Consider the following 72,089-nt stretch of genomic DNA (forward strand, 5'->3'; position numbering starts at 1 on the left):
GGTATTGGTGATGATGGTGGCAGGCACTGGTAGTGGTGATGGGGGTGGCAGGCACTGGTAGTGGTGATGATGGCGGCAGGCACTGGTAGTGGTGATGGGGGTGGCAGGCACTGGTAGTGGTGATGATGGTGGCAGGTACTGGTAGTGGTGATGATGGTGGCAGGTACTGGTATTGGTGATGATGGTGGCAGGTACTGGTATTGGTGATGATGGTGGCAGGCACTGGTATTGGTGATGATGGTGGCAGGCACTGGTAGTGGTGATGATGGTGGCAGGCACTGGTAGTGGTGATGATGGTGGCAGGCACTGGTAGTGGTGATGATGGTGGCAGGCACTGGTAGTGGTGATGATGGTGGCAGGCACTGGTAGTGGTGATGATGGTGGCAGGCACTGGTAGTGGTGATGGTGGTGGCAGGCACTGGTAGTGGTGATGGTGGTGGCAGGCACTGGTTGTGATGATGGTGGTGGCAGGCACTGGTAGTGGTGATGATGGTGGCAGGCACTGGTAGTGGTGATGATGGTGGCAGGCACTGGCAGTGGTGATGATGGTGGCAGGCACTGGTAGTGGTGATGGGGGTGGCAGGCACTGGTTGTGATGATGGTGGTGGCAGGCACTGGTAGTGGTGATGGGGGTGGCAGGCACTGGTTGTGATGATGGTGGTGGCAGGCACTGGTAGTGGTGATGGGGGTGGCAGGCACTGATGGGGATAGTTACCGGCGGTGATTATGGCAGGTACTGGAGGTGATGGTGATGATGGTAGGCATTAGTTACAATAGTAGTATGTACTGATAGTGGTGTTAGAAATGATGGTGATGATGGAGACAGGCTCTAGAGTTGATGTTGGAAGGAAGTGTTGGCGATGATGGTAGGCACTAGTAGGAATTTGTGAGTAGTAGTATTGATGTTGTTAGGCACAGGTGATGGTGGAGGTTGACACAGTGGTAATGGTGTAAGGCATTGCTAGTGGGAGTAATAGTGATGGTGGCTGGCACTGTTGGAGGTGATGGCAAGAAGTTGCTGCGGGAGGCGCTTGTGGTGATGGTGGCAAGCACTGGTAGTGATGGTATAAGATGCTGGTGGCAGGCGTTGACGATGGTACTGGAAGGCTCTGGTAATGGTGTTGGCAGGTTTTAATGGTGATGGTGGCAGGCACTGATAGTGAAGGTAATGGCATCGATGAGAATGGTGGCAGTGGTAGTAACGTGCCCGCGTTGTTAACTGGTGCTAATGGTGTTACTAAGGGTGTTGGTTTCCATCCGGGACGTGAACAGTTGTGGTACAAATGATGGTGGTGGCACTGACACCACCTGATAACGGTCGTGGTAATGGATGGTGATGGTGGTGGTGGTGGTAGGGAAGGAGGTACAGATGGCAGCGGTGAAACCGTTAAGTCTAGTTACATAGCTGTCCTGGAGATCCCATATGTACTTTCCAGTTTGGTGTCTTCTTTCTTCTTCTTCTTCTTCTTCTTCTTCTTCTTCTTCTTCTTCTTCTTCCAGGAGACTGTCAAGCATTTTTTAAACATAATGAATTGGATAAAGAAAAATCATGTTAGCAGCACATGAACTGGTCCATGTAATGCTTCACAGTGTACAGCGTGTAATAATGTGTTGGCTGTAGAGTGGCGTAGCGCATACACCGCGGGATGTTGTGATGTCAGAAGTGGAGAGGATGAGCACCAGAGAGGCGCACCCAGATGTTGTGGTGTTGTCAGCAATACTTGATATCGTTTTGTACATACTGTAATGCGTTGATGGTTTGGTTTCATTGTTTTCGCTGCTTACAACCTGTGGTCCTTGTTAGCTCTCGGCAACATCTGTAGCATGAAGAGGTTTGCTGTTGCATGTTCAGAAAGGTGATTTATACGAGCTGACCAGATGAGGTTAATGCTATGTAGGGTTTTATAAGAAATTGTATATTAGTATCTCGTAAAGCAACTTTAATAAACTCGTGATTTATCAAGATGTTGGCCGGCCAGACATGGTGTCATTTCCTCATTTGATATTCACATTACTCGTAGGATGAGTATGATGTCGTAGGATGAGTTTGATATCGTAGGATGAGTATGATGTCGTAGGATGAGTGTGATGTCGTAGGATGAGTGTGATGTCGTAGGATGAGTGTGATGTAGGATGAGTGTGATGTCGTAGGATGAGTGTGATGTCGTAGGATGAGTGTGATGTCGTAGGATGAGTGTGATGTAGGATGAGTGTGATGTAGGATGAGTGTGATGTAGGATGAGTGTGATGTCGTAGGATGAGTGTGATGTCGTAGGATGAGTGTGATGTAGGATGAGTGTGATGTCGTAGGATGAGTGTGATGTAGGATGAGTGTGATGTCGTAGGATGAGTGTGATGTAGGATGAGTGTGATGTCATAGGATGAGTGTGATGTCGTAGGATGAGTGTGATGTCGTAGGATGAGTGTGATGTAGGATGAGTGTGATGTCGTAGGATGAGTGTGATGTCGTTGGGTATACTCGAAAAGTTTTTTCAAAGCTCACCTCCAGGGCGAAGTAATATGAAGAGTTCCTTGTAATCTTATCATCGTCTAACACCAACCTCATTATCTGTATGAATCACTCATGACGACACCCAGCTAATATGTGACCCATCTCGCAGTCACCACCACAGAACCTCACTCACGCCACATTCCAGGGAAAGCAACCGTTGGCCTCATTTTCCCTGGCGTCTCATATTGTTCTGTGCTTCTTACTGAGTCCCCAACGCATGTTTAACATTACAGGGAACCAGTGAAGTTTGTATAATATCCATGAACAATGTATAACCAAGTATGAACACTTATTCATACATGGTGCAGTCATACATACTGTAGGATTTTGAAGATAAAAGATCTACAAAGTAGTGTTATATGGATTGTATATCAAGAAAGTATCCTTTTACATATACGACAACTACGTGTTACGTTGAAAGAAATTTGTTAAAGTATTCCAGCTATAGCCTTTGAACGGTCAAACCACAGTGCAGAAAACTGGAGTGGTGTGCGGGAGAGCGAGTTCCAGGAAACCTGGACGAAGGTAACCATATGACGTCATCACTTATGTTATCTCGATACTATTGTCTTAAACGTTTTTATTTCGCTGCTTCACGTTACGATTACCAGAGGCGGGCGAGGCCCACGCATCAGTCTCCTGTACCGGCGGTTTACATTCCACCACCCTCACCCCTCCACCAATGTCGCTCATGGTGATTCCACCTGAGGCAGTTAAATCATTATCGAGTTATGGGTATCATAATTATTATCATTATTCCTTGGTTTAATAAAAGCCATTTTCAATTATGAATTTTTATCATTTTGTACTTGGGTCGAGGTGACAGAATCAATGTATCAAATGATGGTATGGTGTGGTCTGAGCTCAGACAATTCCTTTATATACCCAAGTTTGGCTTCAAGCTCTCAGGTTCACATGCCACGGAGAGGAAGGAGTGACATCGCATGTTGTTAGTCTGGCGAAACCGAAGTTAACGCCACATATAATGAGATGCTGCGGATATCAGTAACTACCTCGACACGAGAAACAAACTTCCAGGTGATGAGAGCCTGAAGTGGCTGGAAAAGAAAACTTCGAAGTTGTGAGACGATACATCCTTGGTTCACACCTAACAGAAGGAGAGGATGGAACACAGACCGTCCAGGTTGGAAGTGCAGGCAGCTGTACATCATGGTTGTACATGAAGCCTCCGGCACCTCAGGTGCTGATCAGGGAGTCTTGCTACCACAGCTGTCCGTGTACACATCTAGGGGAAGTGGGAAGGATGCGTTAGCTGGGGTAAGGCATGTGACGTACATTTATGTCTGTAAAGTTTTGATGCCTGGGTCGCAGGCCCGACAAAAGAATCATATGTCAGCGACTATGATGTGAGATTCCTTCTTGTGACTGTATATAATCTAACCTTTTTTTTTAAGCAGGACGGTATGACCCTTGAACACAACTGTGCGGTCGTTGAGCGAGTATAATGGTGCATCCTTTCAGTATGATGGCCTAGTTTTTAGAAACCCAGATTTTTCATACCTAATGGTCTTACCGTTGTGCTCAAGGATCGCGCTGTCATGTTCAGGGAACGTACCGTCGTGCTCAGGGATCGTACCGTCGTGCTCGGAAATCGTACCGTCGTGCTCAGGGATCGTACCGTCGTGCTCGGAAATCGTATCGTCGTGCTCAGGGATCGTACCGTCGTGCTCGGAAATCGTACCGTCGTGCTCAGGGGATTAAAATTTGGTCCAAGGGACCAGCAGATTTCTTCCCAAATGTTTTCCTAAGTAGCAAAATAGTGTATTGGTTACCGTAATTGACCGTGACGCACGCACTGGCCGGTCCGTGAGTTGGGCCTTCATGGGTTCGAATCCTGGGCCGGGCAGTCGGCATGCAGTTCACCTAGCTGTTAATCCTATCCTCGGCGTTGGTCGGTCAACCGGGCACCTAGCTTAGGCTAGGGCACCTTTCCGTGCCGTCTTGGCTAACGTAAAACAAGGAGTTGTTTCGAGAACTTTGTTCTAGTATTTCCTGATCGTGATCTCTGGGAAGGAGAGACACCGCTCCCCAGGGGCGGGATGTCTTATCTCTACGTAATTAATGGAAGAATTCCATGACGATTGGATACTCCCACATAACTCGCTCTGCCTCGCCATCTTGTCACACTCCATCGACCAGTGTGTTCACCCAAAATGATTCGTAGTTGTTGAAGCCTAACTACCTTGTCTGGGATGTCATTATACAAGAGAGCAATATGGATTATCTCACTCACAGCTTATCATAATCCATTTCCCGTCGCTTGAGAGGTTCAACAACTTCCTCTCTGTTAGTCAGCCACCACATGTAAAAGTGTTTTAGATAAGCATGTGCATGACGATAATTTGGATATGAATATATTCTACGTGGCCGCACACTAAGATGGTCCTGGATGACATTTTTGATAGTGACCTTTGAGGTTCTCTTGGTCACCAAAGTCGGGATGAAATCATACTGGGGTTGCCCGCGTTACATTCAACAAACACATGTAGTGTCCATTTCGAGTAAATTGGTGTGATCCTTATGGTGCCTTATGATTTACGGGGACATGATTCATTATAGAATCACCGACTACGAAGCAGTATCGAGTTATCGACTGCATCACCCAGGGGCTGGTAAAATTCATGACGTGTCCAAGTAACTGCAAAATATGCTGCCATTGTTCTTCTTTATGATAAACCAACACAGCGGCTTAAACGTGCATGCATCTTCATATATACAAAACACATGGTGGTACTTTGACAGATAAGAAGCAATTCTCCTTTCACACAGATGCTATCCTGTCAAGACTCAGGAGCGAGAAGGGCAGTGTAAAGATGCTGCTTGATGGCAACTATTAAGCACCGTGAAGCGCTTGGACTGACCACCTGAAGTGCAGATTAACCTGTAACATAATTAGAATCTAGAGAGAATTATGTGAGAGCAGTACTCCATACAAGGAGTAACTGTTTAGAAGAGAAGTTCGACATCTAAACAGGACACCCAGTTTCTTAATGGCAGACTTAACTATTCCTCTAATATAGGGGTTCCCAAGAAATAGTGGATGTTACGGTAATACCAAGTATGTTCATTGAGTCAAGAAGTGGAATTACAGAACCGTCAAGGAGAGACGAGAGTTGTGAGTTTTCAATAGAGAGATGGGTAGAAACTGGGTCTTTAAACTTAACAAGATTTTGTGTACCTCACTGAGATATCTTGTCCGAGTTTACTGAGGAAGTTGTATCAAGACAAGATGCAGATCGAGTGAGAGAGAAGGAGCCGAATCGAAGGATGTGGATGTGTTGAGTCGTCAGCGTATGAGTGCATTGACTTTTTTTTTGGAGGTGAGGAATCGTTGAAAAAAACGTGGAGAAAAAGTGTAGGGGACAGGACAGAAACTTAAGGGGCTGATCCCTCAACAACCACTGAGATAGATCGGTTGGAGAGGAAGCTAGATATGAAGAAGCAAAATGAGGGAAGGAAGCCAAAAGAAGGGAGCTTATAGATGGGACCCCAATGCCACGCCCAGTCAAAAGCCTCAGATATGTTATGGGCAACTGCACATGACTCCCCAACATCTTTTTTTCGTTTGCTGCTTGAGCGACAGCAAGAGAAACAGCACCTGCAAAAGTTTTGGATGACCTCCACACAACAGAAGACTACAGGAAGACAAGAAGTAGCCATTGAACGTTAACACTGCTGAAGAAAACTGTCTCATTCCGTGGCGTCCAATAAAAGAAAAAAGAACACTTATAAGATACAGCAGTTCTGTATAAACCGGCAGTGTCTCTAAAGTACATGAAAGCTATCAATGCTGAGAGGGAACTCCTGAAAACCTCTCTTATTATGTTTTACGAAGAAGCTTGTGGATGGTTCAAACGCATCCCTGACCACGAACTTTCTGCTGTACAACTGTGATCAAGAAAAGTTGATGGTCAGATGATACCTAAACATCTTCGCATGAGCACAACTAATGTAAGTGCACTGGTGGCTGCGATCTATTGCGACAGATTCGGGAAACGACCTGGACGCCTTACCTTTTCGAGATTAGATAAGTAAAGAAAGAACGATTTATTGAATTTATGCTGAAACAGTTTAGATGTAGCAGATATTGCAGAAATGGGAGGTCATGAGAGTAACTAGTTAACTTATCATGAAAGAGCATAAGAAAGATCAAGGTAGGGCGGATATTTCCACGCTTTGGACGCGCATGAGTGAGGCGCATCTACAGAGTGACTGATTTGCAAGAAGGTTTACAGAATAGATAGTATGATATCAGGTATGTTTGTCATGGGTGAAGGAACATACTGAATGTATGGTTTATATATTATGTATTTAGGGATAATTAGTTGAACATTAAATGATGATTAGTTACAGTTGCAGGTGGCAGTGTCACCAGTCACATACGTCATTTTGGGGAGCTAAGTCAGGCGTTGAATGTTTATATGCACGTATTATACACGAGAATACTGCACGGAACAGAAGCCTATACTAAGTATCATCGCTGGACTACACCCTGCAAAGCCAGTGGTAATGAGCCAGTTTGTAGGCCTCCGACTAGATTTTTCTGTAGAGAGTTTCCCTTAAAGAAAAGGATTATATTGCAACAGCGCTGCGAACTTTTGACACAGCTTGTGATATCTTGGACCTGATGGACTGCTGGTCATCGAAGAGGCAAATTATCAGTCGTCTTCTTAACCAGGCAGAGGTCAGCAAATGTTGGCTACTCACATACGTATAGTTGGGTGTATATCTTTTTATACCAGATATTTTCAGTCACCATTTTTTTGGTTTTACAGGAAAATGCTTTTGTTTATTCCGCTATGTTGTGTCACAAGGGCCGTGAGATCAGCCAGTTGGTGTTGTCTGATTTGCTGCAGTTTATTGAGTTTTATGATTTATGCTGGTTACGTGATTACTATTTTCGCTACCTGTATCTTACGGGACACACGTGTTGCCCTCGTCTCTTAACCTTATATCTATGTACCGTCTTCACTACCATGTATATAAACACACACACACACACACACACACACACACACACACACACACACACACACACCAGCCTAAGCCAGGTACCTGTTTATCGACCGACCCCTAAGGGAGGATAAACACCTGGGTTGAATGTAAGCCTACTGCCACGCCCGAGATTCGAACCCATGCAGCTCTAACCCCGGTCTGAGAATTGAGAATATGCTAGTCATACATAAGTACATGTATTTAAGTACATGTAGCTTGTATGTGCCGTATTATGTACTGGCTTGGGTTGTTCTTGAGGTTAGACTATTGTCAGACTTGCCTCTTGAAATCGAATTAGACACGACTGTTCTGAACGTACAGAGTTGCAGCATCCGTTAGCATCACAGACACAAGCAGGGATGGGTCGAAAGCCTCTTATGAAGCAGGTTCCCCATCAGGTGGAAGCTTCATCTAAGCCACCAGAAGTGCCTCCAGGCCGAAGCAGTCAATAGATGACCCTCCACTTGTAACTCTTTCTCGTCAGCTTAAAGTCGAAATTTTCGCCCGATGGTGAACACAAAAATGGAAATCCAAGGTTTCTTTTAAGGATGGACGCTTCTTCTTTATCTTTTTTCTTTTACTATTAAGAAACGTAAAGGGTTTCGTGTTCTCAGCGTCCATCTCTGACGAACCACAGAACACATATTAAGTTTTTCGGGAACGTCTCTTACTGAAGGGCGACCAAGCCACGGCAAAGATTGGGTTATTCTGGAAAAGTTTCTCTAACGAGTCTTTTTTCCTTGCCAGTGGAAAATTCTCTCAACCATGCTAAGCACTGGAGATAAATAGTTCTCAATCTGTTCCACACACCATCCAAGCCTCTACTATATTGACTGGGTAATTGTATGAGCAACACAGCTCTCTACAGACAAGCATCATCGTAGAGTCGCCAACATTTGCTACGTATTTGTTAATAGGCGTGTAAAAGAGAGACTTTTGGATGTAAATGTACTGAGAGGGGCAGCTGGTGAGGTGTCTGATCACTGTCTTGTGGAGGCGAGGGTGAAGATTTGTAGAGGTTTTCGAAAAAGGGGAGACAATGTCGGGGAGAAGAGAGTGATGAGAGTAAGTGAGCTTGGAAAGAAGACTTTTGTGAAGAAATACCAGGAGAGAATGAGTGTAGAATGACAAAAGGTTTGAGCAAGCGAAGTGAGGGGAGTGGATGAGGCATGGGGGTTATTTAGGGAAGCAATGATGGCATATGCAAGAGATGTATGTGGCATGCGAAAGGTAGGAAGTAGGTAGATTAGAACGGATAGTGAGTGGTGGAATGATGAAGTAAATTTGCTTGTGAAAAAGAAAAAAGAGGCTGTTGGGCCGTACTTACAAGGAGGGAGTGCAAATGATTGGGAAATGTATAAGAGAATGCGGCAGGAGGTTAAGAGGAAGGTGCAGGGTTGTAAAAAAGGGCAAATGAGAGGTGGGATGAGAGTATCATTATACTTTAAGGATAATAAAAAGATTGTTTTGGAAGGAGGTAAATAATGTGCGAAAGGCAGGAGAACAAATAGGAACATGGGTGAAGGGAGCAGAGTGGGAAGCGATAACAGGTAGTGCTAGAATGAGGAGATGGAGTGAGTGTTTTGAAGATCTGTTGAATGTGTTTGATGATAGATTGACAGATATAAGGTGTTTTGGTTGGGCTGGTGTGAAACTTGAGAGTCAGGAAAGGTGGTTTGGTGAAGACAGAAGGAGTGGTGAAAGCCTTGCGGAAAACGAGATCCAGCAAGGATTGGATGGTATTGCAGCTGAATTTATTTAAAACAGGGGTGACTGTGTTGGTGATTGGTTGGTTAGGATATTAATTGTATGTATGGCCCATGGTGAAGTGCCTGAGGTTTGGAGGAATGCGTGTATTGTATAAAGGCAAACGGGATAAAGGTGAGTGTTCAAACTACAGAGGCATAAGTTTGTTGAATATACTTGGAAGATTATATGGGAGGGTATTGATTGAGAGGGTGAAAGCACGTACAGAGTAGAGCATCAGACTGGGGAGGAGCAGTGTGGCTTCAGAAGTGGTAGAGGATGTGTGGATCAGATGTTTGCTTTAAGAATGTGTGTGAGAAGTACTTTGAAAAACAGATGGATCTATATGTTGCATTTATGGATATGGAGAAGACACGTAATGTGGAACATAGAGATGCTTTGTGAAAGGTCCTAAGAATATATGGTTTAGGAGGTAAGCTGCTAGAAGCAGTGAGTTTATATCAAGGGTGGAAGACATATGGTTTAGGAGGTAAGCTGCTAGAAGCAGTGAGTTTATATCAAGGGTGGAAGACTTATGTACGAGTAGGAAGAGAGGAGAATGATTGGTTCCCAGGGAAGGTCGGTCTGCGGCAAGGGTGTATGATGTTACCATAGTTGTTTAAATTGTTTATGGATGTGGTGGTGAGAGAGGTAAATGCAAGAGTTTTGGAGAGAGGGGTGAGTATGCAGTCTGTTGGGGATGAAAGGGCCTGGGAAGTGATTCAGGTGTTCGCCGATGACAGAGTATTGGTGGCTGATTCGAGTGAGAAACTGCAGAAGTTGGTGAATGAGTTTGAAAGAATGTGTGAAAGGAGAGAGTTAGGAGTAAATGTGAATATTTTTTTCTTTTTTTATACATATTCGCCATTTCCCGCGTTAGCGAGGTATTATTGAGAACAGAGGACTGAACCTAAGAGGGAAAATCCTCACTTGATCCCATTCTCTGGTCCTTCTTTTGGAAAAGTAAAAAACTGGAGGGGAGGATTTCCAGCCCCCCGCTCTCTTCCCATTCAGTCGCCTTTTACTACACGCAGGGAATACGTGGGAAGAATTCTTTCTACCCTATCCCCAGGGATAAAAATGTGAATATAAGCAAGGATATCTGCTTCGGCAGGGTTGAGGGGCACGTTTGTGGGAAAGTAAGTTTGAATGGAGAAAAATTGGAGGAAGTGAAGTGTTTTAGATATATAGGAATGGACTTAGCAGCGAATGGAACCATGGAAGCGGAAGTAAGTCGTAGGATGGGAGAAGGGGCGAAGGTTCTGGGTGCGATGAAGAATGTATGGAAAGAGAGAACGATATCTAATAGAGCAAAAATGGATATGATTAAAAGGATAGTAGTTCTAAAAACATTATTTGTTTGCGAGGCATGGGTTATAGATAGGGTTGTGAGAAGTAGGGTGGATGGTATGGAAATTAAATGTTTGAGGACAATATGTGGTGGGAGTTAGGTTCATAGAGTGAGTAATGAAAGGGGTAAATATATGTGTGGTAACAAAAAGAGTGTGGTAGAGAGAGCAGAAGAGGGTGTGTTTAAATGGTTTGGTCACATGGAGAGAATGAGTGAGGAAAGATTGACAAAGAGGGTATATGTGTCAGAGGTGGAGGGAACAAGAAGCAGCAGACGAAATTGGAGATGGAAGGATGGAGTGAAGATTTTGAGCGATCGAGCCTGAACATGTAGGAGGGTGAAAGGCGTGAACGGAATGAGTGCATTGGAACAATGTGGTATATTGGGGTTGACGTGCGTCAGTTGACTGAACTAGGGCATGTGAAGCGTCTTGGGTAATCCATAGAGAGGTGTGTGTGTGGCCTGAATGTGGATAGGGAGCTGTGATTTCGGTGCATTACACATGACAGCTAGAGAATGGATGTGAGCGGATGTGGCCTTTCTTCGTATGCTTCCTACCTCTACCTTGCAGACGCAGCCGGTGCCAGTATTGTTTCCTGTGGGGTGGTGCGGCACCGGGAATGGATCAAGGCGAGCAAGTCTGAATATGTACATGTGTATGTTCTGTATGCTGGTTCTGGTAGCGTTGAATAATGTGTGGAAGGCGAAAACGTTATCTCGGAGAGCAAAAATGGGTATGTTTGAAGGAATAGTGGTTCCAACACAATTATATGGTTGCGAGGCATGGGCTACAGATAGGGTTGTGTGGAGGAGGGTGGATGTGTTGGAAATGAAATGTTTGAGGACAATATGTGGTGTGAAGTGGTTTGATAGAATAAATGATGAAAGGGTAGGAGAGAGGTGTGGTAATATAAAGAGTGTGGTTGAGAGAGCAGAAGAGGGTGTGTTGAAATGGTTTGGACATATGGAGAGAATGAGTGAGGAAAGATTGACAAAAAGGATATATGGGTAAGAGGTGGAGGGAAGAAGGAGAAGCGGGAAGGAGAAGGAGAAGCTATTGAGAGATCGGGGATTGAACATACAGGAGGGTGAAAGGCGTGCAAGGAATAGAGTGAATTGGAGTTATGTGGTATACCGGGGTGAACGTGCTGTCAGTGGATTGAACCAGGGCATGTGAAGCATCTGGGGTAAACCATGGGAAGGTATGTGGGGCCTGGATGTGGAAAGGGAGCTGTGGTTTCGGTGTATTACACATGACAGCTAAACATTGAGTGTGAACGAATGTGGCCTTTTTTGTCTTTTCTTGGCGCTACCTCGCTGGAGTGGGTGGGAAGGGGTGGGGGCGTGGGTGGGTGGGGGGGATACTATTTCGTGTCTGGCGGGGTGGCGACGAGAACGAATGAAGGCAGCAAATATGAATATGTACATGTGTATGTATGTGTACGTTGAAATGTATATGTATATACATGAGTATGTGGGTGGGTTAGGCCATTCCTCGTCTGTTTCCTTGCGGTACTTGCTAACGCGGGAGACGGCGATTAAGTATGATATATATATATATATATATATATATATATATATATATATATATATATATATATATATATATATATATATTATCCCTGGGATAGGGAAGAAAGAATACTTCCCACGTATTCCCTGCGTGTCGTAGAAGGCGACTAAAAAGGGAGGGAGCGGGGGGCTGGAAATCCTCCCCCCTTGTTTTTTTTTCTTTAATTTTCCAAGAGAAGGAACAGAGAAGGGGGCCAGGTGAGGATATTCCCTCAAAGGCCCAGTCCTCTGTTCTTAACGTTACCTCGCTAACGCGGGAAATGGCGAATAGTTTGAAAGAAAAAAGATATATATATATATATATATATATATATATATATATATATATATATATATATATACCCCCCTGGGGATGGGGGAGAAAGAATACTTCCTACATGTTCCCTGCGTGTCGTAGAAGACGACTAAAAGGGGAGGGAGCGGAGCGGGGGGCTGGAAATCCTCCCCTCTCATCATTTTTTTTTCTTTTTTAATTTTCCAAAAGAAGGAAAAGGGAAGGGGGCCAGGTGAGGATATTCCCTCAGAGGCCCAGTCCTCTGTTCTTGACGCTACCTCGCAAACGCGGGAAATGGCGAATAGTTTGAAAAAAAGAAATATATATATATATATATATATATATATATATATATATATATATATATATTTGCGAGGTAGCGCAAGGAAACAGACGAAAGAAATGGCCCAACCCACCCCCATACACATGTATATACATACGTCCACACACGCAAATATACATACCTACACAGCTTTCCATGGTTTACCCCAGACGCTTCACATTTCCTGATTCAATCCACTGACAGCACGTCAGCCCCGGTATACCACATCGATCCAATTCACTCTATTCCTTACCCTCCTTTCACCCTCCTGCATGTTCAGGCCCCGATCACACAAAATCTCTTTCACTCCATCTTTCCACCTCCAGTTTGGTATCCCACTTCTCCTCGTTCCCTCCACCTCCGACACATATATCCTCTTGGTCAATCTTTCCTCACTCATTCTCTCCATGTGCCCAAACCATTTCAAAACACCCTCTTCTACTCTCTCAACCACGCTCTTTTTATTTCCACACATCTCTCTTACCCTTACGTTACTTACTCGATCAAACCACCTCACACCACACATTGTCCTCAAACATCTCATTTCCAGCACAGCCATCCTCCTGCGCACAACTCTATCCATAGCCCACGTCTCGCAACCTTACAACATTGTTGGAACCACTATTCCTTCAAACATACCCATTTTTGCTTTCCGACATAATGTTCTCGACTTCCACACATTCTTCAAGGCTCCCAGGATTTTCACCCCCTCCCCCACCCTATGATCCACTTCCGCTTCCATGGTTCCATCCGCTGCCAGATCCACTCCCAGATATCTAAAACACTTTACTTCCTCCAGTTTTTCTCCATTCAAACTTACCTCCCAGTTGACTTGACCCTCAACCCCACTGTACCTAATTACCTTGCTCTTATTCACATTTACTCTTAACTTTCTTCTTTCACACACTTTACCAAACTCAGTCACCAGCTTCTGCAGTTTCTCACATGAATCAGCCACCAGCGCTGTATCATCAGCGAACAACAACTGACTCACTTCCCAAGCTCTCTCATCCCCAACAGATTTCATACTTGCAGCTCTTTCCAAAACTCTTGCATTCACCTCCCTAACAACCCCATCCATAAACAAATTAAACAACCAAGGAGACATCACACACCCCTGCCGCAAACCTACATTCACTGAGAACCAATCACTTTCCTCTCTTCCTACACGTACACATGCCTTACATCCTCGATAAAAAACTTTCACTGCTTCTAACAACTTGCCTCCCACACCATATATTCTTAATACCTTCCACAGAGCATCTCTATCAACTCTATCATATGCCTTCTCCAGATCCATAAATGCTACATACAAATCCATTTGCTTTTCTAAGTATTTCTCACATACATTCTTCAAAGCAAACACCTGATCCACACATCCTCTACCACTTCTGAAACCACACTGCTCTTCCCCAATCTGATGCTCTGTACATGCCTTCACCCTCTCAATCAATACCCTCCCATATAATTTACCAGGAATACTCAACAAACTTATACCTCTGAAATTTGAGCACTCACTCTTATCCCCTTTGCCTTTGTACAATGGCACTATGCACGCATTCCACCAATCCTCAGGCACCTCACCATGAGTCATACATACATTAAATAACCTTACCAACCAGTCAATAATACAGTCACCCCCTTTTTAAATAAATTCCACTGCAATACCATCCAAACCTGCTGCCTTGCCGGATTTCATCTTCCGCAAAGCTTTTACTACCTCTTCTCTGTTTACCAAATCATTTTCCCTAACCCTCTCACTTTGCACACCACCTCGACCAAAACACGCTATATCTGCCACTCTATCATCAATCACATTCAACAAACCTTCAAAATACTCACTCCATCTCCTTCTCACATCACCACTATTTGTTATCACCTCCCCATTAGCGCCCTTCACTGAAGTTCCCATTTGCTCCCTGTCTTACGCACTTTAGTTACCTCCTTCCAGAACATCTTTTTATTCTCCCTAAAATTTAATGATACTCTCTCGCCCCAACTCTCATTTGCCCTCTTTTTCACCTCTTGCACCTTTCTCTTGACCTCCTGTCTCTTTCTTTTATACATCTCCCACTCATTTGCATTTTTTCCCTGCAAAAATCGTCCAAATGCCTCTCTCCTCTCTTTCACTAATAATCTTACTTCTTCATCCCACCACTCACTACCCTTTCTAATCAACCTACCTCCCACGCTTCTCATGCCACAAGCATCTTTTGCGCAATCCATCACTGATTCCCTGAATACATCCCATTCCTCCCCCACTCCCCTTACTTCCATTGTTCTCACCTTTTTCCATTCTGTACTCAGTCTCTCCTGGTACTTCCTCACACAAGTCTCCTTCCCAAGCTCACTTACTCTCACCACCCTCTTCACCCCAACATTCACTCTTCTTTTCTGAAAACCCCTACAAATCTTTACCTTAGCCTCCACAAGATAATGATCAGACATCCCTCCAGTTGCACCTCTCAGCACATAAACATCCAAAAGTCTCTCTTTCGCGCGCCTGTCAATTAACACGTAATCCAATAATGCTCTCTGGCCATCTCTCCTACTTACATACGTATACTTATGTATATCTCGCTTTTTAAACCAGGTATTCCCAATCACCAGTCCTTTTTCAGCACATAAATCTACAAGCTCTTCACCATTTCCATTTACAACACTGAACACCCCATGTATACCAATTATTCCCTCAACTGCCACATTTCTCACCTTTGCATTAGCGAGGTTGCGAAAGGAAAGAGACGAAAGAATGGCCCAACCCACCCACATACACTTGTATATACTGTACATATACGTCCACACACGCACATGTACATACCTATACATCCCAACGTATACATATATATACAAACACAGGCATATATATATATATATATATATATATATATATATATATATATATATATATATATATATATATATATATATGTACATAATTCATACTGTCTGCCCTTATTCATTCACGTCGCCACCCCGCCACACATGAAATGACAACCCCCTCCCCCCGCATATGCGCGAGGTAGCGCTAGGAACAGACAACAAAGGCCACATTCGTTCACACTCAGTCTCTATGTCATGTATAATGCACCGAATCCACAGCTCCCTTTCCACATCCAGGCCCCACAAAACTTTCCATGGTTTACCCCAGACGCTTCACATGCTCTGGTTCAATCCATTGACAGCACGTCGACCCCGGTATACCACATCGTTCCAATTCTCTCTATTCCTTGCACGCCTTTCACCCTCCTGCATGTTCAGGCCCCGATCACTCAGAATCTTTTTCACTCCATCTTTCCACCTCCAATTTGGTCTCCCACTTCTCGTTCCCTCACCTCTGACACATATATCCTCTTTGTCAATCTTTCCTCACTCACTCTCTCCATGTGGCCAAACCATTTCAAAATACCCTCGTCTGCTCTCTCAACCACATTTTTTATTACCACACGTCTCTCTTACCCTTTCATTACTTACACGATCAAACCACCTTACACCAAATATTGTCCTCAAACATATCATTTCCATGGATGGTATTGCAGTGGAAGTTATTATAAAAGTGGGTGACTGTATTGTTGTCTGATTGGTAAGGTTATTTGATGTATGTATGGTTTATGGTGAGTTGCCTGAGAGTGGCGGAATGCTTGCATAGTGCCATTGTACAAAGGCAAAGGGGATAAAAGTAAGTGCTCAAATTACAGAGGTATAAGTTTGTTGAGTATTCCTGGTAAATTATATTGGAGGGTATTGATTGAGAAGGTGAAGGCATGTACAGAGCATCAGATTAGGGAAGAGCAGTGTGGTTTCAGAAGTGGTAGAGGATGTGTGGATCAGGTGTTTGCTATGAAGAATGTATGTTAGAAATACTTGGAAAAGCAAATGGATTTGTATGTAGCATTTATGGATCTGAACAGGGCATATGATAAGAGTTGATAGAGATGCTCTGTGGAAGGTATTAAGGATATATAGTGTGGGAGGCAAGTTGTTAGAAGGAGTGAAAAGTTTTTATCGAGGATATAAGGCATGTGTATGAGTAGGAAGAGATGAAAGTGATTGGTTCATAGTGAATGTTGGTTTGCGGCAGGGGTGCGTGATGTCTCCATGGTTATTTAATTTGTTTATGGATGGGGTTGTTAGGGAGGTGAATGCAAGAGTTTTGGAAAGAGGGGCAAGTATGTAGTCTGTTGTGGATGAGAGAACTTGGGAAGTCAGTTGTTGTTCGCTGATGATACAGGGCTGGTGGCTGATTCATGTGAGAAACTACAGAAGCTGGTGACTGAGTTTGGTAAAGTGTGTGAAAGAAGAAAGCTGAGAGTAAATGTGAATAAGAGCAAGGTAATTAGGTATAGTAGGGTTGAGGGACAAGTCAATTGGGAGGTAAGTTTGAATGGAGAAAAACTGGAGGAAGTGAAGTGTTTCAGATTTCTGGGAGCGGATTTGGCAGCGGATGGAACCATGTAAGCGGAAGTGAATCATAGGGTGGGGAAGGGGGTGAAAGTTCTGGGAGCGTTGAAAAATGTGTGGAAGTCGAGAACGTTATCTTGGAAAGCAAAAATGGGTATGTTTGAAGGAATAGTGGTTCCAACAATGTTGTATGGTTGCGAGGCGTGGGCTATGGATAGAGTTGTGCGCAGGACGATGGATGTGCTGGAAATGAGATGTTTGAGGACAATGTGTGGTGTGAGGTGGTTTGATCGAGTAAGTAACGGAAGGGTAAGAGTGATGTGTGGAAATAAAAAGAGCGTGGTTGAGAGAGCAGAAGAGGGTGTTTTGAAATGGTTTAGGCACATGGAGAAAATGAGTGAGGAAAGATTGACCAAGAGGATATATGTGTCGGAGTGGAGGGAACGAGGAGAAGTGGGAGACGAAATTGGAGGTGGAAAGATGGAGTGAAAAAGATTTTGTGTGATCGGGGCCTGAACATGCAGGAGGGTGAAAGGAGGGCAAGGAATAGAGTGAACTGGATCGTCTGGGGTAAACCATGGAAAGCTGTGTAGGTATGTATATTTGCGTGTGTGGACGTATGTATATACATGTGTATGGGGGTGGGTTGGGCCATTTCTTTCGTCTGTTTCCTTGCGCTACCTCGCAAACGCGGGAGACAGCGGCAAAAAAAAAAAAAAAAAAAAAAAAAAAAAAAAAAAAATATATATATATATATATATATATATATATATATATATATATATATATATATATATATATTGGAAAGGATCACAATTTTGCGCGTGATCAAGATATTTCTATGAGTCCACGGGGAAAATGAAACACGATAAGTTCCCAAGTGCACTTTCGTGTAATGATCACATCATCAGGGGAGACATTAGAGAGAAATATAACAGTCAGTTGATATACATCGAGGAGACGAAGCTAGGACGCCCTTTGGGAAACATGCGATTGTCCAAGACAGACAGACTGCATACTTGCCCCTCTCTCCAAAACTCTTGCATTCATCTCCCTAACCACCCCATCCATAAACAAGTTAAAAAACCATGGAGACATCACGCACCCTTGCCGTAAACCGACATTCACTGAAAACCAGTCACTTTTCTATTTTATTACTCGTTCACATGCCTTACATCCTTGGTAAAAACTTTTCACTGCTTCTAGCAACTTACCTCCCACACCATATATTCTTAAAACCTTCCACAGAGCATCCCTATTAACCCTATTATATGCCTTCTCCAGATCCATAAATGCTACATGCAAGTCCATCTGTTTTTCTAAGTATTTCTCAAATTCATTCTTCAAAGCAAATACCTGATCCACACATCCTCTGCCACATCTGAAACAACACTGCTCTTCCCCAACCTGATGCTCTGTACATGCTTTCACCTTCTCAATCAATACCTTCCCATATAATTTACCTGGAACACTCAACAAACTTGTACCTGTAGTTTGAACACTTTTATTCCCTCTGTCTTTGAACAGTGGCACTTTGCATTCATCCCGCCAATCCTCAGGCACTTCACCATAATCCATACATAAAATGAATATCATTACCAACCAGTCAACAACACAGTCACCTCCTTTTTTAATAAATTCCACCGCATTACCATGGAAATCGGATTTCATCTTCCGCAAAGCTACCTTTTCTCTGTTCACCAAATCATTCTCCCTAACCCTCTCACTTCGTACACCACCCCGACTGAAACACCCTATATCTGCCACTCTATCATGAAACACAATCAACAAACATTAAAAATACTCACTCCATCTCACTCCATCACTATCTGTTATCACTTCCCCACTTGCCCCCTTTACCGATGTTCCCATTTGTTATCTTGCCTTATGCACGTTATTTACCTCTTTCCAAAACATCTTTTTATTTTCTCTAAAATATAATGATGGTCTCTCACCCCAACTCTCATTTGCCCTCTTTTTCAACTCTTGCACCTTTCTCTTGACCTCTTGCCGCTTCCTTTTATACATCTCCCAGTCATTTGCACTACTGCCCTGTGAATATCCTCCAAACGCCTCTCTTTTCTCTTTCACTAATAATCTTACTTCTTCATCCCAACACTCACTACCCATTCTAATCTGCCCACATCCCACCTTTCTCATACCACATGCATCTTTTGTGCAAGCCATCACTTCTTCCATAAGTACACCCCATTTCTCACCCATTCCCCTCACGTCATTTGCTCTAACCTTTTGCCTTTCTACACTCAATCTCTCCTGGTACTTCCTCACACATGATTCCTTTCTTTTGCTCTCACCACTCTCTTCTGCCCAACATTCTCTCTTCTTTTCTTAAAGCATCTACAAATCTTCACCTTTTTCTCCACAAGATAGTGATCAGACTTGCCTCCAGCACATTAACATCCAAAAGTCTCTTTTTCACACGCCTATCAATGAACACGTAGTCTAATAATGCCCTTTGACCATCTCTCCTACTCACATATGTATACTTATGTATATCTCTCTTTTTAAACCAGGTATTCCCATTCACCAGTCTTTTTTCAGCACAGAAATCCACAAGCTCTTCACCATTTCCATTCACAACACTGAACACCCCATGTACACCAATCATACCCTCAACAGCCGCATTACACACCTTCGCATTCAAATCACCCATCACCATAACCGGTCTCGTGCATCAAAGCTGCTAATACACTCACTCAGCTGCTCTCAAAACACTTGCCTCTAATGATCTTTCTTCTCATGACCAGTTTTTATTCATATCAATCTAGAATTTTCTTTCTTTCACTCTATCACATACTCCCACTGCTCCTGCTTCAGGAGTATTGTTATTCCTTCCTTAGCTCTTGTCCTCTCACCAACCCCTGACTTTACTCCCAAGACTTTCCCAAACTACTCTTCCCCTTTACCCTTGAGCTTCGTTTCACTCAGAGCGAGAACATCCAGGCTTTTTTCCTCAAACATACTACCTATCTCTCCTTTCTTCTCACTTTGGTTACATCCACACACATTCAGACACCCCAGTCTGAGCCTTCGAGGAGGATGAGCTCTCCCCGCTTGACCCCTTTTTGTTTCCCTTTTTAGAAATTTTGTATGTGAATATATGGGTCTCTCTTCGTCTGTTTCCTGGTGCTACCTCACTAAGGCAGGGAACGACGATGGAGTATAATTAATAGATAAATATTTTCATACAAGATTTTTTTCCAATTTTTTTTGTAACTGGGGAAGAAGTACTCCATCCCCCACCAAAGTATGAATAAGAAAAATAGTTTTTCATTTTTGTATTTCATCTTTTCCCCATCCGCACTGAGGTTTGTGTGTGTGTGTGTGTGTGTGTGTGTGTGTGTGTGTGTGTGTGTGTGTGTGTGGTGTCTGTCTGTCTGTCTGTCTGTCTGTCTGTGTGGGGGGAAGACTTTTTCCCCAGCCCAATACGCAATGAATCAGTAAATTTCTCTGTCTTAAATGATTTCATATTCTATGAAATGAACGTGAAAAACATCGGCGTATTATACTTCGCATCTCCCATCATTATGTAGATGTGAATCCCAGACCTGATTTACATCCAGCGCTCTTGTTACACCTTAATCTACCTTAATGAAATAAAACCTCTAAAGAAATACTGTATTTTCACGGGTACTACTGATTCTTCCCTCTCCTTTACTTGTACCATCAACCAGTCTGTACATTCAACAGAAGGTTAGAAGGTGTCCCTACCTACGTGCTCTGTCTACTGGGCTGTGCATCAACATTATATAGTGTGGTGCGCTACCTCCCGATATACGTCATTCCAGGCTGCTCACGCTGCTTGCTGTAGAGTGACAGGAGCATCGCCTCCCCTACCTAATTATCACATTCTGTTTAGTGTTAAAGATATGCTTAGTTTATTGTACTGAACTGTTTCAAATGTTTTGATTCATCTTCCCCAAATCCCTGACCCAAGTATGCAGATCGACATTCTCTGGCAGCACCTGTGTTGGTGTGCCCTAACCTAACCACGACAACGTCAAGCATTCGCTGATGCCCTATTTCTCCCACAGATTTCCCCGAGGGGCATCATGGGTTGACTTCCAAGTTCGAGGAGTTGCTGATCCGTTCGACGGACAGACCTTGAGATGACCGCCTACTTGCACTCTGTCTTTGGTGACGACCGTCGTCTTCGTCGTGGGTGCTCCTCTCCTTGAAGTCCTCATTTTTTAAGACCCAAAAATGATAAATCGACGACAATATCACAAGAACGTCCTTTGGATTTTTTTTTATTGTTGTTGTTATTGTATCTGGACGAGTTTCCCATGGTATCAACAGCTTCAACATGACATAGCGGTATGTCAAGAGTGAAGAGCCTGAGACCCACCACAACTGACACCCAAGCATCGTGATGCACCTCCTGCCGAAGCTCTCACGCCCGCACCCCAACATCCGGATAGATCGGTCCTTTATAAGGTCCAGGCCTAGTCACCGCAGTGCCACTGGTGGTGGAATATCGGCATCAGTATGAAGCTGCTAACGCTGTTCGCTGTCCTCAGCGTCACGCTCTCTCTCACCGGTAAGACGGACTTCGCTCACGTTCATCTATGATTATCATTTGCTAAGATGAGCTTTGGCTGCTAGTGGGCTGGATATGGTGGCACTGAAGGTAATAGGATCAGTGGTGCCAAGGACCCTAGCACGTTTCCGCTGGATGTGCAGCCCAATGGCTGGCCTTTCTTGATCTTGGCTGTTTTTGTCCTTACGATCCTAGAACAGTGAATTTAGCTAAATTTTGAGTGGTAGAATGATTCTATCTTACAGTGAGGGAGTGAGATTTGGTGATACAACCCTATTGATATAATTTGCTTAGAAAAAGAAAATCTGTCTCATAGCATGACAGAAATTCTTCTGGTATGAGAGGAATTTTTCTCTTGGTTATTAGCGTGACAATGTCTTTTGCTTGTCATTAGCGTGACAAAATGCTTTTCACTTGTTATTTGCATGACAGGAAGTCTTCTGCTTGTTATTAGAGTGACTGTGTCTTTTGTTTGTTATTTGCTTAACAAGAAGTCTTTTGCTTCTTAGCATAACAGGAAATCTGCTAGTTAGCATGACAGGAAGTCTTCTTGTTATTAGAGTGACAGTGACTTTTGCTTGTTATTAGCATGACAGGAAGTCCTCTGCTTCTTATTAGCGTGACAAAATATTTTCTGCTAGTTATTAGCGTGACAGAAAGTTATCAGCAAGTTACTGCTAGTTATTGCTATGATACAATAACTTCTCTGACTTTGCCGTGGATACTTGCTTTTTTTATTAAATGGGTTTAATGGGAATCACGTCGAATATTAACATAATCCCCCATGCATTCAGATGCATCATGAGCCTTAGAGAAGCTCTCCTTGCTTGGCGAAGTTACTTCCCGAAAGAAGGAACATGTGAAAGAGCCAAATGAGGAATTCCCCCCCCCTCCCCTCCCCTCCCCTCGAAGGCTCATTCATCTTCCTGACGCTACCTCGCTCTTGCGGGAAATAGGAAACACATTTGGGGCACATCACAATGAATTCTTTTCATCAACGTTCTAGATGTTAAACAAAAGTAATGATTATGCGTCATTGTTGGTGGCTTTGTCGTGCAGAGAGCTTGATGGTGTGTTACTACGGGTCTTGGGCCGTGTACAGGCAAGGGGACGGCAAGTTTGACGTGGAAGACATCGACCCTGGCATCTGTACCCACCTGGTCTTCGGCTTCGCTGGACTCGGCCACGACAACAGGATCAGGGTGAGTAACAGCACCTACGTCAGGAGAGATCCAGTAAGTACTCTCCTTCGTTGTTCTTAACAAATTACAAAACCAAGAAGTAAACTTTACGACGTAGAGAGAACGAAAGATTTGTGATGATTTGACCTTATGCTTTCTTCAGGTGCTGGACCCGTGGAACGAACTATGCGACAACTATGGTAAATGTGCCTTCGACAGGTTTACTGCTCTCAAACAGAAAAACAAAGATCTCATCACCCTGCTGGCAGTAGGCGGCTGGAATGAAGGTTCTGCCAAGTACTCCAATGTGCGTACTCACCTTCTCTTCCGTCCATACATCTCGAGTTCTGTGATTAGATATTCCAGCTTAAGCAAAGACGTAAATTATTTAGGTATCCTCCTTTGGAATGCATTGTGTAAAACGAGTGAGTAGTTGAATATGTTACAAGTGACGTCTTTTGGATTTTCTGTGAATATTTCCTCAAGAACAAATCGTGTACCCACAGATGGCAAAGTCTGCTGCCAACAGAAAGATATTCATCGACTCTTCCGTAGAACTCCTGAAGGCACACAACTTCGACGGTCTGGACATGGACTGGGAGTACCCGACCCAGCGAGGTGGTGCGCCTGAAGACAAGGTGGGTCACTTGGTCCTTCTTCCTCTCTCTAACAGCATGGACACTTGACGTCTGTGGCTCGTCACATATCACAACTAGTTCAGTACATATTACTACTGGCCCGTCACATATTACAACTAATTCAGTACATATCACTACTGACCCGTCACATATTACAACTAGTTCAGTACATATTACTACTGGCCCGTCTCATATTTCCTATTGGTCCGTCAAATTCTACAACTAGGCCAACAGATACTACTGGCCCTCACGTATTTACTACAGGTCTGTCTCATATTAGTTCAGAGACTGTATGTGGCTCGACTCGAAACGTAAACAAGACTTATTTCTTTGCTTTTACCCGCTAATGATCACAATGAATTTATGGTTCAAATAAAACATACTGTATTCATCTTGCATGTTTATGTATATTTGAACAGGTATCTATCTTGATTATGTGTTTATATGCATTTGAATAAGTTGGGGAATATTGAATACAGCCACAGTGTTGAGTCGCTAACCAGCGCACTGCCTCGCATCCGTCTAGCCTTCTTGCTCAGAGATTGATTAGATTCTGTGATAAACTATAAGAACGTCCGTTATCTGTGCTGGAGGTTTAGGACATGTACCTTCAGTACTTTTCAAAACCACACTCGATGTTCGATCACAAGTGTGAGGATTAGTTTCTGTTTTCACGTTGTCAGCCCCAGTTACGGGCCTTATTGGAATATGGAGAAGTTAATGAAAGAAAAAGAAGAGTATGTATGAATTTTGGAGGAAGTGAAATACCTGTCTTAAAAACCACACACCACACACTAAGTACTGTCAAAAACCACACACCATGTAACAAGCCACACACTGTCTTATACCAAAAGTGTGAGAAAGTGTGTATGGATACAGACAGTATTCGCCGTTTTTTTCTTCATTGGTTAAGATCATGAGTCATTTGTTTGTGAGCGCGTGTGTAACAACACCACTGGCTTCCTGTAGGCGAACTTCGTCATCTTACTGCGTGAACTGAAGGAGGCGCTCCACGCCAACGGTATGATCCTGACGGCGGCCGTGTCAGCAGGTAAGGCTACCATCGACGCGGCCTACGACATCCCCGGCGTGGCTGAGCACCTCGACCTCATGAACTTGATGGCGTACGACCTGCACGGTGCCTGGGACGACTACACACACCACCAGTCTGGTCTCTATGCCCACCCAATGGACACTGGCGACAACGTCTACCTGAATCAGGTGAGTCTTACCTGCCGGTACTTGAGCAATGATAGTAATCAAGGGGTTCAACACTCATGAATCTTATACACGAGTGAATGCCCCCAGAACCTCACTGGCAGTTCTGTTGCAGGACTTCGCTGTGAACTACTGGATCGACGGAGGAATGCCGAGCACTAAGATAACTCTGGGCGTTCCTTTGTACGGTCGCTGCTGGAGCCTGAGCAGCGAGGCTGAGCATGGTTACTACGCCCCAGCCACCCAGCCTGGCCGACCAGGACCATACACCAACACCCCAGGATTCATGGGCTACAACGAGGTAAATATTTTGGCCATGTATATGATTTTATGATCAACTGTGAACGTTTGTCCGTTAGTATGACTTGCTCGTCCGCTCTCTCCACTGGGACATATATTCTTAGGGTCATTGTGGTATAAACGGTATGTGTTCTAGATTGTTTACTACCACCGTCTAAGCCAAACAAAAAGATGGCCTCGTAATGCACCATTAGATCTCGTGTTATCTATTAATCGTGTCATGCACAGTATCCCTGTTATCCGTCCTTTCCATGCATGTAATGATAACACAACAATATGTTATGAGTACAGACAATTTCATGTATGATGGATTAATGTGAGTTGAAAGTTTTATTATGGTTTTAAAATGAAAGAAGTGTTTGTTAATTCATTATATTTCTCAGAAAAGCAGGACTCACGTAAAACCTCAGTTTTAAGAACAGGAATTTTTCCTCCCTCAGTCTGGTGTACTTATACACATGAACCTGTTCAAGAATCTTCATGAATCATACTTTTGTTAGTCTCGTCCAGTTATAGATGTTCATCTTTTGAAATCTGATACTTTTTGTGTTGCAAGTTATTAAGAATCAGTTGAAAACTTCCTTTATTTATGAAAATGGGTTATACTTACACGGTCATAGTTAAGAAACTTGCAATAAGCAGTTGTAAATAAAATTTCAACCTAAAACGAGAAATGGACGCCTTCCCTGGACGCTCGAACCAGAAACAAGAGCTTACGTCGTCGATCTTAACGACTGGACCCCTTCCATCCCATTATGTTTCCCTGATGGATGATCGCCCGGCTTACATGTGTTATTCCCAAACAACGTAGGAGATTCTCATATGTGAAACTTGCTGTCTTCTTCTTCATTGAAGAATTGGTGTGCTGGGAGAAGCTTAAAACTTCTCCCAGCACACCATTTCGCTTCGTTATCCAGTCTCCATCTATACAGACTGGGAATTTACGGTCCTATGACTGTCCTCCAGCAGATGACCTTATCATAGGCCATCAGGTATTTCTTTCCTCTAGCCAGACAAATCTTGAACATCTGTTTCGAATGAAGTCTTTGGAGGGTTAAAGATATTGAACCATTTTGATTTTCTCTTCGTATTAGATATTTCATTCATCTGGCAACTGGAACAAGAGCTCTCTGAGGTCTGCCATGTACTAACGTGTGAGATCCTTCCAGATCTGTGTGAAGATAAAGGAGGAGGGCTGGACGGTGGTTGTAGAGCCTGGCTGTAACGAACCCTACGCCTACTACATGCCTTATGGCAGAATTTGGTGTTCTTACGACGACCACGACTCCGTCGCCATCAAGGTATGAACGACCCTCCTGACGGTGGCCCATGGCATTACTGCTGACACCACCACCATCACCCTCAAGATCTTGTATGCTCATGGGTGACGCCATGACCCTTGGTCCAGTAGCCAAACACACTCTCTCTCTCTCTCTCTCTCTCTCTCTCTCTCTCTCTCCTCTCTCTCTCTCTCTCTCTCTCTCTCTCTCTCTCTCTCTCTCTCTCTCTCTCTCTCTCTCTCTCTCTCTCTCTCTCTCCCCCCCCCCCCTCTCTCTCTCTCTCTCTCTCTCTCTCTCTCTCTCCTCTCTCTCTCTCTCTCTCTCTCTCTCTCTCTCTCTCTCTCTCTCTCTCTCTCTCTCTCTCTCTCTCTCTCTCTCTCTCCACACACACACACAAGAAACACAGCATTTCATTACCAGATACAAGGAGAGATACGGTGCATCATCACACACTATGTCAAATACTCGAAACCACATAGAAGACAAGCGCACCACACTACCACACAGGAAGACAAGTATACCACACTACCAGATGGGAAGACAAATGCACTATACTACCACACAGTACGACAGATGCATCACACAGGAAGACAAGTATACCACACTACCAGATGGGAAGGCAAATTCATCACACAGGAGGACGAGTACGCCACACTACTAGACGGGAAGAAGAGCCAACCCATGTGCACATCATGTGCTCGTGATCACCACACACAGTGTTTACATGTCATCAAATATACCTCATTTTTCCTCTGTATTTAAGTCTCCAGTGTGAGTGTTGTACTTAAGTCTCCAGCGTGAGTGTTGTACTTAAGTCTCCAGTGTGAGTGTTGTACTTAAGTCTCCAGCGTGAGTGTTGTACTTAAGTCTCCAGTGTGAGTGTTGTACTTAAGTCTCCAGTGTGAGTGTTGTACTTAAGTCTCCAGTGTGAGTGTTGTACTTAAGTCTCCAGTGTGAGTGTTGTACTTAAGTCTCCAGCGTGAGTGTTGTACTTAAGTCTCCAGTGTGAGTGTTGTACTTAAGTCTCCAGCGTGAGTGTTGTACTTAAGTCTCCAGTGTGAGTGTTGTACTTAAGTCTCCAGTGTGAGTGTTGTACTTAAGTCTCCAGTGTGAGTGTTGTACTTAAGTCTCCAGTGTGAGTGTTGTACTTAAGTCTCCAGTGTGAGTGTTGTACTTAAGTCTCCAGTGTGAGTGTTGTACTTTAGTCTCCAGTGTGAGTGTTGTACTTAAGTCTTCAGTGCGAGTGTTGTTTCATCTTTCATATGTCTCTTGTCGAGTCTGCTACACTCCAGGAATTTGCTTAATACTAAATGAAGTTTTTATTAATCATGTTTATGTTCCTGTGTGGCCCAGTAGAGGCCTAGGGCGATGCTGGACCACACGACCATGACGGTAGGACGCTTGACCACGGCGGTCCGGTCCCTTGAGCACGATCATATGACCGACTCGTAAGGATCAGGTCAAAGACCAGGCTACCATTATGTGAAGGATCTTACTGTCGTGCTGAAAGGTCGTACCGTCGTGCTCTAGGGTCGTACCATCTTGCTCAAAAAACGTACCTAGTGTCGGTAATATTTTTTTTTAGTTGTGATAATTTCTCCTTCCTGTGGCTGACACTGAGAGAATGCCTTTGGTTCGTGCAGGCAGCTTACGCCAAAGAAAAGAACCTGGCCGGCATGATGGTGTGGAGCATAGAGACGGACGACTTCCACGGCAAGTGTTACAACCGGGACTTCGACCTCATCAAGACCTTGGTCGAGACATTTACGGGCGCTGACATCGGGACTCCAGTACCGAGGCCCACAACCACTCCGGTGAGTCCCGTACTCTCCTGATCAAAAACCTTCCAACCTTGGAAAAATCCGTCCTTTCAAAATGTGTTCAGGTTTCTGGTTCTGTACTCTGTAAAGATCTCCAGCTGTTTCTAGGTCGGTCTGCTAGGCTTCTTCCGGCCAGAGCCCCAGCGAAATATTACCTCAGTTATGTTCTTTCCATCCACTCTCTCTGGATGTTCTATAAATCTCTACTTAGCTCTTTGTTCTTTTGTTATTAATGGTATTACCTTTCAAGGTCTTTCTGTTTTCTCCATGCCTGTCTGAGTACCTCATATGGCTGACAGTTTGACTCCAGCGTAATCAAATACGTCGATTTAATCGTATGTGGAAAACTAATTGATCCTTTCCAGACATCTCTGACTCGATCTTCATGTGAAATCCAGTCATTTCATACTCTCTCACTCGTATTTCTGTTGCTTCTCGAAGAGATTCTGCGATCGCATCCAAGTTGCAAATATCATCCACATATGTGAGTCTTATGTTGGATTATAGATCTAATGACCTTAAGTGGGTTTGTTATGAACTGTAATGGGGACAGCACACAACCCTGTTTCACTTCACAAACCATTTCTAATCTTTAAATGTGTATTTACTTTACTTACGCAGAGAATATACTGTAAGTACATTTTATATTGTTGTACGAAGTTGACCATTTAATCTATAGTCTCACAAGCTCTTTCATGATATGCATAAGGATATATAAGATGGTTAAGGTAGGGCAATCAGTCGCCCGCACTAAGCTATCAGTAGAAGAAGTAAAATGATTCATGATTTGTGTAAACAAATACTTTTCATCCACCAGGATCCGAACAAACCCACCACCACCCCTCACACCACACCCAACACTCCACCACCAGAGGGAGTCTGCCAGAAGCCAGGCATCAATGCTGACCCCAGCAACTGCCATCATTACTGGCTCTGTTCTCCGGTGAGTAGCCACCTTTTTCGTCGTCACTTGTGATGCAGTATGTTGCCACACGTAAGTAAAGGATTCTTTCCTGTAGGTACAGATTATATCCTCCGTTAACATGTTATCCAGTCTATCCTTAACATGTCCTGGACACATGGAATAGATGATAACGATACACCTGTGGGAGTCGAGGATTCGAACTTAGTCCTACCGCGTGGCAGGCCGCTCATCACTGGACCACGGGGCGTGCTGCGCGGTAGGTCTAGGTTCGAATCCTCGACGCCTACAATTTTGGAAGTAGATGACCAGGTAACATAACGAACATTACTGAGGACTTTGGATGACAGCGGGAAGCGAAGGTGGACAGCAGGACGAGATGTCAGTTAGTTTTCATTCTGTACCTCCTCCATCAGCTCAGCCACAACCGGTTGTACCTTCGCCCTCAACACATTCGTTGAGGAACCTGCCATAACCTTCTGACTGCAGCCACGTTACCAGAATCAACAAACTACCATTACATCAGCAATGGACGATATCTTCTCCGTTAAGATTCTGAAGAAAAAGTCACACACACACACACACACACACACACACACACACACACACACAAATAAAAACGATTGAATTTTTTGCTTTGGCAGAACACTAGTGGTTCTTACGACGCGGTAGAGGAGCCGTGTGCTCCCGATACCCTCTTCAACCCACTGACGTTGATCTGTGACTGGGACTACACCGTGTGTGCTCTGGAGAACGTCTGTGTCAATGATTGTCCCTAAGTCAGCTTCGTCGTCCATCCCCCTCTTGATGAACCACCGCTCTGCGAACTGCATCTCGAAGCCAACTTTGTAACTTGCTTCTATCGGCTCGAACCATAACGTGTGAGGGGGTTGTGTAAACAAGGTGATTAACTGCACTGCAGACAGATGCCTTACCTGATGCAAGCCGGAGACGAGCTTTTCTGCTTTGCTATCATATCTTTATTTACGTGGATTAATAACACAGGAATTCATTCCTGTCCTTCAGCTGACAAACTTGTCAAAGCTTCCTATTGATATACTTCAGGAACGCATTGAAGAGAATAAAATACATACAAAAGCTGGTCTTCGATTTCTGTTCATGACTTTCCTTTTCAACTGATGCTGACTCAAGATATCGTAATTTCCTTAAATCTTTTGAAGAAAAACAGCAGTCACTCAGCCATCACTGGACAAAGCCGTTTACAATAGCAGACTGTCCATCAGGATCTAGACTGTACACACACAGCTGTGTGCGCCTAATCCACCCTGATTCAGCAGGAAACGGAGTTTGTATGAATGGGACAGACTTCACATACGCTGTCTAGGAAGACGACGAGGAAATTCTTAAGATTATGATAATGTTTGTAAGACCATCAGCCTCTTGAGTGAACTTCAAAGACCAGGCCATCACACACAAGGGGTCGTGCTTAAGGGTCGTATCATCGGGTTAGGGGGTCGTACTTACTTGATCGTCTGACCTAATGTTCAGTGGCCAGGAGTCAGTTTGTCTAAAAGGTCATTAAATCCATGAAATACGAATATGTGTTTTAAATGATCCATATTTTGTGGTTGAGAGTATGTTTGGTCTGGTTACATGTTTTTGTTTTGTATTTTGTTTGTTTACGAGAGACTGGGAGAACGGAAATAATGAAATGCTATCAGGAGTCCTTTAGTAGAGTTATATGTAAAAAGAATTAAGATATGTAGAGATATGTATCACTTATAATACACAAACACGCTATTGAATAAGCATATGCAAATAGACGGGTGTAAAGAGCCACAGCTGTAGAAACCACAGAGAAACAAATAGATAAGATCTTAGAGACGAAATTAAGATGGAATTGATCTTCCTCGTTGACTACGCAAGAGCAAGGATGAGAAGAGTGAGGAGGAAGAGGTTGTTGGACAAAGTACCCGCGGAATGTACTGAAACACTCGAGTCACAACTTGTGATATATGTAAGGAATTGGTGAAGAGATCATTGCCAGGGCAGTGTAAGGGTAAAGGTTAATAACTTATTCTTTAAAGAGGAGACTGAAAATCTGCGCTATATGATAGCTTAGTATATATAGTGTAAGACACTGATGAAAAAAGATCATTCTAAAGCATGAACGAATACATGCAAAGTGAAAGACAGTAGGAGTTTGGAGGTCATTACTGGAATCTGATTTAAGACACTGATCACAGACGTAAAGAATCACGTCTTCAGTAACCGAGACGATGCCCATATGAAACAGGTGAAGGGAGTAAGAACAGATGGAAAAGATTGTATGATACGAAAGTTTGAGGGTGAGCTTCCACAGGTGTGAAACTACCTCCCTATGATGTTCAGATAGGTAAACACAGTCACTCCTTGGTTAGCGTTGCTAACCGTGAGTCACCACGGGTCCGCCCGAGGTCGGGCCCGCATGGTTGTGGTAATTGGCCAAGAACAAGTCCCAGCTTTTCATCTTTTCCCCTGGCTTGGGCTGGGGTGTGTGTATGTCTGTGTACGCACACAGTAGCAAAGATATGGCACGTATATGCAAGGTTTGGAGACGCAAATATAAACTTCTCTCCCTCGTAACATACAAACACTAATCACAGTTGATCACATATATACACAGACACGAGTATCAAACTTGCTCCCTGTACAGCACATGTAGGTAATTAATTTCACTCACGCATGCATACCCAAGAAATTATTTAAATCGGAAAAGGATTCACATAATGGACGAGCTTTGGAGGAAGAAAAGGATCCCTTGACCTCCGTCAACCACAGGAGAGGAGATTAGAATGGGGACTAACAGAGACCATGTTCCTCGAGCATCGTGCTGATGCTGTGGGCGATCGACACCTTGAAACACAGAGGAATGTAGCCACTTGAAGCCATGACCAGACACCGATCAAGAGGAGGGTTGGGAAGGGCTTCATGAAATGTTTCTGATGATGATAAAGTTGAACAAGATAGACGTGGTGTTCTGTATTCTGTGTAGAAGGATTGAGACACTGATTCCACACTGTCAAAACCTTAACACAAGAGAAGGGTCACCAGACACTTGTGAGATACGAAGGGAGATCACCACTGAATCTGGCACCAGTGAGGTTCGAAGGGATATTACCACTGGATCTGGCACTTGTGAGATACGAAAGGATATCATCATTGGATCTGGTAGTGGAGAGATACGAAAGGATATCACCACTGGATCTGGCACTTGTGAGATACGAAGGGATATCATCACTGGATCTGGCACTTGCGAGATACGAAGGGATATCACCACTGGATCTAGCACTTTGAGATACGAAGGGTTATCACCACTGAATCTGGCACTTGTGATATACGAAGGGATATCACCACTGGATCTGGCACCCGAGAGATACGAAAGGATATCACTAGTGGATGTGGCCTTGCGGAAATTAGATGGAAGGTGAACACACTGAGTCAAAGGTTGTTTGAATGGTAAGAGTGTCTGGGGATGAGAAGCTTCTTTGATTGAAAGATGAGGTCAAGATATGAGTGTCCACGAATGGTTTCATGGCCTTAGATGGGCAAGCGAGCGCATAAATGAGGATTAGCCTGTGTTTTGTATAGTTGCCATTTGTAAACTAACTGTAATCGACTGTATTTAAAACACTGGCCGTGCACACGTAAAGCAATGTTTCCAATATATTATCAAGATGTTTTTGTTTACTTATGACACATTGTGAGGTCAGACTGACAGCCATATGGTACAGATCCTGCTGGCACAAGGCGTTGTGGTATATGACCTGTGGCTGCTGTGCTCTGGTATATGTCTTGTGGGTGCTGCTTGTCCGTGATGGTACGGGACCTGCTGCTACAGGTTGACCATAGTGGTGCAGGACCTGCTAGTACAGGTTGACCATAGTGGTGCAGGACCTGCTGTTACAAGTTGACCATAGTGGTGCAGGACCTGCTAGTACAGGTACAGGTTGACCATAGTGGTGCAGGACCTGCTAGTACAGGTTGACCATAGTGGTGCAGGACCTGCTGTTACAAGTTGACCATAGTGGTGCAGGACCTGCTAGTACAGGTTGACCATACTGGTGCAGGACCTGCTAGTACAGGTTGACCATAGTGGTGCAGGACCTGCTGTTACAAGTTGACCATAGTGGTGCAGGACCTGCTAGTACAGGTTGACCATAGTGGTACAGGACCTGCCGGCACAAGTTTACCATGGTGGTGCAGGACCTGCTGGTACAAGATGACCATAGTGGTACAGTACCCGCTGGTACAAGTTGACCATAGTGGTACAGTACCCGCTGTTACAAGTTAACCATAGTGGTACAGGACCTGCTGGTACAAGTTGACCATAGTGGTACAGGACCTGCTGGTACAAGATGACCATAGTGGTACAGTACCTGCTGGTACAAGTTGACCATAGTGGTACAGGACCTGCTGGTACAAGATGACCATAGTGGTACAGTACGGCTGGTACAAGTTGACCATGGTGGTGCAGGACCTGCTGGTACAAGTTGATCATAGTGGTGCAGGCCCTGCTGGTACAAGATGACCATAGTGGTACAGGACCTGCTGGTACAAGTTGACCATAGTGGTGCAGGCCCTGGTGGTACAGGTTGACCATAGTGGTACAGGACCTACTGGTACAAGACGACCATAGTAGTACAGGACCTGCTGGTACAAGTTGACCATAGTGGTACAGGAATTATTGGTGCAAGATGACCGTAGTGGTAAAGGACCTGCTGGTACAAGTTGACCATAGTGGTGCAGGCCCTGGTGGTACAGGTTGACCATAGTGGTACAGGATCTGCTGGTACAAGTTAACCATAGTGGTACAGTACGGCTGGTACAAGTTGACCATTGTGGTGCAGGACCTGCTGGTACAAGTTAACCATAGTGGTACAGTACCTGCTGGTACAAGTTGACCATAGTGGTACAGTACCTGCTGGTACAAGTTGACCATAGTGGTACAGGACCTGCTGGTACAAGATGACCATAGTGGTACAGTACCTGCTGGTACAAGTTAACCATAGTGGCACAGTACCTGCTGGTACAAGTTGACCATAGGTGTACAGGACCTGCTGGTACAAGATGACCATAGTGGTACAGTACGGCTGGTACAAGTTGACCATGGTGGTGCAGGACCTGCTGGTACAAGTTGACCATAGTGGTGCAGGCCCTGCTGGTACAAGATGACCATAGTGGTACAGATCCTGCTGGTACAAGTTGACCATAGTGGTGCAGGCCCTGGTGGTACAGGTTGACCATAGTGGTACAGGACCTGCTGGTACAAGACGACCATAGTGGTACAGGACCTGCTGGTACAAGTTGACCATAGTGGTACAGGAATTATTGGTGCAAGATGACCATAGTGGTAAAGGACCTGCTGGTACAAGTTGACCATAGTGGTGCAGGCCCTGGTGGTACAGGTTGACCATAGTGGTACAGGATCTGCTGGTACAAGTTAACCATAGTGGTACAGAACCTGCTGGTAAAAGTTGACCAAAGTGGTGCAGGGCCTGCTGGTACAGGTTGACCTTAGTGATGCTGGACCTGCTGTTACAAGTTGACCATAATGGTGTAGGACCTGCTGGTGCAAGTTGACCATAGTGGTGCAGGACTTTCTTTTGCAAGTTGACCATAGTGGTGCAGGACGTTCTTTTGCAAGTTGACCATAGTGGTGCAGGACGTTCTTTTGCAAGTTGACTATAGTAGTACAGGACCTGCTGGTACAAGTTGACTATAGTGGTGCAGGACCTGCTGGTATATGTTGACCATAGTGGTGCAGACCTGCTTGTACAAGTTGACCTTACTGGTACAGGATCTGCTGTCACAAGTTAACAATAGTGGTACAGGACCTGCTGGTACATGTTCACCATAGTGGTACAGGAACTGCTGGTACATGTTCACCATAGTGGTACAGGACCTGCTGGTACAAGTTGACCATAGTGGTACAGGACCTGCTGGTACAAGTTGACCATAGTGGTACAGGACCTGCTGGTACAAGTTGACCATAGTGGTGCTGGACCTGCTGGTACAAGTTGACCATAGAGGTACAAGTCCTGCTGGAACAAGTTGACCATAATGGTGCAGGACCTGCCGGTACAAGTTGACCATAGTGGTGCAGGACCTGCTGGTACAAGTTGACCATAGAGGTACAGGACCTGCTGGTACAAGTTGACCATAATGGTGGAGGACCTGCTGGTAAATGTTGACCATAGCGGTGCAGGACCTGCTGGTACATGTTGCCCATAGCGGTGCAGGACCTGCTTGTACATGTTGACCATAGCGGTGCAGGACCTGCTGTTACAAGTTGACCATAGTGGTACAGGTCCTGCTGGTACAAGTTGACCATAGCGGTGCAGGACCTGCTGGTACAAGTTAACCAAAGTGGTACAGGACCTGCTGTTACAAGTTAACCAAAGTGGTACAGGACCTGCTGGTACAAGTTGACCTTAGTGGTGCAGAACCTTCTTTTGCAAGTTGACTAAAGTGGTGCATGACCTGCTGGTACAATTTGACCATAGTGGTGCAGGACCTGCTGGTACAAGTTGACCATAGTGGTACAGGACCTGCAGTTACAAGTTATCCAAAGTGGTACAGGACCTGCTGGTACAAGTTGACCTTAGTGATGCAGGACATGCTGGTAAAAGTTGACCATAGTGGTGCAGGAGCTGCTGGTACAAGTTGACCTTACTGGTAAGGATCTGCTGTTAAAAGTTAACCATAGTGGTGCAGGACCTGCTGGCACAAGTTGACCATAATGGTGCAGGATCTGCTGGTACAAGTTGACCTTACTGGTACAGGACCTGCCTATTGACTCTAGTGGTGCAGGAACTTCTTTGCAAGTTGACCATAGTAGTACAGGAACTGCAGGTACAAGTTGACTATATTGGTGAAGGACCTGCTGGTACAGGTTGACCTTACTGGTACAGGACCTGCTGTTACAAGTTAACCATAGTGGTACAGGACCTGCTGGTACAAGTTGACCATAGTGGTACATGACCTGCTGGTACAAGTTGACCATAGTGGTGCAGGAGCTGCTGGTACAAGTTAACCATAGTGGTACATGACCTGCTGGTACAAGTTGATCATACTGATACAGGGCCTGCAGTTACAAGTTAACTATAGTGGTACAGCACCTGCTGATACAAGTTTATCATAGTGGTGCAGGACCTGCTGGGACAGGTTGATCATAATGACGCTGGACCTGCTGGTACAAGTTGACCTTACCGGTGCAGGACCTGCTGTTACAAGTTAACCATAGTGGTGCAGGACCTGCTGGTACAAATTGACCATAGTGGTGCAGGACCTGCTGGTACAAATTGACCATAGTGGTGCAGGACCTGCTGGTACAAGTTGACCATAGTGGTACAGGACCTGCTGGTACAAGTTGACCACAGTGGTGCAGGACCTGCCGGTGCAAGTTGAACTTACTGGTACAGGACCTGCTGTTACAAGTTAACCATAGTGATACAGGACCTGCTGTTACAAGTTGACCATAGTGGTAGAGGACCTGCTGGTACAAGTTGACCATAGTGGTGCAGGACCTACTGATACAGATTGACCATAGTGGTGCAGGACCTGCTGGTACAAGTTGACCATAGTGGTAGAGGACCTGCTGGTACAAGTTAACCATAGTGGTGCAGGAGCTGCTGGTACAAGGTGACCATAGTGGTGCAGGACCTGCTGGTACAAGTTGGCCATAGTGGTGCAGGACTTGCTGGTACAAGTTGACCATAGTGGTACAGGACCTGCTGTTATAAGTTGACCATAGTGGTGCAGGACCTGCTGGTACAAGTTGACTATAATGGTGCAGGACCTGCTGGTACAAGTTGACTGTAGTGGTTTAGGATCTACTGGGACAGGTTGACCATAGTGGTGCAGTACCTGCTGGGGCAGGTTGACCATAGTAGTACAGGACCTGTTGGTACAAGTTGACCATATTGATACAGGACCTGCTGTTACAAGTTAACCATAGTGATACAGGACCTGCTGGTACAAGTTGACCATAATGGTGCAGATCCTGCTGGTACAAGTTGACCATAGTGGTAGAGGACCTGCTGTTACAAGTTAACCATAGTGATACAGGACCTGCTGTTACAAGTTGACCATAGTGGTACAGGATCTGCTGTTATAAGTTGACCATAGTGGTGCAGGACCTGCTGGTACAAGTTGACTATAATGGTGCAGGACCTGCTGGTACAAGTTGACTGTAGTGGTTTAGGACCTACTGGGACAGGTTGACCATAGTGGTGCAGTACCTGCTGGGGCAGGTTGACCATAGTAGTACAGGACCTGCTGGTACAAGTTGACCATAGTGGTGCACGACCTGCTGGGACAAGTTGGCCATAGTGGTGCAGGACTTGCTGGTACAAGTTGACCATAGTGGTACAGGACTTGCTGTTACAAGTTGGCCATTGTGGTGCAGGACCTAGTGGGACAGGTTGACCATAGTGGCGCAGGACCTGCTGGTACAAGTTGACCATAGTGGTACAGGACCTGCTGGGACAGGTTGACCGTAGTGGTGCAGGATCTGCTCGGGCAGGTTTATTATAGTGGTACGAGAGCTAGGACAGGTTAACTGTAGTGATTAGGGACCTGCTGGAACCTGTTAACTATAGTGGTACGGGACCTGCTATAACAGGTTAGCGATAGTTATACGGTGCCTTCTGCAACTAGTTAACTATAGTGGTACGGGAGCTGGAACGTGTTAACTGTAATTGTAAGAGACCTGCTGGAACAGGTTAACTATAGTGATACGGTACTTTCAAGAACTGGTTAATTATCGTGTTACGGGAGCTGGAACAGGCTGACTATAGTGGTACGGGACCTGCTGGAACAGGTTAACTATAGTGGTGCAGAACCTGCTGGTACAGGGTTCTTTAGTAATTGAGGACCTGCTGGTGCAGGTTATCTGTAGTGCAAGACATGCTGGTACAGGTTGTCTAGTGGTGCAGAACCTTCTGGTACAGGTTGTCTGTAGTTGTGCAGGACGTGCTGGTACAGGTTGTCTGTAGTGGTGTAGGGCCTGGTGATGCAGATTGTCTGTTGTAGTTTAGGACCTGCTGGTACAGGTTGTTTTGTGGTGTAGGAACTGCTGGTGCAGGTTGTCTGCTGTAGTGCATCGCCTGCTGGTACAAGTTGTCTTGTGGTGTAGGACCTGCTGTTGCAGGTTGTCTGTTGTAGTGTAGGATCTACTGGTACAGGTTATCTTGTGGTGTAGGACCTGCTGGTGCAGGTTGTTTGTTGTAGAGTAGGACCTACTGGTACAGGTTGTCTTGTGGTGTAGTACCTGCTGGTGCATGTTGTCTTGTGATGTAGGACCTGCTGCTATAGGTTGTCTGTAGTGGTGCGGGACATGCTGGTGTAGGTTGACTGTAGTGGTGCTGGTGGGGGCATGCTGGTGTAGGTTGACTGTAGTGGTGCTGGTGGGGACATGCTGGTGTAGGTTGACTGTAGTGGTGCTGGTTGTCTGTTGTGATACAGTACCTGCTGGTACAGGTTGTTTGCAGTGGTGCAGGACTTGCTGGTGCTTGTTTTTTGTAGTGGCGCAGGACATGGTGCAGGTTGCGTGTTACGGCGCAGGATCTGTTGGTGCAGGTTGTCTGTAGTGGTGCAGGTTGTCTTTAGTGCAGGATCTGCTGGTGCTGGTTGTCTGTTGTGGTGCATCGCCTGCTGGTACAGGTTGTCTTGTGGTGCAGAACCTGCTGGTACAGGTTGTCTTGTGGTGCAGGATCTGCTGATACTGGTTGTCTGTTATTTCAGAACCTGCTGGTGCAGGTTGTCTTGTGGTGCAGGATCTGCTTGTACAGGTTGTGTTGTGGTGCAGGATCTTCTGGCACAGGTTGTCTGTAGTGCTGCAGGACCTGCTGGTACAGGTTATGTGTAGTAGTGTAGGACCTGCTGGTAAAGGTTGTCTGTAGTGGTGCATAACTGCAAGTGCAGGTTGTCTTGCTGGTACAAGTTGTAGTGGTGCAGGACCTGCTGGTATAGATTGTAGTGGTGCAGGACTTGCTGGTGCATATTGTCTGTAGTGGTGCAGGACCTGTTGGTACAGGTTGTGTTTAGTGTTGCAGGAACTGCTGGTACAGATTGTCTGTAGTGGTGCAGACCTGCTGGTGCAGTTTGTCTGTTCTGGTGCAGGTTGTCTTATGATGCAGGACCTGCATGGCACAGGTTGTCTGTAGTGGTGTAGGACCTGCTGTTACATGTGTTCGGTAGTGGTGCAGACATGCTGGTGGAGGCTGTTTGCTTTGGTGCAGTTGTCTTGTGGTGCAGGACCTGGTACAGGTTTTAATAGTGCAGGACCTGCTGTTACAGGTGTTCTGTATTGGTGCAGACCTGCTTGTGGAAGTTGTTTGCTTTGGTGCAGGTTGTCTTGTGGTGCAGGACTTGCTGGTAAAGGTTGTAGTGGTGCAGGACCTGCTGGTACAGGTTGTAGTAGTGCAGGACCTGCTGGTACAGGTTGTCTGTAATAGTGCAGGATTTGCTGGTGCAGGTTGTCTGTAGTGGTGCAGGACCTGCTAGTGCATTTTGTGTGTTGTGGTGCAGTACATGCTGGTGCAGGTTGTCTTGTGGTGCCGAATCTGCTGGTGCAGGTTTTCTGTTATGGTGCAGGATCTCCTGGCACAGGTTTTCTGTTGTGGTGCAGAACCTGCTGGTACAGGTTGTCTGTAGTGGTGCAGACCTGCTGGTGCAGGTTATCTTTTGTGCCGGTTGTCTTGTGGTGCAGGACCTTTTAGTACAGGTTGTCTGTAGTGTTGCAGGAACTGCTGGTACAGGTTCTTTGTGGTGGTGCAGACCTGCTGGTGCAGTTTGTCTGTTTTGGTGCAGATTGTCATGTGATGCAGGACCTGCATGGTACAGGTTGTCTGTAGTGGTGCAGGACTTGGTGGTACAGATGTCCTGTGCTGAAGCAGAAGTGCTGGTGGAGATTGTTTGATTTGGTGCAGGTTGTCTTGTGCTGCACTTGCTGGTACAGGTTGTAGTGGTGCAGGACCTGCTGGTACAGGCTGTAATAGTGCAAGACCTGCTGGTACAGGTTGTCTGTAGTGGTGCAGGACTTGCTGGTGCAGGTTGTCTGTAGTGGTGCAGGACATGCTTGCACGGGGTCTTGTGATGCAGGACCTGCTGGTGCACGTTGTCTCAAGTGGTGCAGGTTGTCTGTAGTGGTGCAGGAGATGTTGGTACAGGTTGTCTGTAGTGTTGCAGGACCAGCTGGTGTAGGTTGTCTGTAGTACTGCAACATGCTAGTGCAGGTCATTTATTGTAGAGAAGGACCTGCTGGTGCAGGTTGTCTTGTGGTACAAGACCTGTTGGTACGGGTTGTCTGTATTGGAGCAGGATCTACTGGTGCAGTTTGTCTGCAGTGTGCAGGACCTGTTGGTGTAGGTTGTCTGTAGTGGTGTAAGCCTTCCTGGTATAACAGGTTGTTTGTAGTGGTGCAGGACATGCTGGTACAGGTTAACTTGTGTTGCATCTCCTGCTGGCACAAGTTGTCTGTTGTGGTGGGGAACTTGGTGCAGGTCGTCTTGGTGCAGGATCTGCTGGCACATGTCTTTAGTGGTGCAGGACCTGATGGTACAGGTTGTCTTTAGTAGTGCAGACCTGCTGGTGCAGGTTCTTGTGCAGGACCTGGTACAGGCTGTAGTGGTGCAGGACTTACTGGTGCAGATTGTAGTGGTCTGTATTGGTGCAGGTTTTCTGTTGTGCATGACCTGCTGGTACTGATTGTCTGTTGTAGTGCAGAATCTGCTGGTGCAGGTTGTTGTGATGCAGGATCTGGTACAGGTTGTGTTGTGCGGAACCTGCCGTGGTGCAGGATCTGGTACAGGTTGTGTTGTGGTGCGGAACCTGCTGTGGTGCAGGATCTGGTACAGGTTGTGTTGTGGTGCAGAATCTGGTACAGGTTGTGTTGTGGTGCAGAATCTGCTGGTACAGGTTGTCTGCAGTGGCGCAGACCTGCTGGAGCAGGTTGTCTGTTCCGGTGTAGCACCTGTTGGTATAGGATGTCTTTAGTGGTGCAGGACCTGCTGGTACAGGTTGTCTAGTGGTGCAGGTTGTCTGGTGCAGGACCTGCTGGTACAGGTTGTAGAGGTGCAGGATCTGCTGGTACAGGTTGTAGTAGTGCAGGACCGGCTGGTTCAGGTTATCTGGTGGTGCAGGACATGCTAGTGCAGGTTGTCTTATGGTGGAGAACCTGCTGTTGCAGGTTGTCTGTAGTTGTGCAAGACCTGCTGGTGCATGTATGTTGTAGTAGTGGAGGTTTTCTATGGTGGTGCAGGATGTCTTTAGTTGCGTAGGTTGTCTGTAGTGGTGTTGGACCTGCTGGTGTAGGTTGTCTGTAGTGATGCAAGACATACTGGCGTAGGTTGTCTTATGGTGCAGTTTGTCTTGTGCAGGATCTGCACGTATGTTGTAGTGGAGATTTTCTGTAGTGGTGCAGGATGTCTGTAGTTGTGTAGGTTGTCTTGTGGTGCTGGACCTGCTGGTACAGATTGTCTTGTGGTGCAGAACCTGCTGGTACATGCTGTCTGTAGTGGTGCAGACCTTCTGGTACAGGTTCTATAGTGGTGCAAGACCTGTTGGTGCATGTTGTCTTGTGCAGGATCTGTTAGTGCTTGTTGTCTGTTGTGGTGGAGGACATGCCAGTGCAGGTTATCTGTTGTTGTGCAGGACATGTTGTTGCATATTGTCTGTAGTGGTGCAGGACGTGCTAGTGCATTGTGTGTTGTGGTGCAGTACATACTGGTGCAGGTTTCTGGTGGTGCAGGAGCTACTGGTGAAAGTTGTCTAGTGGTGCAGGACCTGCTGATGGAAGTTGTCTGTTTTGGTGCAGGACATTCTGGTGCAGGTTGTCTGGTGCAGGACCTGCTGGTACAGGTCTGTAGTGTTGCAGGACATGCTGTTGCAGGTTTTCTAGTGGTCTAGGACCTGCTGGTACAGGTTGTCTTGTGCAGAACCGGCTGGCACAGGTTGTCTGTAGTGGTGCAGTACCTGCTGGTGCAGGCGTTTTAGTGGTGCAGGACAAGCTGGTTTAGGTTGTCTTGTGGTTTAGGTTGTCTGTAGGGGTTTAGGTTGTATGTTGTGGTTTAGGTTGTCTGTAGTGGTGCAGGTTGTCTGTTTTGGTTAAGGTTGTCTGTAGTGGTGCAGGTTGTCTTTTGTGCTGCAGGAGTTGCTGGTACAGGTTGTCTGTAGTAGCGCAGGTTGTCTTGTGGTGCAGGTTGTCTGTAGTGGTTTAGGTTGTCTTTTGTGCTGCAGGAGTTGCTGGTACAGGTTGTCTGTAGTAGTGCAGGACCTGCTGGTACAGGTTGTCTGTAGTGGTGTAGGGCCTGCTGCTACAGGCTGTCTGTAGTGGTGTATTACCTGCTGGTACAAATTGTCTGTAGTGGTGCAGGTTGTCTTGTGCAGAACATGCTGGTGCTGGTTGTCTTGTGGTTTAGGTTGTCTTGTGGTTTAGGTTGTCTGTAGTGGTGCAGGTTGTCTTGTGATTTAGGTTGTCTGTTGTGGTTTAGGTTGTCTGTAGTGGTGCATGTTGTCTTGTGATTTAGGTTGTCTGTTGTGGTTTAGGTTGTCTGTAGTGGTGCAGGTTGTCTTGTGATTTAGGTTGTCTGTTGTGGTTTAGGTTGTCTGTAGTGGTGCAGGTTTTCTGTAGTGGCGCAGGTTGTCTTGTGGTGCAGGTTGTTTGTAGTGGTTCAGGTTGTCTTTTGTGCTGCAGGAGTTGCTGGCACAGGTTGTCTGTAGTAGTGCAGGATCTGCTGGAACAGGTTGTCTGGTGGTTTAGGGCCTGCTGCTACAAGATGTCTGTAGTGGTGTATTACCTGCTGGTACAAGTTGTCTGTAGTGTTGCCGGACATGCTGGTGCAGGTTATCTTGTGGTGCAGGACATACTGGTACAGGTTGTCTGTAGTGATACAGGACCTGCTGGTGCAGGTTGTCTGTAGTGGTGCAGGACCTGCTGGTACAAGTTGTCTGTAGTTGTAGTGGTGTATTACCTGCTGGTACAAGTTGTCTTGAGTGTTGCAGGCCCTACTGGTGCAGGTTGTCTTGTGGTGCAGGACATGCTGGTGCAGGTTGCCTGTAGTGGTGCAGGACCTGCTGGTACAGGTTGTGTGTTGTAGCTCAAGACCTGCAGCTACATTCTCTCCGTAAGACAAACTCGTCGATGGCCTGGAAACTATTTACATTTCGTTTACAAATATGGTTGAGAAAGTTCCTTCGTTTATCGTAGTTTGACCCGAGAGACGAACAGGTGTATGGTAGACCACCTCCCATCCCACGGCTGCTATCAATCAAAGGTTAAAAGATTATTCATAAAAGATGTCATTACAGTACACTGATGAGACAGATATGGATGTTATTCTCTCGCAACATTGGCACTTAGATCGGTACGTACAACAGCAGTTCCATTCGTGGTGTCATATCAATACAACATTGACCCACTGACCTGTGGCAATATTCAATAAATTTAAAACGAAGTTACGACTCATTTTTCTCTTGTCATTTGAGTTTTTTCTTTTTTTCCCGAAATAAAAGGGTACATCAAGAGAGTAGCTAGTTACGTGGGCGATGAAATTACTGCAAACATGAACAGGTTTACGATGTGTCACTTAACGACGTAATACATATACGTCTCAATATTTGGTCATGTTACAATCCCAGTGATGTTTGTTCCATTGTTTACATAAATCATTATACATTACATAACACTATACAGTTTGCTACCTCGAGAGCTCAACAGAGCTGTACTCCCCCCCCCCCCCCCATGTCGTTGGTTATGAAGTAGTTGTACTGAGAAAATATAGGCGAGATGTGGAAACTGTCAGCTGCCAGCAGTTGCTGCTTGACTTACTCCTCAGCTTGTTACCTCGCCCGGGATATTTACATGCGCTAAACCATACATGACACACCCGCACTGAACTTGTAGAGGCGTCCTGTAATGCACGCGACACACGCAATCAATTAGTTGAGGCGTCCTGTAATGCACGAGACACGCACACAGTTTGTAGAAGCATCCTGTAATGCACGCGACACACGCACTCAACTTGAAGCTTACTGTAATGCATGCGGCACAATCGCACTCAGCTTGTAGAGGCGTCCTGTAATGCACGCGACGCACGCAATCAACTTGTAGAAGCGTCTTGTAATGTACGTAGCACACCCGCACTGAACTTGTAGAGTCGTCCTGTAATGCACGTGACACGCAGTCAACTTGTAGAAGCGTCCTGTAATGCATGACACCCGCAATCAACTTGTAGAAGCGTCTTGTAATGCACGTGGCACACCCGCACTGAACTTGTAGAGGCGTCCTGTAATGCACGCGACACGCACTCAACTTGCAGAGGCGTCCTGTAATGCCAGCGACACGCACTCAACTTGTAGAAGCGTCCTGTAATGCACGCGACACACTCGCACTCAACTTGTAGAGGCGTCCTGTAATGCACGCGACACGCACTCAACTTGCAGAGGCGTCCTGTAATACCAGCGACACTCGCACTCAACTTGTAGAAGCGTCCTGTAATGCACGCGACACACTCGCACTCAACTTGTAGAAGCGTCCTGTAATGCACGTGGCACACTCGCCCTCAACTTGGAGAAGCGTCCTGTGATGCATGCGGCACACTCGCACTCAACTTATAGAGGCGTCTTGTAATGCACGTAGTACACACACTCAACTTATAGAGGCGTCCTGTAATGTACGCGACACACTCGCACAACTTGTAGAGGCGTCCTGTGATGCATGTAGCACACGCATTCAGCTTGTAGAGACGTCCTGTGATGCACGCAATACACTCGCACTTAACTTGTAGAAGCGTCCTGTAATGCACGTGACACACTCACACTCAACTTGTAGAGGCGTTCTGTAATGCACGCGACACACTCACTCAGCTTATAAAGGCGTCCTGTAATGCACGTGACACACTCACACTCAACTTGTAGAGGCGTTCTGTAATGCACGCGACACACTCACTCAGCTTATAAAGGCGTCCTGTAATGCACGGGACACGCTCGCGCTCAATTTGTAAAGGCGTCCTGCACGCGACACGCACTCAGTTTGTAGAGGCATCCTGTAATGCACTCGACACACTCGCACTCAACTTGTAGAGGCGTTCTGTAATGCACGTGGCACACGCACTCAACTTGTACAGACGGCCTGTAATGCACGTGGCACACTCGCACTCAGCTTGTACAGACGTCCTGTAATGCGCGCGATATACTCACCCTAAACTTGTGGAGGCGTCCTGTAATGCACACTGGACACTTGCACTCAACTGGCAAGGTGGCCTGAGAAGGTTGTTCGTTTTGAGTTATCTGTACTAACAGCAGTTGAGTGCGAGTGTGCCACGTGCATTACAGCAGTTTGCCTGACGTCGACGATTCCTAGTTCGCACTTCATCTGAGGCTTGAATGTAGACCTCACAGTTGGCTCATATTAATCTTTCCCATTCTTTTCCTTCCACGGGTACTTTCATAAGGCATCATTTCTGATAGTCAGTTTGCTCATTTATTTGTATTCAAATCCTATTTATCTCTGGATAAGATGATACAGGTAGTGCAGGCGTGGCTTGGTGCAAGGAGCAGGTGTGGCGGGAGATCCATGGGAGGCGTGCTTCGTTGCCTGGGGCTCGTGGTGTAACTGCAGGAGAGGCGGTGTACCAAGGTCCTCTGGATGTGCAGCAGAAAGGTGTTATATCTTCTGGTGTGGCAGATGGAAGGCGGTTCAGGTTCTGTAATGAGGAAAGTTGGCAGGGGTTGCAGGGTTTGTGCTGCAAGGATAGAGGCATGGCTAAGATTCTGAAGAAACTGCGCTAGAAAACGGCGTTGACAATGTGTCACTGGGGCCATTGTCGGTAGAAGAAGGAGCCATGATGTCTCATGAGGAGCTGCTGTGATAGTGAAGCTGGAGTTACCAAGGTCCCAAAGTTTTCCTGTTGGTGCACCAGATCGTAAGTGGTTCTCGGATTTGAGCTGCAGGGGTCAGGCATAGCGGAGACCATGTAGGAACCATCGTGCAAGGGTCATACTGCACAAGGGTTGTACTGTCGTGCGCAAGGACCATACCGTCGTGCTCAAGGGTCATACCGTCATTCTCAAGAACCATACTATCCTGCACAGTGTCGTGTCATATATGTGCAGGATCTACATAGATAATAAAGTGGTCAGCTACTGTCGTACGGAACAACAACACCGCAATATGCCACGTCTCACATGTCACGTTGCCACATCTCACCTTACACCAAATCTCCCCTCCTATGAAAAAAAAGAAAAAAAAATCAATTTCTGCTATTACATGATTTCAACAAAACATATTTAATATATGACAGACACAACATTCGACTTTGGATACCACTACAAGAAAAAAAGGAACACATTTCGTTAACTGCACTGAAGTTTATAATGAGGTCCAGTGGACTATGCAAAAGAGCTAAACAAAGTAAACAATGGGAAACAATGTATGGTTTCACATTTCATATACAGCTATGATAAGAACCAAAGATCATTGTAGAATATATAGTTATCCCAACACAGTGTTGTTTTTCAAACAGCTTTCTCAGCAGTCCTTAGTATATCTGCGTGGAGCTTTGCGACTCCTTCCTGACCGTCATCATGTTACATTAAATGGTATTGCGTCTGAGTGAGAAGCAACGGTTGAGTGGGAGGTTTCTGTCTCATGTGATTTTCATGACTTGATTGAAGCTCATTGTTCAGTATCTAATCACCCAATTTCCGTGTCATTCTTCTGTTTCTTCTGATTACACAGACCTGGGTGCTGCTTCCGTCTTCATGTCTGGAACCTAGACCTTATCTCCTGGCTCGATATGTTTAGGTTTTACAATATTGTGCCTCATGATATTATAGTTGGAAATCATCTCTTTATACTCTCTCATGGCCACCTTCATAGGATCTGGAACGCATGAGATCAGCTCATCCGGGTGGCAAGGTATTCTGGTCTCCAGCTTGCCTCCCATACTCAGTTGAGGAGAAAATCCACGATGTCATGAGGTATTTCTGTAGTTCAGACGTGCAAGAAACTCATCGTCTTCATCATCACATTTCTCTGGCATTGATGTCTGTACTAACCTTTCGACTGCACCGATGGACTGTGGGTACCTTAGGGATCAGGATGTGACATGATCAAAATTTCAGGATTCTATAGATTTCTGAAACTACAGATTTAAACTGAGCCATTATCACAAATTTCACGTCTATTTAATTGTATTTTCATTTGATTATGGTCTCTGCTGTGTTGGCTCCCCTGGAGGTCTCTGCTGTGTTGGCTCCCCTGGAAGTCTCTGCCGTGTTGGCACCCCTGGAAGTCTCTGTCGTGTTGACTCCCGTGGAAGTCTCTGCCGTGTTGGCACCCCTGGAAGTCTCTGTCGTGTTGACTCCCGTGGAAGTCTCTGCCGTGTTGGCACCCCTGGAAGTCTCTGTCGTGTTGACTCCCCTGGAAGTCTCTGCCGTGTTGGCTCCCCTGGAAGTCTCTGTCGTGTTGGCTCCCCTGGAAACCTTATGAATTTTCACAAAACCTAACCCAACTGCTGCCCTTGTTGGTTATGTTCACCTCAAGCCTTGTGGTCCACAATGCATAACCATTTTTTCTATGTCTCGTGACAGACCTGGCCACCAGACAAATCCTACAGCATTATTTCTGGTTTTTGAGATCCATTGGTGACCATCATGGGGGTAGTGAAGGATATCGCATCTTATTGCTTCAGAAATAACCAGTCTATTTCCTTTTAGAAGCAGATTCTTATGCATCGTCAAGCTGCCCTTCTCAGACCAGTATTTGCGGATGGGACCAAATAATCTACGCTTCTCTTCCGGCCATCCATGTGATACATGACCATCTTTAATGTATCATCTTTCTGTAGTTCCTGACGTATCTCATCCAGACGAGAGTCTGACGCAGGCCAATTAAAAAGAATTGTGTTAACTTATAATTCAGTATGTACTTGGAGGTCACCACAGTCATCTCTGGTATTTAAAGGATTTCTGGGTCGAACATCAACAGTATGTAATAGTTTTCCAGGCTCATGGTGTAATTATGTCTCATACGTAAGTCTCATTATAAACATCTGCCCACGTAGAGGTAATTCATGTCACCTTTGTGGAGAGCACTGGAATCAGTGGTTTGTGGTGTGTCTTGATTTTGATATTCTCCATCCCCACCAAAAGGTCTCTGTAGTGTTCCATGGCCCAAGTAATAGCTAGTGCTTCCTTCTCTGTTTGAGTCATTGAGCTGCTGGCATAAGCTATTGGTCGATCCTCCCAGATTGCTGCCTCTGAAGGAGGACAGCTCTGGGCATGTAAGTACTTGCGTCTGCAGAAACTATTGCTTCTCTAAGGGCATCATACATTGCCATAACTTTGTCAGATGACAAGTCTTCTTTGATCTTTCTAAAAGCCTCATTTTGTGGTGGACCCAAGCACCACCTTACATCATTTCTCAGTAAGTCTCTTAGAGGCTTTGTATAGTCAGCCATATTGACACAAAATGTCACACCGTCGTGAACAAGGACCATACTGTCGTGGAAAAGACTATACTGTCGGGCACAAGGACCATACTGTCGTGAACAAGGGTCATACAGTCGTGCACAAGGACCATACCGTCGTGCACAAGGACCATACTGTCGTAAACAAGGACCATACCGTCGTGCACAAGGACCATACTGTCTTGAACAAGGATGATACCTTCGTGGTGGTCATGCTGTCATGCCCCAGGGTTATATTGTCGTGCACAAGGATCATACCGTCGTGATGAAGGATCATACCGTCGTGATGAAGGATCATACCGTCGTGATGAAGGATCATACCGTCGTGATGAAGGATCATACCGTCGTGATGAAGGATCATACCGTCGTGATGAAGGATCATACCATCGTGATGAAGGATCATACCGTCGTGTCGTGATGAAGGATCATACCGTCGTGATGAAGGATCATACCGTCGTGATGAAGGATCATACCGTCGTGATGAAGGATCATACCGTCGTGATGAAGGATCATACCGTCGTGATGAAGGATCATACCGTCGTGATGAAGGATCATACCGTCGTGATGAAGGATCATACCGTCGTGATGAAGGATCATACCGTCGTGATGAAGGAACATACCGTCGTGATGAAGACGGATCACCGATACGGATCATACCGTCGTGATGAAGGATCATACCGTCGAGATGAGCCCGAGATCATACCGTCGTGATGAAGGATCATACCGTCGAGATGGAAGGATCATACCGTCGTGATGAAGGATCATACCGTCGTGATGAAGGATCATACCGTCGTGATGAGGGATCATACCGTCGTGATGAAGGATCATACCGTCCGTGATGAGATCATACCGTCGATGATGCACCCGAGAAGATCATACCGTCGTGATGAAGGAACATACCGTCGTGATGAAGGATCATACCGTCGTGATGAAGGATCATACCGTCGTGATGAAGGATCGTATCGTCGTATTCAAGGATCATACCGTCGTGTTCAAGGGGTAAAAGGAAAATTCGTGTCAGTTCCGTAGTTAACTACTGCAGCCTTTCTGTTATGTTAGTTTATCCACTGATCTTACGGTAAACCAAACCAGTACGTTATAAACCAACTAACGACCAGTTCGTCGGTCTGAAACTGCGTTGGATCAGCAACATTCGACAACCATCCCTGAACCTGTTGGATTACATGATCATCATTAACGTTAAACATAAGCCTTTCCTTAACACGTACGTTGGTGTGACCTGCTGGTCACACGAGAACCCAGTCTTACACCGGTATTGAGCTTGATCGAAGTTTCCCGCATCAACGAGGTAGCGCCAGGAAACAGACGAAGAATGGCCCATCCGCACACACACACACACACACACACACACACACACACATATATATATATATATTATCAATGGGGATAGGGGAGAAAGAATACTTCCCACGTATTCCCTGCGTGTCGTAGAAGGCGACTAAAAGGGGAAGGAGCGGGGGGCTGGAAATCCTCCCCTCTCGTTTTTTTTTTTTTTTTTCCAAAAGGAACAGAGATGGGGGCCAAGTGAGGATGTTCCCTCAGAGGCCCAGTCCTCTGTTCTTAACGCTACCTTGCTAACGCGGGAAATGGCGAATAGTTTGAAAGAAAGAAAATATATATATTTATTTTTTTTTTTCGCTGTCTCCCGCGTTTGCGAGGTAGCGCAAGGAAACAGACGAAAGAAATGGCCCAACCCACCCCCATACACATGTATATACATACGTCCACACACGCAAATATACATACCTACACAGCTTTCCATGGTTTACCCCAGACGCTTCACATGCCCTGATTCAATCCACTGACAGCACGTCAACCCCGGTATACCACATCGATCCAATTCACTTTATTCCTTGCCCTCCTTTCACCCTCCTGCATGTTCAGGCCCCGATCACACAAAATCTTTTTCACTCCATCTTTCCACCTCCAATTTGGTCTCCCACTTCTCCTCGTTCCCTCCACCTCCGACACATATATCCTCTTGGTCAATCTTTCCTCACTCATTCTCTCCATGTGCCCAAACCATTTCAAAACACCCTCTTCTGCTCTCTCAACCACGCTCTTTTTATTTCCACACATCTCTCTTACCCTTACGTTACTTACTCGATCAAACCACCTCACACCACACATTGTCCTCAAACATCTCATTTCCAGCACATCCATCCTCCTGCGCACAACTCTATCCATAGCCCACGCCTCGCAACCATACAACATTGTTGGAACCACTATTCCTTCAAACATACCCATTTTTGCTTTCCGAGATAATGTTCTCGACTTCCACACATTCTTCAAGGCTCCCAGGATTTTCGCCCCCTCCCCCACCCTATGATCCACTTCCGCTTCCATGGTTCCATCCGCTGCCAGATCCACTCCCAGATATCTAAAACACTTTACTTCCTCCAGTTTTTCTCCATTCAAACTTACCTCCCAATTGACTTGACCCTCAACCCTACTGTACCTAATAACCTTGCTCTTATTCACATTTACTCTTAACTTTCTTCTTTCACACACTTTACCAAACTCAGTCACCAGCTTCTGCAGTTTCTCACATGAATCACCCACCAGCGCTGTATCATCAGCGAACAACAACTGACTCACTTCCCAAGCTCTCTCATCCCCAACAGACTTCATACTTGCCCCTCTTTCCAAAACTCTTGCATTTACCTCCCTAACAACCCCATCCATAAACAAATTAAACAACCATGGAGACATCACACACCCCTGCCGCAAACCTACATTCACTGAGAACCAATCACTTTCCTCTCTTCCTACACGTACACCTGCCTTACATCCTCGATAAAAACTTTTCACTGCTTCTAAGAACTTGCCTCCCACACCATATATTCTTAATACCTTCCATAGAGCATCTCTATCAACTCTATCATATGCCTTCTCCAGATCCATAAATGCTACATACAAATCCATTTGCTTTTCTAAGTATTTCTCACATACATTCTTCAAAGCAAACACCTGATCCACACATCCTCTACCACTTCTGAAACTACACTGCTCTTCCCCTGGGGATAGGGGAGAAAGAATACTTCCCACGTATTCCCTGCGTGTCGTAGAAGGCGACTAAAAGGGGAGGGAGCGGGGGGCTGGAAATCCTCCCCTCTTTTTTTTTTTTTTTAATTTTCCAAAAGAAGGAACAGAGAAGGGGGCCAGTTGAGGATGTTCCCTCAGAGGCCCAGTCCTCTGTTCTTAACGCTACCTTGCTGATGCGGGAAATGGCGAATAGTTTGAAAATATATATATATATGTATATATATATATATATATATATATATATATATATATATATATATATATATATATATATATAGGGGAGAACGAATACTTCCCACGTATTCCCCGCGTGTCGTAGAAGTCGACTAAAGGGGGCTGGAGCAGGGGACTGGAACCCCCCCCCCCTCCCCCCTCCTTGTACTTAAATTTCTAAAACAGGAAACAGAAGAAGGAGTCATGGGGAGTGCTCATCCCCTCGAAGGCTCAGATTGGGGTGTCTAAATGTGTGTGAATGTACCCAAGATGAGAAAATCGAGAAATAGTATATTTGAGGAAAGGAACTTGCATGTTTTGACTCTGGAGTGAAATGAAGCTCAAGGGTAAAGGGGAAGAGTGGTTTGGGAATGTCTTGGGAGTAAAGTCAGGGGTTGGTGAGAGGACAAGAGCAAGGGAGGGAGTAGCACTTTTGAAGCAGGAGTTGTGGAAGTATGTGATAAAGTGTAAGAAGCTAAATTCTAGATTGATGAGGGTAAAACTGAAGTGGATGGAGAGAGATGGGTGATTATATAATGATGCCTATGCACCTGGGCATGAGAAGAAAGATCATGAGACAAGTGTTTTAGGAGCAGCAGAGTGAGTGTGTTAGCAGCTTTGATGCACGAAACCGGGTTATAGTGATGGGTGATTTGAATGCGAAGGTGTACATGGGATGTTCAGTGTTGTAAATGGAAATGGTGAAGAGCTTGTAGATTTGTGCTTTGAACAAGGACTGGTGATTGGGAATACCTGGTTTTTTAAAAAGAGAGATATATGTAGGTATACGTATGTGAGCAGGAGAGATGGTCAGAGGGCGTTACTGGATTACGTGTTAATTGATAGGCGTGTAAAAGAGACTTGGATGTTAATGTGCTGAGAGGGGCAGCTGGAGGGATGCCTGATCACTATCTTGTGGAGGCGAAGGAGAAAATTTGTAGAGTTTTTCAGAAAAGAGAGAATGTTGGGAAGAAGAAAGTGCTGAGAGTAAGTGAGCTTGGAAAGTAGACTTGTGTAAGGAGGTAAAGGGAGAGATTTAGTGTAGAATGGCAAAAGGTGAGAGAAAATGATGTAAGGGGAGTGGAGGAGGAGTGGGATGTATTTAGGGAAGCAGTAATGGCTTGCGCAAAAGATACATTTGGCATGAGAAAGGTGGGAGGTGGGCAGATTAGAAAGGGTAGTGAGTGGTGAGTAGTGAAAGACAAGAGAGAGGCTTTTGGACGATTTTTGCAGGGAGATAGTGCAAATGACTGGGAGATATATGAAAGAAAGCGGCAGGAGATCAAGAGAAAGGTGCAAGAGGGCAGATGAGAGTTGGGGTGAGAGAGTATTATTAAATTTCAGGGAGAACAAAAAGATATTTTCGAAGGAGGTGGATAACGTGCGTAAGAGAACAAATGAGAACATCGGTGAAGGGAGCAAATGGGAAGGTAACAATAAGTAGTGATGAAGTGAGAAGGAGATGGCTTGAGTATTTTGAAGGTTTGTTAGATGTATTTGATGATAGAATAGTAGATATAGGGTGTTTTGGTCGAGGTGGTGTGCAAAGTGAGACGGTCAGAGAGAATGATTTGGTAAACATAGAAGAGGCAGTAAAAGCTTTACAGAAGATGAAAGCCGGAAAAGTGGCGGGTTTGGATGGTAGTGCCTGAGGATTATTGAAATGTATGCATAGTGCTGTTGTACAAAGGCAAAGGGGATAAAGGTGAGTGTTGAAATTAAGGAAGTGTAAGTTTGTTGAGTATTCCTGGTAAATTATATGGGAGGGTATTGACTGAGAGGGTGAAGGCATGCACTAGCATCAGATTGGGGAAGAGCAGTGTGGTTTCAGAAGTGGTAGAGGATGTGTGGATCAGGTGTTTGCTTTGAAGAATGTATGTGAGAAATACTTAGAAAAACAGATGGATTTGTATGTAGCATTTATGGATCTGGAGATGGCATATGACAGAGTTAATGGAGATGCTTTGTGGAAGGTTTTAAGAGTATATGGTGTGGGAGGTAAGTTGCTAGAAGCAGTAAAAAGTTTTTACCAAGGATGTAAGGCATGTGCACGAGTAGGAAGAAAGGAAAGTGATTCGTTTGCGTGAATGTCGGTTTGCGGCAGGAGTGCGTGGTGTCTCCATGGTTGTTTAATTTGTTTATGGTTGGGGTTGTTAGGGAGGTGAATGCAAGAGTTTGGGAGAGAGGGCCAAGTATGCAGTTTGCTGTGGATGAGAGAGCTTGGGAAGTGAGTCAATTGTATGCTGATGATACAACGATGGTGGCTGATTCGGGTGAAAAGCTGCAGAGGTTGGTGACTGAATTTTGTAAAGTGTGTGAAAGAAGAAAGTTGAGAGTAAATGTGAATAAGAGCAAAGTTATTAGGTTCAGGAGGGTTGAGGGAGGTAACTTTGAATGGAGAAAAACTGAAGGAAATGAAGTGTTTTAGATATCTGTTTTAGATATTCATTCCAGTGGACTTAGTAGCGGATGGAACCATGGAAGCGGAAGTGAGTCACATGTTGGAGAATGGGCGAAGGTTCTGAGAGCGTTGAAGAATGTGTGGAAAGGGAGAACGATATCTCGGAGAGCAAAAAATGGGTATTTTTGAAGGAATAGTGGTTGCAACAATGTTATATGGTTGCGAGGCATAGGTTATAGATAGGGTTGTGCGGAGGATGGATGTGTTGGAAATGAAATGTTTGAGGAATTATGTGGTGTGAGGTGGTTTGATCAAGTAATGCAAGGGTAAGGGAGATGTGTGGTAATAAAAGAAATGCGGTTGAGAGAGCAGTAGAGGGTGTGTTGAAATGGTTTGGACACATGGAGAGAATGAGTGAAGAAAGATTGACAAAGAGGATATGTGTGTCAGAGGTGGAGGGAAGAAGGAGAAGCGGGAGACCAAATCATAGGTGGAAAGATAGAGTGAAAAAGATTCTCGCTGTCTCCCGCGTTAGCGAGGTGATGCAAGGAAACAGACGAAAAATTGGTCCAACCCACCCACAGACACATGTATATACATACATGCCCACACACGCACATATACATACTTATACGTATACATACATACATATACATACACAGACATATACATATATGAACATGTACATATTCATACTTGTTGCCTTCGTCCATTCCCGTCACCACATTATTATACTTATTCGCTGTGTTCCGCGTTTGCGAGGTAGCGTAAGGAAACAGACGAAAGAATGGCCCAACCCACCCACATACATATGTATATACATAAACGCACATATACATACCTGTACATTTCAGCGTATACATACATATACATACACCGATATATATATATATATATATATATATATATATATATATATATATATATATATATATATATATATATATATATATATATATATATGGAAGTAAGGGGAGTGGGGGAGGAATGGGATGTATTTAGGGAATCAGTGATGGATTGCGCAAAAGATGCTTGTGGCATGAGAAGAGTGGGAGGTGGGCTGTTTAGAAAGGGTAGTGAGTGGTGGGATGAAGAAGTAAGAGTATTAGTGAAAGAGAAGAGAGAGGCATTTGGACGATTTTTGCAGGGAAAAAATGCAATTGAGTGGGAGAAGTATAAAAGAAAGAGACAGGAGGTCAAGAGAAAGGTGCAAGAGGTGAAAAAAAGGGCAAATGAGAGTTGGGGTGAGAGAGTATCATTAAATTTTAGGGAGAATAAAAAGATGTTCTGGAATGAGGTAAATAAAGTGCGTAAGACAAGGGAGCAAATGGGAACTTCAGTGAAGGGCGTAAATGGGGAGGTGATAACAAGTAGTGGTGATGTGAGAAGGAGATGGAATGAGTATTTTGAAGGTTTGTTGAATGTGTCTGATGACAGAGTGGCAGATATGGGGTGTTTGGGTCGAGGTGGTGTGCAAAGTGAGAGGGTTAGGGAAAATGATTTGGTAAACAGAGAAGAGGTAGTAAAAGCTTTGCGGAAGATGAAAGCCGGCAAGGCAGCAGGTTTGGATGGTATTGCAGTGGAATTTATTAAAAAAGGGGGTGACTGTATTGTTGACTGGTTGGTAAGGTTATTTAATGTATGTATGACTCATGGTGAGGTGCCTGAGGATTGGCGGAATGCGTGCATAGTGCCATTGTACAAAGGCAAAGGGGATAAGAGTGAGTGCTCAAATTACAGAGGTATAAGTTTGTTGAGTATTCCTGGTAAATTATATGGGAGGGTATTGATTGAGAGGGTGAAGGCATGTACAGAGCATCAGATTGGGGAAGAGCAGTGTGGTTTCAGAAGTGGTAGAGGATGTGTGGATCAGGTGTTTGCTTTGAAGAATGTATGTGAGAAATACTTAGAAAAGCAAATGGATTTGTATGTAGCATTTATGGATCTGGAGAAGGCATATGATAGAGTTGATAGAGATGCTCTGTGGAAGGTATTAAGAATATATGGTGTGGGAGGCAAGTTGTTAGAAGCAGTGAAAAGTTTTTATCGAGGATGTAAGGCATGTGTACGTGTAGGAAGAGAGGAAAGTGATTGGTTCTCAGTGAATGTAGGTTTGCGGCAGGGGTGTGTGATGTCTCCATGGTTGTTTAATTTGTTTATGGATGGGGTTGTTAGGGAGGTGAATGCAAGAGTTTTGGAAAGAGGGGCAAGTATGAAGTCTGTTGGGGATGAGAGAGCTTGGGAAGTGAGTCAGTTGTTGTTCGCTGATGATACAGCGCTGGTGGCGGATTCATGTGAGAAACTGCAGAAGCTGGTAACGGAGTTTGGTAAAGTGTGTGGAAGAAGAAAGTTAAGAGTAAATGTGAATAAGAGCAAGGTTATTAGGTACAGTAGGGTTGAGGGTCAAGTCAATTGGGAGGTGAGTTTGAATGGTGAAAAACTGGAGGAAGTGAAGTGTTTTAGATATCTGGGAGTGGATCTGTCAGCGGATGGAACCATGGAAGCGGAAGTGGATCATAGGGTGGGGGAGGGGGCGAAAATTTTGGGAGCCTTGAAAAATGTGTGGAAGTCGAGAACATTATCCCGGAAAGCAAAAATGGGTATGTTTGAAGGAATAGTAGTTCCAACAATGTTGTATGGTTGCGAGGCGTGGGCTATGGATAGAGTTGTGCGCAGGAGGATGGATGTGCTGGAAATGAGATGTTTGAGGACAATGTGTGGTGTGAGGTGGTTTGATCGAGTAAGTAACGTAAGGGTAAGAGAGATGTGTGGAAATAAAAAGAGCGTGGTTGAGAGAGCAGAAGAGGGTGTTTTGAAATGGTTTGGGCACATGGAGAGAATGAGTGAGGAAAGATTGACCAAGAGGATATATGTGTCGGAGGTGGAGGGAACGAGGAGAAGAGGGAGACCAAATTGGAGGTGGAAAGATGGAGTGAAAAGGATTTTGTGTGATCGGGGCCTGAACATGCAGGAGGGTGAAAGGAGGGCAAGGAATAGAGTGAAGTGGAGCGATGTGGTATACAGGGGTTGACGTGCTGTCAGTGGATTGAATCAAGGCATGTGAAGCGTCCGGGGTAAACCATGGAAAGCTGTGTAGGTATGTATATTTGCGTGTGTGGACGTGTGTATGTGCATGTGTATGGGGGGGGTTGGGCCATTTCTTTCGTCTGTTTCCTTGCGCTACCTCGCAAACGCGGGAGACAGCGACAAAGTATAAAAAAAAAAAAAAAAAAAAAATATATATATATATATATATATATATATATATATATATATATATATATATATATATATATATATACACACTCATCCTTGCTGCCCCCATCCGCTTCCGTCGCCACCCCGCCACACATGAAACGGCACCGCGCGCGCGTCAGGTAGCTCCAGGAAATGACAAAGGCCACATTCGTTCACACTCGGTCTCTAGCTGTCATGTGTAGTGCACCGAAATCACAGCTCCCTTTCCACATCCAGGCCCTCAACACTCTCCATGGTTTACCCCTAGTTCAATCCATTGACTGCATGTCGACCCCGGTATACCACATCGTTCCAGTTCACTCTATTCCTTCCACGCCTTTCACCCCTCTGCATATTCAGTCCCCGATTGCTCAAAATCCCTTTCACTCCATCCTTCCATCTCCAATTTGGTCTCTCACTTCTCCTTGTTCCCTCTGCCTCTGACATATATATCCTCTTTGTCAATCTTTCTTCACTTATTCTCTCCATGTGGACAAACTATATCAATACTCCCTTTTCTGCTCTCTCACTTACACTCTTTTTATTACCACACATCTCTCTTACCCTTTCATTATTCACTCGATCAAACCACCTCGTACCACATACTGTCCTGAAACATTTCATTTCTAACACATTCACCCTCCTCCGAACAACCCTTTCTGTAGCCCACGGATTGCAAGCATATAACTTTGCTGGAATCTCTGTTCCTTTAAACATACCCAATTTTGCTTTCAGAGATACCGTGCTCACCTTCCACACATTCTTCATCGCTTCCAGTGCCTTCGCCCCCTCCCCCACCCTGTGAATCACTTCCACTTCCATGGTTCCATCAGCTGCTAAATCCACTCCCAGATATCTAAAACACTTCACTTCCTCTATTTTTTTCTCCATTCAAACTTACCTCCCAATAAACTTGTTCCCCAACCCTACTGAACCCAGTAACCTTGCTCTTATTCACATTTACCCTCAGCTTTCTTCTTTCACACTCTTTACCAAACTCAGTCACCAGGGCTGTATCATCAGCGAACAACAACTGACTCACTTCCCAAGCCCTCTCATCCACAACAGACTGCATAGTTGCCCCTCTCTCCAAAACTCTTGCATTCACCTCCCCAAGAACCCCTTCCACAAACAACTTAAACAGCCATGGAGACGACACGCACCCCTGCCGCAATCCGACATTCACTGGGAACCAATCACTTTCCTCTCCTCCTGCTCGTACACATGCCTTACATCCTCGATAAAAACTTTTCTCTGCCTCACGCATCTTACCTCCCACACCATTAAATCTTAATACCTCCCACAGAACATCTCTATCATATGCCTTCTCCAGATCCATAGATGCAACATACAAATCCATCTATTTTTCTATTCCTCACATACATTCTTCAAAGCAAACACCTCATCCACAGATCTACCAGTTCTGAAACCACACTATTCTTCCCCGATATGATGCTCTGTACATGCCTTTATCCTCTCAATCAATACCCTCCCGTATAATTTCCCAGGAATACTCAACAAACTTATACCTCTTTAATTTGAACACTCACTTTTATCCCCTTTGCCTTTGTATAACGTCACTATGCATGCATTTCGCCAATCCTCCGACACTTCACCATGAAACATACATACATTGAATGTCCTTACCAACCAGCCAACAACACAGTCACTCCCTTTTGTAATAATTTCCACTGCAATACCATCCAAACCCGCTGCCTTGCCGGCTTTCATCTTCCGCAATGCTTTCACTACCTCTTCTCTGTTTACCAAACCATTCTCCCTGACCCTCTCAGTATGCACAGCACCTCGACCAAAACACCCTATATCTGCCAATTTATCATCAAACACATTTAACAAATCTTCAAAATACTCCATCTACTTCTCACTTCATCACTACCTGTAATCACTTCCCCACTTGCCCCCTTCACCGATGTTCCCATTTGTTACGCACGTTATTTACCTCCTTCGAGAACATCTTTATGTTCTCCCTAAAATTCAATGATACCCTCTCACCCCAACTCTCATTTGCCCATCTTTTTCACCTCTTGCACCTTTTTCTTGACTTCCTGCCGCTTTCTTTTATACATCTCCCAGTCATTTGCACTACATCCCTGTAAGTATCGTCCAAACGCCCCTCTTTTCTCTTTCACTAACAACTTTACTTCTTCATCCCACCACTCACTACCTTTTCTAATCTGCCCACCTCCCACCTTTTTCATGCCACATGCATCTTTTGCGCAAGCCATCACTACTTCCCTAAATATTATTTATTATAATTAATCGCCGTCTCCCGCGCCAGCGAGGTGGCGCAAGGAATGAGACGAAAGAATGGCCAAACCCACCCACATACACGTGTATATACATAAACGGCCTCACACGCACATGTTCATACCTATACATTCAACGTATACATACATATACATACACAGACATATACGTATATACACATGTACTTATTCATACTTGGTGCCTTCATCCATTCCCCACATACGCATGTATATACATAAACGCCCACACACGCACATATACATACCTATACATTTGAACGTATACATACATATACATATACATATGTACACATGGATATATTCGTACCTGCTGTCTTCATCCATTTCCGTCGCTAACCCGCCACACATGAAATAACACCCCCCCCCCTCCAACCCCAACCTGTGAGGTAGCGCTAGGAAAAGGCAAAAAAGGTCATACTAAGTCTCTAGCTGCCATGTGTAATGCACCGAAACCACAGCTCCCTTTCCACATCCAGGCCCCACAGACATTTTCATGGTTTACCCCAGACGCTTCACATGCCTTGGTTCAATCCATTGACAGCACGTCGTCCCCGGTATACCACATCGTTCCAATTCACTCTATTCCTTGTAGCCTTTCACCCTCCTGTATGTTCAGGCCACGATCGCTCAAAATTTTTTTCACTCCATCCTTCCACCTCCAGTTTGGTCTCCCACTTCTCGTTCCCTCCACCTCTGACACATACATCCTCTTTGTCAATCTTTCCTCACTCATTCACACCATGTCACCAAACCATTTCAATACACCCTCTTCTGCTCTCTCAACCAGACTCTTTTGATTAATACCACACGTCTCTCTTACCCTTTCCTTACCACTGTAAATATATATATTATTTATTCATTTTGCTTTGTCGCTGTCTCCCGCGTTAGCGAGGTAGCGCAAGGAAACAGACGAAAGAATGGCCCAACCCTCCCACGTACACATGTATATACATACACGACCACACACAGCATATACATACCTATACATCTCAATGTATCCATATATGTACACACACAGACATATACATATATACCCATGTACATAATTCATACTAACTGCCTTTATTCATTCCCATCGCCACCCCGCCACGCATGGAATAACAACACCCACCCCCCCTCATGTGTGTAAGGTAGCGCTAGGAAAAGACAACAAAGGCCCCAAATATATATATATATATATATATATATATATATATATATATATATATATATATATATATATATATATATATATATATATATCCCTGGGGATAGGGGATTAAGAATACTTCCCACGTATTCCCTGCGTGTCGTAGAAGGCGACTAAAAGGGGAGGGAGCGGGGGGCTGGAAATCCTCCCCTCTCGTTTTTTTTTTTGATTTTCCAAAAGAAGGAACAGAGGGGGCCAGGTGAGGATATTCCAAAAAAGGCCCAGTCCTCTGTTCTTAACGATACCTCCCTAACGCGGGAAATGGCGAATAGTTTAAAAGAAAGAAGAAAGATATATATATATATATATATATATATATATATATATATATATATATATATATATATATATATATATATATATAGTTATTATTTATTTTGCTTTGTCGCTGTCTCCCGCGTTTGCGAGGTGGCGCAAGGAAACAGACGAAAGAAATGGCCCAACTCACCCACATACACATATATATACATACACGTCCACACACGCAAATATACATACCTATACATCTCAATGTACACATATATATACACACACAGACATATACATATATACACATGTGCATAATTCATAGTCTGCCTTTATTCATTCCCATCGCCACCTCGCCACACATGGAATAACATCCCCCTCCCCCCTCATGTGTGCGAGGTAGAGCTAGGAAAAGACAACAAAGGCCCCATTCGTTCACACTCAGTCTCTAGCTGTCATGTAATAATGCCCGAAACCACAGATCCCTTTCCGCATCCAGGCCCCACAGAACTTTCCATAGTTTACCCCAGACGCTTCACATGCCCTGGTTCAATCCATTGACAGTACGTCAACCCCGGTATACCACATCGATCCAATTCACTCTATTCCTTGCCCGCCTTTCACCCTCCTGTATGTTCAGGCCCCGATCACTCAAAATCTTTTTCACTCCGTCTTTCCACCTCCAATTTGGTCTCCCACTTTTCCTCGTTCCCTCCACCTCCGACACATATATCCTCTTGGTCAATCTTTCCTCACTCATTCTCTCCATGTGCCCAAACCATTTCAAAACACCCTCTTCTGCTCTCTCAACCACGCTCTTTTTATTTCCACACATCTCTCTTACCCTTACGTTACTTATTCGATCAAATCACCTCACACCAGACATTGTCTTCAAACATCTCATTTCCAGCACATCCATCCTCCTGCGCACAACTCTATCCATAGCCCACGCCTCGCAACCATACAACATTGTTGGAACCACTATTCCTTCAAACATACCCATTTTTGCTTTCCGAGATAATATATATATATATATATATATATATATATATATATATATATATATATATATCCCTGGGGATAGGGGAGAAAGAATACTTCGCACGCATTCCTCACGTGTCGTAGAAAGCGACTAAAGGGGACGGGAGCGGGGGCTGGAAACCCTCCCCTCCTTGTATTTTAACTTTCTAAAAGGGGAAACAGAAGAAGGAGTCTCGCGGGGAGTGCTCATCCTCCTCGAAGGCTCAGATTGGGGTATCTAAATGTGTGTGGATGTAACCAAGATGAGGAAAAAGGAGAGATAGGTAGTATGTTTGAGGAAAGGAACCTGGATGTTTTGGCTCTGAGTGAAACGAAGCTCAAGGGTAAAGGGGAAGAGTGGTTTGGGAATGTCTTGGGAGTAAAGTCAGGGGTTAGTGAGAGGACAAGAGCAAGGGAAGGAGTATTACTACTCCTGTAACAGGAGTGGTGGGAGTATGTGATAGAGTGTAAGAAAGTAAATTCTAGATTGATATGGGTAAAACTGAAAGTCGATGGAGAGAGATGGGTGATTATTGGTGCATATGCACCTGGGCATGAGAAGAAAGATCATGAGAGGCAAGTGTTTTGGGAGCAGCTGAATGAGTGTGTTAGTGGTTTTGATGCACTAGACCGGGTTATAGTGATGGGTGATTTGAATGCAAAGGTGAGTAATGTGGCAGTTGAGGGAATAATTGGTATACATGGGGTGTTCAGTGTTGTAAATGGAAATGGTGAGGAGCTTGTAGATTTATGTGCTGAAAAAGGACTGTTGATTGGGAATACCTGGTTTAAAGTATACGTATAAAAGTAGGAGAGATGGCCAGAGAGCGTTATTGGATTACGTGTTAATTGACAGGCGCGCTAAAGAGAGACTTTTGGATGTTAATTTGCTGAGAGGTGCAACTGGAGGGATGTCTGATCATTATCTTGTGGAGGCGAAGGTGAAGATTTGTAGAGGTTTTCAGAAAAGAAGAGAGAATGTTGGGGTGAAAAGAGTGGTGAGAGTAAGTGAGCTTGGGAAGGAGACTTGTGTGAGGAAGTACCAGGAGAGACTGAGCACAGATTGGAAAAGGTGAGAACTAAGGGGGTAAGGTGAGTGGGGGAGGAATGGGATGCATTTAGGGAAGCAGTGATGGCTTGCGCAAAAGATGCTTGTGGCGTGAAAAGCGTGGGAGGTGGGCAGATTAGAAAGGGTAGTGAGTGGTGGGATGAAGAAGTAAGAGTATTAGTGAAAGAGAAGAGAGAGGCATTCGGACGATTTTTGCAAGGAAATAATGCAAATGAGTGGGAGATGTATAAAAGAAAGAGGCAGGAGGTCAAGGGAAAGGTGCAAGAGGTGAAAAAGAGGGCAAATGAGAGTTGGGGTGAGAGAGTATCATTAAATTTTAGGGAGAATAAAAAGATGTTTTGGAAGGAGGTAAACAAAGTGCGTAAGACAAGGTAGCAAATGGCAACTTCAGTGAAGGGGGCTAATGGGGAGGTGATAACAAGTAATGGTGATGTGAGAAGGAGATGGAGTGAGTATTTTGAAGGTTTGTTGAATGTGTTTGATGATAGAGTGGCAGATATAGGGTGTTTTGGTCGAGATGGTGTGCAAAGTGAGAGGGTTAGAGAAAATGATTTGGTAAACAGAGAAGAGGTAGTAAAGGCTTTGCGGAAGATGAAAGCCGGCAAGGCAGCGGGTTTGGATGATTTTGCAGTAGAATTTATTAAAAAAGGGGGTGACTGTATTGTTGACCGGTTGGTAAGGTTATTTAATGTATGTATGTCTCATGGTGAGGTGTCTGAGGATTGGCGGAATGCTTGCCATTGTACAAAGGCAAAGTGGATAAAAGTGAGTGCTCAAATTACAGAGGTATAAGTTTGTTGAGTATTCCTGGTAAATCATATGGGAGGGTATTGATTGAGAGGGTAAAGGCATGTACAGAGCATCAGATTAGGGAAGAGCAGTGTGGTTTCAGAAGTGGTAGAGGATGTGTGGATCAGGTGTTTGCTTTGAAGAATGTATGTGAGAAATACTTAGAAAAGCAAATGGATTTGTATGTGGCATTTATGGATCTGGAGAAGGCATATGATAGAGTTGATAGAGATGCTCTGTGGAAGGTATTAAGAATATATGATGTGGGAGGCAAGTTGTTAGAAGCAGTGAAAAGTTTTTATCGAGGATGTAAGGCATGTGTACGTGTAGGAAGAGAGGAAGGTGATTTGTTCTCAGTGAATGTAAGTTTGCGGCAGGGGTGTATGAAGTCTCCATGGTTGTTTAATTTGTTTATGGATGGGGTTGTTAGGGAGGTTAATGCAAGTGTTTTGGAAAGAGGGGCAAGTATGCAGTCTGTTGTGGAAGAGAGAGCTTGGGAAGTGAGTCTGTTGTTGTTCGCTGATGATACAGCGCTGGTGGCTGATTCATGTGAGAAACTGCATAAGCTGGTGACTGAGTTTGGTAAAGTGTGTGAAAGAAGAAAGCTGAGAGTAAATGTGAATAAGAGCAAGGTTATTTGGTATAGTAGGGTTGAGGGACAAGTCAATTGGGAGGTAAGTTTGAATGGAGAGAAGCTGGAGGAAGTGAAGTGTTTTAGATATCTGGGAGTGGATCTGGCAGCGGATGGAACCATGGAAGCGGAAGTGAATCATAGGGTGGGGGAGGGGGCGAAAGTTCTGGGAACGTTGAAGAATGTGTGAAAGTCGAGCACTTTATGTCGGAAAGAAAATATGGGTATGTTTGAAGGAATAGTGGCTCCAACAATGTTATATGGTTGCGAGGCGTGGGCTATGGATAGAGTTGTACGGAGGAGGATGGATGTGCTGGAAATGAGATGTTTGAGGGCAATATGTGGTGTGAGATTGTTTGATCGAGTAAGTAATAATAGGGTAAGAGAGATGTGTGGTAATAAAAAGAGTGTGGTTGAGAGAGCAGAAGAGGGTGTTTTGAAATGGTTTGATCACATGGAGAGAATGAGTGAGGAAAGATTGACAAAATGGAAATATGTGTCAGAGGTGGAGGGAACGAGGGGAAGTGGGAGACCAAATTGGAGGTGGAAAGATGGAGTGAAAAAGTTTTTGAGTGATCGGGGCCAGAACATGCAGGAGGGTAAAAGGCGTGCAAGGAATAGGGTGAATTGGAACGATGTGGTATACCGGGGTCGACGTGTTGTTAATGGATTGAACCAGGGCATGTGAAGCGTCTGGGGTAAACCATGGAAAATTGTGTGGGGTCTGGATGTGGAAAGGAGCTGTGGTTTCGGTGCATTATTACATGACAGCTAGAGACTGAGTGTGAACGAATGGGGCCTTTGTTGTCTTTTCCTAGCGCTACCTCGCGCACATTTGGGGGGAGGGGGTTGTTATTCCGTGTGTGGCGGGGTGGCGATGGGGATGAATAAGGGCAGACAGTATGAATTATGTACATATGTATATATGTGTGTATGTGTATGATTATATATGTATACGTTGAGATGTAAAGGTATGTATATTTGCGTGTGTGGACGTGTATGTATATACATGTGTATGTGGGTGAGTTGGGCCATTTCTTTCGTCTTTTTCCTTGCGCTACCTCGCTAACGCGGGAGACAGCTACAAAGCAAAGTAAGATGAATAGAATAAGATAATATATATATATATATATATATATATATATATATATATATATATATATATATATATATATATATATATATGTATGTATATATATATCTTTTTTTTCAAACTATTCGCCATTTCCCGCATTCGCGAGGTAGCGTTAAGAACAGAGGACTGGGCCTTTGAGGGAATACTCTCACCTGGCCCAATTCTCTGTTCCTTCTTTTGGAAAAAAGAAAAAAAATATATATATATATATATATATATATATATATATATATATATATATATATATATATATATATATATATATATTTCTTTCTTTTATACATATTCGCTATTTCCCGCGTTAGCAAGGTAGCGTTAACAACAGAGAACTGAGCCTTAGAGGGAAGATCCTCACTTGGCCCCCTTCTCTGTTCCTTCTTTTGGAAAATGAAAATCGAGACGGGAGGATTTCCAACCCCCACTTTCTCCCCTTTTAGTCGTCCTTTACGACACGTAGGGAGCCGTTGGAAGTATTCTTTCTCCCGTATCGCCAGGGATATATATATATATATATATATATATATATATATATATATATATATATATATATATATATATATATATATATATTTTTTTTTTTTTTTTTTTTTCATACTATACGCCATTTCCCGCATTAGCGAGGTAGCATTAAGAACAGAGGACTGAGCCTTTGAGGGAAATCCTCACTTGGCCCCCTTCTCTGTTCCTTCTTTTGGAAAATTAAAACGAGAGGGGAGGATTCCCAGCCTCCCGCTCCCTCCCCTTTCAGTCGCCTTGTACGACACGCAGGGAATACGTGGGAAGTTTTCTTTCTCCCCTATCCCCAGGGATAATATATATATATATATATATATATATATATATATATATATATATATATATATATATATATATATATATATATATATATATATATGTCTTCTGTTGTCGCTGCGTCTTTATGAATGACTTTTTACTGATTTGCTTTTCGTGCATATTCTTCTCTGCCTTTTATATAAAAGTGAATGTAAGTGAAATGAATCTTGCTTATGGCATTACTTTACATGGAAGAGTATGTGTGCCGTTTATTATCCAACAGTACCTTCATCTGGATGGTTCTCGCGTACCATCATCTAGATGGTTTTCTCATACCATCATCTGGATGGTTCTCAAGCACCATCATGTGGATGGTTCTTGTGTACTATCATCTAGACTTCTTTCGCACCATCATCTGGATAGTTCTCACGCACCATCATGTGGATGGTTCTCGTGCACTATCATGTGGATGATTATCGCCTACCATCATCTGGATGGTTATGATGCACCATCATCTGGATGGTTCTCGCGCGCCGTCATCTGAATGGTTCTCGCCTACCATGATCTGGATTGTTCCTACGTACCATCATCTTGATGGTTCTCACGCACCATCATCTGAATGGTTCTCGCGTACCATCATCTGGAGGGTTCTCATGCACCATCATCTTGATGGTTCTCACGCACGATCATCTGGATGGTTTTCGTGCACCATCATCTGGATGGTTCTCGCCTACCATCATCCGGATGGTTCTCTCGCACCATCTGGATGGTTCTCACGTACCATCATCATGGTTCTCACTCCCTATCATCTGGATGGTTCTCGAGTACCATCATCTTTGTGGTTCTCACGCCCTATCATCTGGATGGTTCTCGAATACCATCATCTTCATGGTTCTCGTGTATCATCGTTTGGATGGTTCTCATACCATCAACTGGATGGTTCTCACGCACCATCATCTGGATGGTTGAAGTGCAGTATCATCTGAATGGTTCTCGCCTACTATCATCTGGATGTTTCTCACGCACCATCATCTGGATGGTTCTTACGCATCATCATATGGATGGCTCTCATGCGCCATCATCCGGATGGTTCTCGCGCACCTTCAGGTGGATTGTTTTTACGCACTATCATCTGGATGGTTCTCATGCACCATGATCTGGATGGTTCTCGTGCACCATCTGGATGGTTCTCACGCAGTCACCTGAATGGTTCTCACGCACCATCATATGGTTGGTTCTTATGCACCACCTGTATGATTTTCACTCCCCATCTGGATGGTTCTTGCGCACCATGTGGATGGTTCTCCCGTACCATCATGTGGATGGTTCTCACCATCTGGATGGTTCTCGTGCTTCATCTGGATGGTTCTAGTTTACCGTCATCTGGATGGTTTTAGCTCACCATCATCTGGGTGGTTCTCGCTTACCATCATCTGGATGTTTCTCACCATCATCTTAATGGTTCTCACACACCATCATCTGGATGGTTCTCGCTCACCTTCATCTGGATGGTTCCTGCGTGCCATCATCAGGATGGTTATTGCGTAAAATCGATTTATATGTATGTTTCTCACGTACCAGCATCTGGATGGTTATTGCGTAAAATCATGTGAATGTGTATGGTTTTAACGTACCATCATGTGGATGGTTGTCACGCACCATCATGTGGATGGTTGTTACGCACCATCATGTGGATGGTTCTCACGTACCATTTGGATGGTTCTCACCATATGGATGGTACTCACGCACCATATGGATGGTTATCACGCACCCATCTGGATGGTTATCACCCACATCATCTGGATGGTTGTCACGCACATCATCTGGATGGTCTCACCCACCATCATCTGCTCGGTTCTTGCGTGCCACCATCTGCATGGTTCTCATGTATCATCTGGATGGTTCTTGGATGCCACCATCTTTATGGTTATTACATAAAATCATTTGGATGGTTCTCACGCACCATCATCTGGGTGGTTCTTGCGTGTCTTCATCTGGGTGGTTCTTACGCATCATCTGGATATTTCTCACGCATCGTTATGTGGATGGTTCTCACACACCATCATGTGGATTGTTCTTATACACCATCATGTGGATGGTTCTCACACACCATCATCTAGATGGTTATTGCCTAAAATCATCTACATGGTTCTCGGCCACCATCATCTAGATGGTTATTACGTAAAATATTCTGGATGGTTCTCACGCACTTTCATGTGGATGGATCTCTACCATCATGTGCACGGTTCTTGCGTGCTGTCATCTGGATGGTTTATTCGTGCCATCATCTGGATGGTTATTGCGTGAAATGTGGATGGCTCTCACGCATTGTGTGGAAGGTTCTCACGGACCACCATGTGGATGGTTCTCACGCATCATCAATTGGATGGTTCTCGCGCACCATCATGTGGATGGTTCTCGCACCCCATATTCTGGACGGTTCTCTACCGTCATCTGCACGATTCTTGCGTGCCATCATCTGGATGGTTCTAGCGTATCGTGAGTGGTTCTCACATAGTTATCAAGATGGTTCTTGCTTGCCATCTGGATTATTGTGTAAAATCATCTGGGTGGTTTTCACGCACCATCATGTGGATGGTTCTCACCCACCATCATGTAGATGCTCTCACGCCCATCATCTGGATGGTTCTCACGCACTGTCATCTGGATGGTTTTCACGCACCATCTGGATGGTTCTCACGCGCCATCATGTGGATGGTTCTCACGCACAATCGTGTGGATTGTTCTCGCATGTTCATCTGGATGGTTCTTGCGCACAATCATCTGGAGGGTTATTGCGTAAAGTCATCTGTGGTTCTCACGTACCATCATTTGGATGGTTCTCGCGCACGATTATTTGGATGGTTCTCATGCGCCATCATATGGATGGTTCTCACGCATCATTATGTGGATGGTTCTCACGCACTCTCATCGGGATGGTTGTCACACACTATCATCTGGTTGGTTCTCTGTCATCTGCATGGATATTTCTCACGCAACATCGCGTGTATGGTTATTGCGTTAAATCCTGTGGATGGTTCTCACGCACCATCATGTGGATAGTTTTCGCGCACCATCATCTGGATGATTATTGCGTAAAGTCATCTGGATGGTTCTCACGTACCATCATGTGGATGGTTCTCCCGCACCATCATTTAGATGGTTCTCACGCACTCTCATCTGGATGGTTATCACGCACTCATCTGGGTGGTTCTCACGTATCATCATCTGGATGGTTCTCTGTCATCATCTGCACGGTTATTGCGTGTAATCATTTGGATGGCTCTCATGCACCATCGTCTGGATGGTTATTGCGTGAAATCATCCTTATGGTTCTCACGCACAGTCATGTGAATGGTTCTCACGCACTCTAATGTGGATGGTTATCGGGCACTATCATATGGTTGGTTCTCACGCACCATCATCTGGATGGTTCTCTGTCATGATCTGCACGGTTTTTGCGTGTTGTCATTTGGATGGTTTTCACGCACCATCGTCTGGATGGTTATTGCGTGAAATCACCCGGATGGTTCTCACGCACCATCAGGTGAATAGTTCTCATGCACCATCATCTGGATGGTTCTCACGCACTATCATCTGGATAGTTATTACGCATGATCATCTGGGTGGTTCTCAGGCACCATCATTTAGATGATTCTCACGCACCATCATATGGATGGTTATTGCGCCTGATCATCTGGATGGTTCTCACGCACCATCACCTGGATTGTTCTCACGAAGTCATCTGGATGGTTGTCACCCACCATCTGGATGGTTATCATGCACCATCATCAGGATTGTTCTCACGCACCATCATCTGGTTGGTTCTCTACCATAATCTGCACGGTTCTTTCGTGCCATCATTTGGATTTGTTCTCACGTATCATTTAGATGGTTCATGCGTATCATTATCTGGATGATTATTGCGTAAAATTATCTGGATGGTTCGCACACACCATCGTCTAGATTGCGTAAAATCATCTGGATGGTTCTTACGCACCATCTTGATGGTTATTGTGTAAAATCATCTGGATGGTTCTCACGTACCTTCATCTGGATGGTTAGTGTATATCATGTGGATGGTTCTCACGTACCATCATGTGGATGGTTTTCACGCAGCGTATGGATGGTTCTCACTCACCATCATTTGGATGGTTCTCACTCACCATCATGTGGATGGTTTTCACGCACCATCTGGATGGTTATTGCGTAAAATCATCTGGATGGTTCTCACGTACCATCATGTGGATAGTTCTCGCGCATCATTTGGATGGTTTTCACGCACTCATCTGGATGGATATCACGCACTATAATCTGGTTAGTTCTCACGCACCATCATCTGGATGGTTCTCTCATCTGCATGGTTCTTGCGTGTTATCATTTGGATGGTTCTCACACCATCATCTGGATGGTTATTGCGTAAAATCGTCTGGATTGTTCTCACGCGCCTCCATGTGGATGGTTCTCACGCACCATCATGTGGATGGTTCTCATGCACGATCATGTGGATGGTTATTGCCCATGATCATCTGGATGGTTCTCACGCACTATCATCTGGATGGTTATTGCGCATCATCATCTGTATGTTCCTCCGCACCACCTGGATGGTTCTCACGCACCATCATCTGGATGGTTATCATGCACCATCATCTGAATTATTCTCACGCACCATCATCTGGTTGGTTCTCTACCATCATCTGCACGGTTCTTTCGTGCCATCATTTGGATTTGTTCTCACGTATCGTCATTTGGATGGTTCATGCGTGCTACTATTTGGATGTTTTTTTGCGTAAAATCATCTGGATAGTTCGCACGTACCACCGTCTGGATGGTTCTTGCGTGCCATCATCTGGATGGTTATTGCGTAAAATCATGTGGATGGTTCTTACGCACCATCATGTGGATGGTTCTCGCGCACCATTATGTGGATAGTTAATGCGTAAAATCGTCTGGATGGTTCTCACGTAAAATGTCTGGATGGTTAGCGTAAATCATGTGAGTGGCTCTCACGCACCATCATGTGGATGGTTCTCACGCATCTGGGTGGTTCTCACTCCATGTGGGTGGTTCTCACTCACCATCATGTGGATAGTTCTCACGCACCATAATGTGGATGGTTCTCAGGCACCATCATCTGGATGGTTATTTCTTAAAATTATCTTGATGGTTCTCAGGCACCATCATCTGGATGGTTATTTCGTAAAATTATCTAGATGGTTATTGCGTAAAATCATCTGGATGTTTCTCACGTACCATCATGTGGATGGTTTTTGCTCACCATCATGGGGATGGTTCTCACACAGTCATCTGGATGGTTCTCAAGTATTATTTGGATGGTTCTCAAGCATTATTTGGATGGTTCTCTATTATCATGTGCACAGTTCTTGCTTGCCATCATCTGGATGGTTATTTCGTAAAATCATGTGGATGGTTCTCACGCAC

At 44.8% G+C, this 72,089-nt stretch overlaps 1 protein-coding gene across 1 annotated transcript; it reads left to right on the forward strand.

The window, feature by feature from the left end:
- Positions 1-21,597: 21,597 nt before the first annotated feature.
- On the forward strand, positions 21,598-30,673 carry LOC139760413 (chitinase-3-like protein 1). The gene is made up of 10 exons (XM_071683584.1): positions 21,598-21,755; positions 22,815-22,957; positions 23,100-23,243; positions 23,443-23,574; positions 24,544-24,795; positions 24,908-25,093; positions 26,262-26,393; positions 28,016-28,186; positions 29,010-29,135; positions 29,759-30,673. The coding sequence occupies exons 1-10, from the start codon at positions 21,704-21,706 to the stop codon at positions 29,891-29,893; spliced, it is 1,473 nt and encodes a 490-aa protein (XP_071539685.1). The 5' UTR covers positions 21,598-21,703; the 3' UTR covers positions 29,894-30,673.
- The last annotated feature ends 41,416 nt before the right edge of the window (positions 30,674-72,089 follow it).

Source organism: Panulirus ornatus, chromosome 36 (assembly GCF_036320965.1).
Source record: "Panulirus ornatus isolate Po-2019 chromosome 36, ASM3632096v1, whole genome shotgun sequence".
Lineage (NCBI taxonomy): Eukaryota > Metazoa > Arthropoda > Malacostraca > Decapoda > Palinuridae > Panulirus > Panulirus ornatus.

Excerpts from the sequence above, each read along its gene's own strand:
- LOC139760413 (XM_071683584.1), top strand. The coding sequence starts at position 21,704 with ATGAAGCTGCTAACGCTGTTCGCTGTCCTCAGCGTCACGCTCTCTCTC. Across the intron at positions 26,394-28,015 it reads ACGACTCCGTCGCCATCAAG|GCAGCTTACGCCAAAGAAAA; the intron begins GTATGAACGACC and ends TGGTTCGTGCAG. Across the intron at positions 29,136-29,758 it reads ATTACTGGCTCTGTTCTCCG|AACACTAGTGGTTCTTACGA; the intron begins GTGAGTAGCCAC and ends TTGCTTTGGCAG.